The following is a 72089-nucleotide window of genomic DNA, read 5'->3' as shown; positions in this document are numbered from 1 at the left end:
GATCTTCAGGGACCTGCATGGGCAGGGTGTAGTGGTGTATATCGATGATATTCTGATATACTCTGCTACACGCGCCGAGCAGGTGTCCCTGGTGCGCAGGGTGCTTGGTCGCCTGTTGGAGCATGATCTATATGTCAAGTCTGAGAAATGCTTGTTTTTCCAACAATCCATCTCCTTCCTAGGGCATCAGATTTCCACTTCAGGAGTGGAGATGGAGAGCGACCGCATCACAGCCGTGCGTAATTGGCCGACTCCAACCACGGGAAAGGAGTTGCAGCGTTTTTTGGAGTTTTCCAATTACTACAGGAGGTTTATCCGGGGTTTTGGTCAGGTGGCAGCTCCCATTACCTCACTGCTAAAGGGGGGCCGGTGCGCTTGCAGTGGTCGGCTGAGGCGAACAGGGCTTTTGAGCATCTGAAGACTCTGTTTACCTCAGTGCCTGTGCTGGCTCATCCGGATCCCTCTTTGCCATTCATAGTGGAGGTGGACGCATCCGAAGCTGGGATAGGAGCAGTGCTCTCTCAGCGTTCGGGTACGCCACTGAAGCTTCGTCCCTGTGCTTTCTTTTCTAAGAAGCTCAGCCCGGCGGAGCGAAACTATGATGTGGGGAACCGAGAGCTGTTAGCTGTCGTAGAAGCCTTGAAGGTGTGGAGGCATTGGCTTGAGGGGGCTAAACACCCTTTTCTCATCTGGACTGACCACCGCAATCTGGAGTACATCCGGCAGGTGAAGAGATTGAATCCTCGCCAGGCAAGGTGGGCCATGTTTTTCACTCGTTTTGTGTTTACTCTTTCTTACAGACCAGGCTCCCAGAACGTTAAGGCAGACGCATTGTCTCGGCTGTATGACACAGAGGAGCGGTCCATGGATCCCACTCCCATACTCCCAGCTTCGTGTCTGGTGGCGCCAGTAGTGTGGGAGCTGGATGCGGACATTGAGCGGGCGTCACGTGCAGAGCCCTCTCCCCCTGAGTGTCCAGCTGGTCGTCTGTACGTTCCGTCTGCTGTCCGCGACCGATTGATATATTGGGCTCACACGTCACCCTCCTCTGGTCATCCTGGAATAGGTCGGATGATGCGCTGTCTTGAGGGGAGATACTGGTGGCCCACTTTAGCTAAGGACGTGAGGATTTATGTTTCTTCCTGCTCGGTGTGCGCCCAGTGCAAGGCTCCTAGACACCTGCCCAGAGGTAAGCTACAACCTCTACCCGTTCCTCAACGGCCGTGGTCGCACCTGTCGGTGGATTTTTTGACTGATCTTCCACCTTCACAGGGTTACACCACGATCCTGGTCGTTGTGGATCGGTTTTCTAAGTCCTGTCATCTCCTCCCTTTGCCCGGTCTCCCTACGGCCTTACAAACTGCAGAGGCCCTGTTTACACACGTTTTCCGGCACTATGGGGTGCCTGAGGATATAGTGTCTGATCGGGGTCCCCAGTTCACATCATGGGTCTGGAAGGCGTTCATGGAGCGTCTGGGGATCTCGGTTAGTCTTACCTCAGGTTTTCACCCCGAGAGTAATGGGCAGGTGGAGAGAGTTAACCAGGATGTGGGTAGGTTTCTGCAGTCTTATTGCCAGGATCGGCCGGGGGAGTGGGCGAAGTTCGTGCCCTGGGCAGAGATGGCTCAGAACTCGCTACGTCACTCCTCCACTAACCTCACTCCCTTTCAATGTGTATTAGGGTATCAGCCGGTTCTGGCTCCTTGGCATCAGAGCCAGACTGAGGCCCCTGTGGTGGACAATTGGTTTCGGCACACTGAGGAGACCTGGGAGGCAGCCCACGTCCACCTTCAGCGTGCCATAAGGCGCCAGAAAATTGGCGCAGACCGTCGCCGCAGTGAGGCCCCAGTGTTCGCACCAGGGGACAGGGTCTGGCTCTCGACCCGAAACCTGCCCCTCCACCTGCTCTGCCGGAAGCTGGGTCCGCGGTTTGTGGGGCCGTTTAAAGTCCTGAGGAGAGTGAACGAGGTATGTTATAGGTTACAACTACCCACTCATTACCGTATTAACCCCTCGTTCCATGTGTCTCTTCTCAGGCCGATGGTGGCTGGCCCGCTCCAGGAGGCTGAAGTGCGTAATGTTCCTCCGCCTCCTCTAGACATCGAGGGGGTTCCGGCGTACTCTGTTCGATCCATTTTGGATTCGAGACGTCGGGCGAGGGACCTTCAGTACCTCGTGGACTGGGAGGGGTACGGGCCGGAGGAGAGATGCTGGGTTCCGGTGGAGGACGTGTTAGATCCTTCCATGTTATCAGAATTCTACCGTCTCCATCTGGATCGCCCTGCACCTCGCCTTCCGGGTCGTCCCCGAGGCCGGTGTCGACGCGCAGCTGGAGCCGCGCGTCAGGGGGGGGGTACTGTCACGACTTCTGCCGAAGTTGTTGCCTCTCCTTGTTCGGGCGGTGCTCGGCGTCACCGGTCTTCTAGCCATCATTGATCCTTTTTTCATTTTCCATTGGTTTTGTCTTGTCTTCCCACACACCTGTTGTCAATCCCATTCATTACCTGTTGTGTATTTAACCCTCTGTTTCCCCTCATGTCTTTGTCAGAGATTGTTATTGTCAGTGTAGTGTGATTGTTTGTATAGGTGCGCGTAGGGTCCTCGTACCCATGTTTTGTGTTTATGTACATAGAGTGTTATGGAGCATACTCCGTGGACTTTATTAAAAGACTCCATTTTACACTCCATTTGACTCTCCTGCGCCTGACTTCCCTGCCACCTATTACACCTATGCATGACACATTTATAAATGCACTTAGAAATGTGCATAATATTGAACCCTTATGTATCATCAAGCAAACTTATTTTCAATGGTTTCACAGTTAAACATTAGATATTTTCTCACTTTTGTGTGCGATGCGTCATTGCTCTGTTCCAGGAACAGAAATTGTTGGTTTTCAGACCAATGGTCAACTCCCATGATGTGTCTCGCCCCACGTTTGAAACCCTGATGATGCATTGGTACACTTATTTATTCCAGGAATGAAGGCCTCATCTGAAGCTCTTGAGCCATATCATTGGTGTGGTTCGCTGGTTTCTGAGAAATTCCCCTGACTTTGTGAGATCTGCCCATCTCTGAAACACGCTTGAAATAAAGACGACCTGGAACGTGACGAGAATTTTGTGTTGACACTGACATCATGGGACAGTGCGTCCTGAAGAATCAGGATGGACGTATCTATGAGAAGTGTGCAAAAGAGTTTGTGGAAGAAATGTTCACAATAAAATAACATTTTACAGAGGGTAAATACTCTATGCAATTTGTTTAACTTTTGGACACAGAAGTTAGCTAAGTAGCTAGCTAGTGTTTGCTAGCATCTCTGTCCAACCTAGCTAGCTAGGAAACATTAGCTAGCTAGCATTAGGTAAAACCTAAAATGTATTTTTTTAAATAGAAATTCTGCTACACGATTTAAAGTTAGGATTTACACAATTTCATGTGTATTGGTATCTCAGGTATTTTATTAGGATCCCCATTAGCTGTTGCAAAAGCAGCAGCTACTCTTCCTGGGGTCCACACAAAACAGGAAACATGACATACAGTAATACCGAACATTAATAGACCAGAACAGGTCAAGGACAGACATGTTTTTTTTTGTGTGTATTGTTTTTAAAGGCACACGTAGCCTACATAATAATACATACACAAACTATCTAGGTCAAATAGGGGAGAGGCGTTGTGCCGTGAGGTGTTGCTTTATCTGTTTTTTGATACCATGTTTGCTGTTTATTTGGGCAATACTAGATGGAATAGAGTTCCATGCAATAATGGCTCTACATAATACTGTACGTGTCCTTGAATTTGTTCTGGATTTGGGGACTGTGAAAAGACCCCTGGTGGCATGTCTGGTGGGGTAAGTGTGTGTGTCAGAACTGTGTGTAAGTTGACTATGCAAACAATTTGGGATTTTCAACACATTGATTCTTATAAAAAGAAGTGATGCAGTCAGTCTCTCCTGAACTCTTAGCCAAGAGAGACTGGCATGCATAGTATTTATATCAGCCCTAGGATCACTAGACAGTACCAATACACTTTCAAAACAACAAACTTTTCAAAACAACAAAACCTCGCTATCCTTCGTTTTAGAGGAAGTGACGTGTGTTTAAACAGTGTACAACATTTGAAGACCTGCATCACTATACAGAGAGCTTTACCGTTTCTAAATGTACTTGTGTGATTTTGGAGCCTTTGTTCATGTTAATTGAGGGGCTCCCATACTACACAACAAGGACGCAAAGTGATTTGCTATTTGGTGTAAGTTTCTCCAAAACATGTGAAATCACAAAAAAGGTGTCTGGACCCCAACATCAAAAATAGAGACTTGGTTGTAAAAAAAAACATTTAAAAAAAAAATTCCTCTGTGGGTACTTCACATGCTGACTCCATTCATTAGCGTCCCTCTTGAAGCTTGACCGTGTTTTGACACAATGCGCTTCACCACTTCTAATATTTACATTAGCCTGGACCACCAACACAAGAGTCTGTGTATGTTTAAATTAAGCTTTGAATTCTCAATTGGGTTCTATAGAAGAGAAGGGAGAGGAATTTTTGTGCATATGGAACATTTCTGGGATCTTTTATTTCACCTCATGAAACATGGGAGCAACATTTTGCATGTTGCGTTTATATTTTTTGTACAAAAAACCCTTCTCCCAGACAGACAGGTACATAGAAGTAGTGCACTATATCCGGGAATAGGGCGCCATTTGGGACGTAATGATACTTTAATGGTTCTGATTTACAGACAGGCTCAGGTCTGAGATCCTCTGAAGCAGAGACGTAAATTCACCTGTGATATCTGCTGGGACTCCTGCCATCTTCACCACCAAGCCAGACCTTTTGGCACCTGGTAATTTACCACCTTACAGGGAGCAGGGAAGGATGTGTGTGTGTGTTTGCCATCAAAATGTCTTCACTGTTCTCCCTCCCTCCTAAAACACAGGAGTCAGAGCCCAGGCTTATAGGGGGACTATCAGAGAGCTTTCTGGGTACTTATATTTCAATGCACCCTAGCAACAGTGGTAACATACTCTATCCCTGAATGAAATCAAAGTACATAGGGTCTTACACCCAAAACCCTTCGTCTTCTAATCAAAAGCAAATGTTTTGGAGAAATGGGTTTAGAGAGACTGGTTTACGAGAACCCATAATTTTGGATAACGGGAAATATCCAGCTAAGAAGAAAGAGAAGAAGAGCGAGGAGAGGCATTTTGGTGCTTTGGTCGAGCATAGCCTCAGAAGAATAAAGGCCTAGCTGTTTTATTACGAACGAGTTCGAGTTCTAATCTAGAATGAGTTCTATCAATTCAAGCACTCAATCAAGTTAACACCCATTAAGTTAATGCAGCCTTTCTCCCAGGGAGTCAACTAATCGATTACACAAATAAACTCTTTATTAACAGCTAATAATAATTACATAATTTATGTAATCTAGATTCTAGAAAATGCCAGAGATTAAATGCTGAGGTTCATAGTATGAATTCCTCATTAAAGAGCAAATTCATAAAGCATAATAAAACTGAATGTAAACTGAAAGCACACTTTGCTGGTGAAATACCTTTTACCAAGACAAATATGATTATTCATGTTCTAAATTGTTCAGTGGGATCTTTCTCCAACATATCATAAGCATTATAGCAAAAAAGTCCGATTTCATGACTTAATACATCCGATAATAAGCACCGTTCTCTGTTGTCATAGCGGTGCAGGTTTCTCCTAACAATATTTTAGGATTTTACATTTTGTGGTTGTCTTCAAAAGTTCTTTACGAGGGTCATAAAAATAAAAATTTGCATGACACGAGCTGAATGTAAAAGGCTTTGAAAATAAAAAGCTTGTTATGCGCTCAGTGCTCCATTGACATTTCACAAAGATACACTTGTATTTTTGAGAAATCTTAGAAAAATAACTGATATTTCAAATTAATATGAACATTGTATACTAAAATATGAAAATACTGTACATGTCATGTCTCAAAATCGATATCCATTTTACATCTATTGTTTTATGTCCTGCGGATTTGAGATGACAATCTCAACAGAAATGTTAGCCGGTAGCCTTAATTCTTGAACAGAATCCAGCCAAGCTGATGCGATTTTCCAGATTTTTGACCACTTTCTTTCTCTGGCCTCCATGGATTTAGTCACCCTAATTCTGGTCATCCTACAAGGGTAAATACTCCAGTAACTTTTGAACAGATTGTGATAGAGACATGCGGTTCGGACCATTGTTTTTTTTGTTGAGAAATATGAGATTTTTTTTTTATTTGACACCCTACTGCATAGCTGGCATCATGTATTCAAAGCTTCCTGCTATTTGTTTGAATCTGATTCTATTCACCAAGATCAAATTCACCCTCACATACACATCCATATACTCAGTGGCATCATGGACATAGGGGGCCAAAAGACACATGCCCTCTCAGATCTGCCTCGTTTTAAACATTTTCAAAAATGTTACAGTAACTACTAACCCTAATTTTTAAGCCCACGTTATACCATTATTCTTCATAAAAAGATCTGTCAGCAGTATTTTGCAGAGGGGGCATAGTAACTGGACCAGGCAAAGTGTACCCCCCTATAGATGCCTAGGCAGGACGCTAAATATTCTGGTGCGTGCCACATCGGCAGTGGAGGAGGAGAGAGTTTAGAGTGACACACAGCGTTTGATTTGATTTTAGCTGCCAGTGATGGGATTGAGGTTGTTTGAAAATTTATTTGATAAAGTTATGTAGCCTATTGGTTCCTTCTTGATGAATAAATTAAACCAAAATGTTTTGTTTCTCTATAATACTAGCCACTAGGGATGTGCATCACCCTTAAAAGAACGATTCGATAAGCATCTAGATACATGGGCTCTGATACGATACAGGAAGGATACTTTTAGTTTGAAATGATTCAGTTTGATTAGTGAAACAAATCGATGCAATGCGATTCTGTTCAATTCGATACACTAACAATTGTTTCATGAACACAATAATTTTCCATTCTAAATGATCTGATACTGAGGAATCAAATCCATTTTTATTTGTCACAAGCTTCGTAAACAACAGGTGTGAACTAACAGTGAAATGCTTAACTACATGCCCTTCTCAACAATGCAGAGAGAAAATAATTTACTAAAGTATTCACACCACTGATTTAATACTTTGTAGAATCACCTTTGGCAGCGATTACAGCTTTGAGTCTTTCTGGGTAAGTCTCCAAGAGCTTTCCACACCTGGATGGTATAATATTTTCTGATTACTCTTTTCAAAATGTATCAAGCTCTGTCAAATTGGTTGTTGATCATTGCTAGACAACCCTCTTCAAGTCTTGCCATAGATTTTCAAGCAGATTTAAGTCAAAACTGTAACTTGGCCAACATTCACTGTCTTCCTGGTAAGCAACTCCAGTGCAGATTTGGCCTTGTGTTTAGATTACTGTCCTGCTGAAAGGTGAATATATGTCCCAGTGTCTGGTGGAAAGAAGATGTCGTGGAAATTCTTACATAGGGACACACAAAGTCAATCTTAAATGAATAATTGTTTATTGTCAGCGCGCTGGAGAGGTTACAAACCAACTCAATGCACCATAGTACACGTCATTCAGGAGCTCTCCCTGGGCAGGCCCAGCTGTTGTCTTACATACGGCATACACAGACACGTTATATTAGCATGATTTAGCATAATTAATGAATCATTGCCTTTTTGTGTAATTCATGTGACCGACCAATACATTTCATAACATGTGACAGACCAACACCTCACGAGTCTTCTCATCTCTAAGCTGAGACATCTTTAGTTTGTTCTCAAAACAAGGTCTGGGCATACTGCCAAATAGCAGCTACTGATAAGTGAGGATTTGTGTAGTCAGCCACTTGCATGAACACAGAAATTGGTTACAAAGACAACCAGGTTTTCCTCTAGGATTTTGCATGTGCTTAGCTCCATTCAGTTTATTTTTTATCCTGAAAAACTACCCAATCCTTAATGATTACAAGTATACCTATAACATGACACAGCCTCCGCTATCCTTGAAAATATGAAGAGTGGTAACTCAGTACTTTGCCCCAAAGATAAGTCTTTGTATTCAGGACAAAAAGTTAATTGCAAACAGGATGCATATTTTGGAATGTTTTGGAATATTTTTTTTCCTTCTTTTCCCTGTTTCAATTAGGTCAGTATTGTGGAGTAACTACAATGTTGTTGATCCATCCTCAGTTTTCTCCTATCACAGCCTTTAAACTCTGTGACTGTTTTAAAAAGTCCCCATTGGCCTCATAGTGAAATCCTTCCTCTCCGGCAACTGAGTTAGGAAGGATGACTATTTTTGTAGTGACTGGGTGTATTTATACACCATCCAAAGTGTAATGAGTAACTTTACCATGCTCCAATGGATATTCAATGTTTGCTTAAATAAATAAAAATGTTATCTACCAATAGGTGCCCTTCTTTTTGAGGCATTGGAAACCCTCCCTGGTCTTTGTGGTTGAATCTGTGTTTGAAATTCACTGCTCAACTGAGGGACTTTACATATTATATATATGTGTGTGGTACAGAGATGAGGTAGTCATTCAAAAATCATGTTAAACACTATTATTGCACACAGAGTGAGTCCATGAAAATTATTATGTGACTTGTTAAGCACATTTATACTCCTGAACTTATTTAGGCTTGCCATAACAAAGGGATTGAATACTTATTGACTCAAGACATTTCAGCTTTTCATTTTTAATTAATTTGTAAAATAAAAAATAAAAAACATAATTTCTCTTTGACACTATGGGGTATTATGTGTAGGCCAGTGACACAAGATCTCTATTTTATTAATTTTAAATTCAGGCTGTAACACAAAATGTGGAAAAAGTTAGTGGTTGTGAATACTTTCTTCAGGCACTGAATGCATCATATATAGCTGAAATTTTATCCACACAATTATATGAATGAATCGTAATGAATTTGCCTTTTTGATGCTGTCATTCCAAAGACACAGTATGTACAGCGTCTACAGAAGAGTGAGAAAGTGTACCCAGAACCAACCAAGCCACTTAAACAGGTCAATCCTATTGATTTATTAAGATTGATTAAGGGTAGAGTAAATTAACTCTCCATTCTCTCCAATGAGTCGATTAATAGTACTGATTGAATGGTAGGAGATGATAGTTCACTATTCAGCTCATAATAAAGACCAATCAATTACCAGCCAAATGCTAGTAGAGTAGAGTTATTCAGCAGACTTCTGTCTCAGGGACCTCTATCTGGGTAACAATGAATGGTCGAGAAAAGCAGGCTACTGATATCTAAAATTGCTGTGTCAGACTTAAACGATTGCATTTCGACAAAGGTGTTATTGGAGGGTTTTTGGCTTCAAATTTGGATTAAAAGATCTGGAATTTATTGTGAAAACAGTTGTTTCACGTTGTCAAATATGTCTAATTATAAGTGGCTGATACACTGTCTAATCTGTCTGTTATACTGGCTGTCTGTAAATCTTTCTGTTATACTGACATATTGACACGGCGTGGATCCAGGTTTTTACTCCCCCATAGAACAGAATTAAAACGCTTATTGGCTGAAAAAGATTTAGACTGGAATTAGACTGATAATCTTCAATCAATCGTCAAATCCGCAACTAAATTCTGTTTTCTGCTGCTAGAGAAAATGTTGAGTCAACTTTTAATTTAGAAAATTAGTTTGATACAAAAACAGGCTAACTTTGAATTGTAACTGCTGGTCCTTAGTGTGGAAAAAACTCATACATTTGCTTTCCCTAACTAATTGGGAAAATTCTGAAAACATGTCTGGTGTTTCACATTGTCCTGGTCGGCCAATGAAAATGGTGTAATTTATAATAAGTGGCTGATCTGGATCTGTGGGGGTGGATCATCATCATCTCTAAGTTGTTAAGGGCCTTTTGCAATCTGTCTGCATGCACAGCTGCCAGAGCCGCCAGATCTTGGCTTGGGTCATAGGTTTGAAGCCCATGGGCCAATAAACCCTAATAATCCCAAGATTTATATTAGAGATTCCATGGAATTAGACACCTAATCTGCCTATGCCATTTCATAAGTAGCCTGATCTTGGTATAGACATCCTCTGTTTGGGCTCCTCTTAGGGTGTTTACTCCGTAAGCTCACTAATAAGATAAGTGTGATTGCGACTACCATTTTTCAGCTAAGGAGGATCCTTAATCTAAAAAACTTGATGCATAGTTTGTTTCCTGAGACAGCAGGAGAGCAATATGAATGGGCATTAATCCATCCTCAGCCACCTTACTCCTGTATGGTAGGCTTATCCAGGGGCATTCACACAGACAAGGTCCACAATTATCCAATAAACTACTTAACTATTTTGTCTGTTATTTTATTAGATATTCTATTTATTCTACAATATGCTCTATTTAATTTCAATAAAACAGGAAAGCTCTGAATTTTCTCTGACATGAAAAAAGTGTCTGTGGTTAGTTCTACAATACTGTTGTTTTTACCAAGCAAACACATTAAAAAAATGGAGCATTGAATCCAACCAACCATATTCTTTATCCTATCTTATCTTTTGTCTTTGGTCACAAGACCATTGATAGAAGATTACCAGTCTAAATCCCCAATCTTATTTTCTACAGCCGATAAGCTTTTTTATTCTGTTTTCTGGCTGTAAAAACCTGGACGCAGGCCACGCCATGTCAAGTAGCTATAACAGACAGATTACATGGATTAGCCACCTTTAATAAAACAGATTATTCCACACCTGGGGCCTCATTTATCAAAAGGTGCGTACGCACAAAAAAAAGTCAACCTTGTGTGCTCCAGTTTTCCTCCAAAGGTTGGGATTTATCAAATTTGATCTTGATGGGAATGGGCGTATTGGGCGTATTTCCACAAACACCTCAAACCATGAGTACACACAACTTCTAGTGGTTGAAGAATTGTATTGCAAGTAAATACTGTTATTTTGGGGAAATGTAGGTCTTTGTTGACACGCATGGAAGAAATTCAATGGTAATAAAAAATAAAACTTACATTTAAAAATGTATGCATTTGCTGTTGGCAAGCAGATCCCATAACTGGGCTTGTATGCCTAAGCTAATATGTTTATTTCATTTTATAAATCATAATGCAGGATAAGTCTCTCCTTTTCTAACATTGTTTTATTCCTGCTACTATACAACAAATATGACCATTTATTCATTCAAGCCTGATTGAAAGTAAATAGACCAGTATCCTATTAAAAATATTTACAGTACTGCTGTGTGATAGAAGCGTGACATCAGCATATTAAATCTCAGAGCCTGTACCAAAGCAGGAGACAGAAAAACAATCATATCGAAAAATGTAACATTGAACAATAGTTTGTTTTTGCATAGACATGTGGGCTGTAGCATTTAATTGCAGAATGCATGACCAGTGTTTGGCACACGCATGTTTAGTTTGAAAAAGTCACCGTTCAATATCAAAACATTCTCCCTACACCTCTACACAGAAATGAGATCAAATTTACCATTGTGCTTTCTTTTAGAAACTGTCGTCGTGGCCAAGTTCCAACATTTCCAAATCATACAGAGTCTGTATTTATCAAGTCAATAACGGCGCAAAACCATCATATTCTAGCACTGAGATGCAGTGCCTTAACACACACACATGGATGCAGCGGTCTAACTATTTAACTGTACTTAGAATGCTTAAAAGGCCGCTAAAATGTTCAATATTGGCCTAGCGTCGTCCGGGTTAGGGAGGGTTTGGCCGGTAAGGATATCCTTGTCTCATCGCGCACAGCGACTCCTGTGGCGGGCCGGGCGCAGTGCACAGTGTTTCCTCCGACACATTGGTGCGGCTGGCTTCCGGGTTGGATGCGCGCTGTGTTAAGAAGCAGTACGGCTTGGTTGGGTTGTGTTTCGGAGGACGCATTGCTTTCGACCTTAGTCTCTCCCGAGCCGATACGGGAGTTGTAGCGATGAGACAAGATAGTAACTACTAACTATTGGATACCACAAAATTGGGGAGAAAAGTGGGTAAAAAATAAAATATATTTTTTTAAACTCAGCAAAAAAAGAAATGTCCCTTTTTCCAGGACACTGTCTTACAAAGATAATTTGTTTTAAAAAATCCAAATAACTTCACAGATCCTCATTGGATAGGGTTTAAACACTGTTTCCCATGCTTGTTCAATAAACCATAATCAATTAATGAACATGCACCTGTGGAACGGTCGTTAAGACCCTAACAGATTACAGATGGTAGGCAATTAAGGTCACAGTTTTGAAAACTTAGGACACAAAGATGACTTTCTACTGACTCTGAAAAACACCAAAAGTAAGATGCCCAGGGTCCCTGCTCATCTGCGTGAATGTGCCTTAGGCATGCTGCAATAAATTGCTATGTCTGTACTGTGAGATGCCTAAGACAGCGCTACAGGGAGATAGGACGGACAGCTGATCGTCCTCGCAGTGGCAGACCACGTGTAACAACACCTGCCCAGGATCGGTACATCCGAACATCACACCTGTGGGACAGGTACAGGATGGCAACAACAACTGCCCAAGTTACACCAGGAACGCGCAATCCTTCCATCAGTGCTCACACTGTCCGCAATAGGCTGAGAGAGGCTGGACTGAGGACTTGTAGGCCTGTTGTAAGGCAGGTCCTCACCAGACATCACCGGCAAAAAGGTCGCCTATGGGCACAAACCCACAGTCGCTGGACCAGACAGGACTGGCAAAAAGTGCTCTTCACTGACAAGTCGCGGTTTTGTCTCACCAGGGGTGATGATCGGATTCGTGTTTGTCGTCGAAGGAATGTGCGTTACACCGAGGCCTGTACTTTGGAGTGGGTTCGATTTGGAGGTGGAGGGTCTGTCATGGTCTGGGGCAGTGTGTCACAGCATCATCGGACTGAGCTTGTTGTCATTGCAGACAATCTCAACGCTGTGCGTTACAGGGAAGACATCCTCCTCCCTCATGTGGTACCCTCCCTGCAGGCTCATCCTGACATGACCCCCCAGCATGACAATGCCTCCAGCCATACTGCTCGTTCTGTGCGTGATTTCCTGCAAGACAGGAATGTCAGTGTTCTGCCATGGCCAGCAAAGAGCCCGGATCTCAATCCCATTGAGCACTTCTGGGACCTGTTGGATCGGAGGGTGAGGGCTAGGGACATTCCCCCCAGAAATGTCCGGGAACTTGCAGGTGCCTTCGTGGAAGAGTGGGGTAACATCTCACTGCAAGAACTGGCAAATCTGGTGCAGTCCATGAGGAGGAGATGCACTGCAGTACTTAATGCAGCTGGTGGCCACACCAGATACTGACTGTTACTTTTGATTTTGACCCCCCCTTTGTTCAGGGACACATTATTCCATTTCTGTGGAACTTGTTCAGTTTGTGTCTCAGTGGTTGAATCTTATGTTCATACAAATATTTACACATGTTAAATTTGCTGAAAATAAACACAGTTGACAGTGAGAGGACGTTTCTTTTTTTGTTGAGTTTATATGCCATTCTATTTATCAGTGGGAATACTTGGGAACAGATTTCCTTAATTAAAATCACTTTGAGATTTCCTGGTGATTTTATGTCCAAGAGTGAAAATGATATATAAATAAAGCCTATTGGGTTTGCCCTGACAGAAAATAGAGTGCCGTTTAGGACCTGGGTCTTTTATTAGGACTGAGAAATGATCCTGCCTGGTCGTTGCAACTGAATCACCACCAGTGGCAAGCTGCCAGTCTCTCATTTCTGCTGTAACAAAGCACATTAAGAAAACACTCTTGGCGTGTTCGAGCCCTGTTAATTATTGCGATGTAATGAGTCATTATTTAATGTGTGTGTCACACAGCAGCTACACCAGTTATGATTTGGCGTGGGGCAGCTACTGGGAGGTGTCATTGGTGTGAAGATGAAAACGCAACAGATGCCAATCAGCATCACACCAATGACAGGAATAAAACACACATACACGCACTCAGTCGCCATATGGAGTAACTTCTACTTAACTTGGTAAAACGGATTAACATGTCAAAATGACAAGAGGTTGCCGATGCCAAGCAAACATGAACATGCTGGGTGGAGTGTTCCAGTCATATGAATAGAAGATTTTATTACTCTGCCATTTTCAGCCATGTCCCTCGTCCTTGACTTTCCCTAAATACAGTGCATTCGGGAAAGTATTCAGACCCCTTGACTTTCCTAATTTTGTTACATTACAGCCTTATTCTAAAATGGATGAAAATATATATATATATATTTCTCAATCTACACACAATACCCAATAATGACAAAGCAAAGACAGGTTTTTAGAAAGGTCTGCAAATGTATTACAAATTTAAAAAATGAAATATCACATTTACATAAGTATTCAGACCCTTGTTGTAGCACCTTCGGCAGCGATTACAGCCTTGAGTCTTCTTGTGTATGACACTACAAGTTTGGCACACCTGTATGAGGTGTTTCTCCCATTCTTCTCTGCAGAGCCTCTCAAGCTCTGTCAGGTTGGATGGGGAGCGTTGCTGCACAGCTATTTTCAGGTCTCAAGAGATGTTTGATCGGGTTCAAGACCGGGCTCTGGTTGGGCCACTCAAGGACATTCATATAGACTTGTCCCAAAGCCACTCCTGCATCGCCTTAGTTGTGTGCTTAGGGTCATTGTCCTGTTGGAAGGTGAACCTTCTCCCTAGTCTAAGGTCTTGAGTGCTCTGGAGCAGGTTTTCATCAAGGATCTCTGTACTTTGCTCCGTTCATCTTTCTCTCGATCCTGACTAGTCTCCCAGTCCCTGCCGCTGAAAAACATCCCCACAGCATGATGCTGCCACCACCATGCTTCACTGTAGGGGTGGTGCCAGGTTTCCTCCAGACGTGACTCTTGGCTTTCAGGCCAAAGACTTCAATCTTGGTTTCATCAGGCAAGTGAATCTTGTTTCTCATGGTCTGAGAGTCCTTTAGGTGCCTTTTGACAAACTCCAAAATATTTTTATTTGGACACTTTCGGTCTTTGATATTGCCACTATGCAAGTACTATTTACACCTTCTGTATCCTGTTCATGTGACAAATAAACTTAGATTTTATTTGCTATAGCATGTGTTTACCACAGCGCCTCACATTTGAATCCTTAAAGGGATGTGTGGGACTAAGGCTTAAGAGGGTGTGAATGATGCTGCAAGGGTGTAGACAAGAGCTCTCCAGTAGGTGTACCAAAACATTCAAGGGCCATTTTCTCAAAAGTGGGGGTTACACGTTTATTAACATATAAAGCAGAAATACTTTCCCATTGTTCCTCAACTGCAGTGTACGATATACAATTTTATAGCTCTGAGTCTCTACTTTTATCCAATGTAAAAAAAAACAATTTCAAATTTTGCTACACAAGACCAAATCGAAGCAGTTGGTCACATATGCATCTTAAGAAACAAGGTTCATTAAATCAATAATTTGCTAGTAACAGATGACATTCATATTCTGATAGTCTCTGAAAAGCACTTAGATAATAGTGGTAGCAATACTTGGTTATAAGATCTACAGAAAAGACAAATGCCAAAGGTGGAGGTGTGGCTGTTTATATTCAGAACCACATTCATGTAAAGCTTAGAGAGGATCTCATGTTAAATACCGTTGAAATAATATGGCTACAGGTTCATCTGCCTCACCTAAAGCCCATTCTGGTGGGAAGATGCTATAGACCAGCAAGTGCTAACAGTCAGTACCTGGATAATGTGTGAAACGCTTGATAATGTATGTGATATCAAGATAGGTATATTATCTGGGTCATTTAAATATTGACTGGCTTTCATCAGGCTCATCACTGGTTCAGGTTATCAGTCAACCTACTGGGGTAGTTACAAACAGCACAGGAATTAACTCATCAACATGTATTGATCACATCTTTACTAACGCTGCAGAAATGTGTTTAAAAGCAGTATCCAGAACCATCGGATGTAGTGATCACAATATAGTAGCCATATCAAGGAAATCCAAAGTTCCAAAGGCTGGGCCTAATATAGTGTATAAGAGGTCATACAATAAGTTTTGTAGTGATTCCTATGTTGTGGATGTAAAGAATATTTGTTGGTCCGTGGCGTTTAATGAGGAGCAACCAGATGCTGCACTTGACACATCTATGAGATTGCTTAACCTAGTTACTAATAAGCATGGACCCATGAATAAAATGACTAGAGGGATGAGGCAAAAAATGCTAAATAGGTCTGGCTGTACAAGCGATTGGCAAACATACTGCAAATTGAGAAATCAATCATGTGACTAAAATTAATAATAAAGAAACACCATAAAACAAAGAATGATAGTAAAAAGCTTTGTAGCACCTTCAATGAAATTTTGGGCAAAACGGCTCATTTCGCTCCATCATTCAATCAGATGGCTCATTCATTACAAAACCCACTGATATTGCCAACTTCTTTAATGATTTTTTTCTTAGGTTTGACATGCCAGCAACAAATTCTGACACTGTACATCCAAGTAGATCTGACCAAATTCTGAAAGACAAGCATTTTAATTTAGAATTCCATGAAGTGTGGAAGAACTGAAAACAATTGTCTATCAATGACAAGTCACCGGGGTATGACAACTTGTAACAAAAATTACTTCATTAATTAAGATAATAGCGGACGATATTGCCACATCTTTAACTTAAGCCTCCTAGAAAGTGTGTTCACTCAGGCCTGGAGGGAAGTAAAAGTTATTCCCCTACCTAAGGATAGTAAAGACCCCTTTACTGACTCAAATAGCCAACCAATCAACTTGTGGGGCTTCCGAGTGGCGCAGCGATCTAAGGCACTGTAGCTCAGTGCAAGAGGTGTCACTACAGTCCCTGGTTCGAATCCAGGCTGCATCACATCCGGCCATGATTGGGAGTCCCATAGGGCAGTGCAAAATTGGCCCAGTGTAGTCCGGGGTATGCAGTCATTGTAAATAAGAATTTGACTTGTCTAGTTAAATAACAGTTCAATTTAAAAAACAAAATCTAGTTACCAACCCTTTGTAAACATCTGGAAAAATGTGTGTTTGACCAGATACAATGCTATTTTACAGTAAACAAATTGTCAGACAATCAGCACGCTTATAGGGAAGGACATTCAACAAGCACAGCACTTACACAAATGACTGGTGACTGGCTGAGCGAAATTGATGATAAAAAGATTGCAAGGGCTGTTTTGTTAGACTTCAGTGCGGCTTTGACATTATCAATCATAGTCTGTTGCTGTAAAATTGTATGCGTTATGGCTTTATCCACAATATAGCAGGGGGTGTAAAGAGTTACATGTCTAAGGGTGGGTGTTCTTTAATGGAAGCCTCTCCAATGAAATCCAGGTAGAATCAGGATTTCCCCGGGGCCCCTCATTTATCAATGTTGCATAGAAAAGCTTCTAAAGGAACTCAAAGAAAATGTAGAATGTTCGCAAGTACAAAAAAAGTTGGTATTTATCAATTGCTGGTACGCTTGACTAACACACACCTGTGAGTATTTTGCTTTGATAAATCAGACATTCTAAAACACTGTGCTAGTGCACGTACAGTCTCATTTACATAAAGAACCTCCCTAAATGACCATTTCTGCTCACAAACCTTCCCTTTGAAGCTGCAAGAAATGTCACATTTCTGTCAGCCAACATGGAGAAATCAAAGAAGAAAAAAATACTTTTCGGACACAGAAATATAACTTTTGATCACCGAAGTGGAAGCAAAACAAGCCATACGTTTGAGCACTCAGCAATCCTGGGAGCAAGTTAGAGCTGTGGGAAAATCTGCCTCACTTGAGTGAAGAACAGTTAATGAAATTAAAAATAAATGGTTTGATTTAAAATCATATTCAACAACAAAAACATGATGATCCACAAAAGGGATATAAGTGCAACCGTAGGAGGGCAGAGTGACTCTTCACTGTCTGCTATGGACCTGTGCATTGGCAGCATAATTGGAGAGACCTCAGTGTCTGGCATCATTTGTGATGGTGATACTGAGGACCCTCGCCGAGACCCTGAAGGAATATCAGACACACCAACTGATGGTAAGTCAAGCTTTAATTTCACAACCATATTCAGACATGGACCACACCTAAATCATTTTTCTTGACAATAAATATAACAAATATATAGAACGAAATAAATATAATGAGCGGCAGGTAGCCTAGTGGTTAGAGCGTTGGACTTGTAACTGAAAGGTTGCTAGATCGAATCCCTGAGCTGACAAGGTAAAAATCTGCCATTCTGCCCCTGAATAAGGCAGTTAACCCACTGTTCCTAGACCATCATTCAAAATAAGAATTTGTTCTTAAACTAACTTGCCTAGTTAAATAAAAGGTAAAAAACATTAATAAATAACAACAAAAACTCATTCCCAGGCCTACCAGAAAAAATCAAATCAAATCAAATTTTATTTGTCACATACACATGGTTAGCAGATGTTAATGCGAGTGTAGCGAAATGCTTGTGCTTCTAGTTCCGACAATGCAGTAATAACGAGCAAGTAATCTAACTAACAATTCCAAAAAAAAACTACTGTCTTATACACAGTGTAAGGGGATAAAGAATATGTACATAAGGATATATGAATGAGTGATGGTACAGAGCAGCATAGGCAAGATACAGTAGATGATATCGAGTACAGTATATACATATGAGATAAGTATGTAAACCAAGTGGCATAGTTAAAGTGGCTAGTGATACATGTATTACATAAGGATGCAGTCGATGATATAGAGTACAGTATCAACGTATGCATATGAGATGAACAATGTAGGGTAAGTAACATTATATAAGGTAGCATTGTTTAAAGTGGCTAGTGATATATTTACATAATTTCCCATCAATTCCCATGATTAAAGTGGCTGGAGTAGAGTCAGTGTCATTGACAGTGTGTTGGCAGTAGCCACTCAATGTTAGTGGTGGCTGTTTAACAGTCTGATGGCCTTGAGATAGAAGCTGTTTTTCAGTCTCTCGGTCCCAGCTTTGATGCACCTGTACTGACCTCGCCTTCTGGATGACAGCGGGGTGAACAGGCAGTGGCTCGGGTGGTTGATGTCCTTGATGATCTTTATGGCCTTCCTGTAGCATCGGGTGGTGTAGGTGTCCTGGAGGGCAGGTAGTTTGCCCCCGGTGATGCGTTGTGCAGACCTCACTACCCTCTGGAGAGCCTTACGGTTGAGGGCGGTGCAGTTGCCATACCAGGCGGTGATACAGCCCGCCAGGATGCTCTCGATTGTGCATCTGTAGAAGTTTGTGAGTGCTTTTGGTGACAAGCCGAATTTCTTCAGCCTCCTGAGGTTGAAGAGGCGCTGCTGCGCCTTCCTCACGATGCTGTCTGTGTGAGTGGACCAATTCAGTTTGTCTGTGATGTGTATGCCGAGGAACTTAAAACTTGCTACCCTCTCCACTACTGTTCCATCGATGTGGATGAGGGGGTGTTCCCTCTGCTGTTTCCTGAAGTCCACAATCATCTCCTTAGTTTTGTTGACGTTGAGTGTGAGGTTATTTTCCTGACACCACACTCCGAGGGCCCTCACCTCCTCCCTGTAGGCCGTCTCGTCGTTGTTGGTAATCAAGCCTACCACTGTTGTGTCGTCCGCAAACTTGATGATTGAGTTGGAGCGTGCATGGCCACGCAGTCGTGGGTGAACAGGGAGTACAGGAGGGGGCTCAGAACGCACCCTTGTGGGGCCCCAGTGTTGAGGATCAGCGGGGAGGAGATGTTGTTGCCTACCCTCACCACCTGGGGCGGCCCGTCAGGAAGTCCAGTACCCAGTTGCACAGGGTGGGGTCGAGACCCAGGGTCTCGAGCTTGATGACGAGCTTGGAGGGTACTATGGTGTTGAATGCCGAGCTGTAGTCGATGAACAGCATTCTCACATAGGTATTCCTCTTGTCCAGATGGGTTAGGGCAGTGTGCAGTGTGGTTGAGATTGCATCGTCTGTGGACCTATTTGGGCGGTAAGCAAATTGGAGTGGGTCAAGGGTGTCAGGTAGGGTGGAGGTGATATGGTCCTTGACTAGTCTCTCAAAGCACTTCATGATGACGGATGTGAGTGCTACGGGGCGGTAGTCGTTTAGCTCAGTTACCTTAGCTTTCTTGGGAACAGGAACAATGGTGGCCCTCTTGAAGCATGTGGGAACAGCAGACTGGTATAGGGATTGGTTGAATATGTCCGTAAACACACCGGCCAGCTGGTCTGCGCATGCTCTGAGGGCGCGGCTGGGGATGCCGTCTGGGCCTGCAGCCTTGCGAGGGTTAACACGTTTAAATGACTTACTCACTTCGGCTGCAGTGAAGGAGAGACCGCATGATTCCGTTGCAGGCCGTGTCAGTGGCACTGTATTGTCCTCAAAGCGGGCAAAAAAGTTATTTAGTCTGCCTGGGAGCAAGACATCCTGGTCCGTGACTGGGCTGGGTTTCTTCCTGTAGTCCGTGATTGACTGTAGACCCTGCCACATACAGAAGGGGAGCTTGTGGTAGGTGCTTCAGCTGCACCACATGTTTTGACTAACGCAGTCCTAAAACAACAAGAAGAGATCAACACATCAATTCTTGGACTCAATCAGCAGCTGGAGGATGTATGTAACGGCCTGAGAAATCAATCATTGAAAGAACTTGTTGACTGTGTCAAACATGAGACATATTCTGGTGCAATGTAAATGTGTTTTTTTGTCGACTTGATTACAATATTTGGAAGAACAGATACCTAAAACCGTTGTATGATATTGACCCTTGTCCTCAGTGCCAGGGCTACGGGTAGTGGGAAACACTCCCTGTCAGGCATGGGCTCATCAGGTCTGGGTGGATCATTCAGTGGAATGCCATTTTTGATTGCAATGTTTTGAGGCACACTGCCAGCCTTGACAATGTAGCAAACCTAAACCGAGCTGTCTGTTTGAACTACTGGCACACAGCTCGGACACCCATGCACACCCCACAAGACATTCCATAAGAGGTCTCTTCACAGTCCCCAAGTCTAGAACAGACTATGGGAGATGCACAGTAGAACAGAGATATGACTACATGGAACTCTATTTCACATCAAGTAACACATGCAAGCAGTAAAAATGTGATTTTAAAAAACAGATTAAAAATACACCTTATGGAACAGTTGGGACTGTGAAGCAACAAACATAGGCATAGACACATGCATACAAACACTATACACACGTACACATGGATTTTGTGCAATAGATATGTGGTAGTAGAGTAGGGGCCTGAGGGCACACACTTAATATGTTGTGAAATCTGTTGTCTATGTACTGTAATGTATAACTGATCAAGGATGATTAATGGAAACAGGATACACAAGCTCAATTTTGAGTCTCATAGCAAAGGGTCTGAATACTTATGTAAATAAGGTATCTGTTTTTTATTTTTAATAAATTAGCAAAAATGTCTAAAAACCTGTTTTCGCTTTGTCATTATGCAGTATTGTGTGTAGATTAATGAGTAAAAACAAAGATGTAATACATTTTAGAATAAGGCTGTAACATAACAAAATGTGGAAAAAGTCAAGGGATCTGAATTACGTTTAGAATCCACTGTAAATCTATTCAACACACTGTCGTTCTTAGAATTACGATTTTACAAAGAGAGTTTGTGTTAACTTAACAAAAATGTGGGAAAAGTCAAGGGGTCTGAATTATTTCCAAAGGCACTGTATATGTGATCATATCCAAATGTAAGCTAGGTTTGAAATGATGTTTTAGTCAAATATTTTATCTGTGTGGTTTCTTGTGGTCAATTTGCAGTCCACAAATAATTTGGAATTATGTTTCGGCCCCTGACCATCCGCTCCAGAATTTCTTGGGCCCGCGGTTGAATCGGATTCCTGACCTAAAGACAATTTCAATGGGGGAACCGGAGTCCTGACATTTTGACCTTGCAAGGGCATGCACCATTTTTGACCAGGGTGCTAAAAGTAGAAAGTACAGTGCAACGGAGGGAGATGAAGATAGGCTAAGTGAGCACATTTAATGTTGACAATGTTTTCTCAAGTTAAAACCAGTTTGCTTATTTGTTACATTGTGGTTAAAATTATGAATGTAAATCATACTCCTAATGAATTAATCAGATGCATTTTGTGAGCTTGTCATTTTTCCAACGCACCTATAACGTTCGAAATTCATCAAAACTGTTAAGCATATTGAGGCTATAATAAAGTTCAGATGAGTGATTGGATTATAAGGACATAAGGTAAAGAAAACATTTCACCCTCTTGAACTGACCCACATTTTCCTGCATTCTAGAACACTTAGTGGACTAGTATTTATTATCTGTTTAATTAGAATGTAGGTCAAATCTATGAAAGAGCAGATAATTTTTTTTTAAAAAGCAGATCAAATAAAAAAATGCTGGCCTTTTAAAGCTAACTGGAAAGGCCTGTATAACACGGAACCCAAACCAGCTGCGTGTGTGCACCATCGTGCATAAATTTTGTCCCCCCACACCAAACGCGATCACGACACGCAGGTTAAAATATCAAAACAAACTCTGAACCAATTACATTCATTTGGTGACAGGTCAAAGAGCATTAAACCTTTATGGCAATTTAGCTAGCTAGCTTGCACTTGCTAGCTAATTTGTCCTATTTAGTTAGCTTGCTGTTGCTAGCTAATTTGTCCTGGGATATAAACAGAGTTATTTTACCTGAAATGCACAAGGTCCTCTACTCCGACAATTAATCCACACATCAAACGGTCAACCCGAATCGTTTCTAGTCATCTCTCCTCCTTCTAGGCTTTTTCTTCTCTTGACTTCATATTGCAATTGGCAACTTTCATAAATTAGTTGCATTACCGCCACCGACCTTCATCTTTCAGTCACCCACATGGGTATAACCAATGAGGAGATGGCACGTTGGTACCTGCTTCTATAAACCAATGAGGAAATGGGAGAGGCTGGACTGAGGCTGGTCAGAAATAGAACTGACTTCTATTTTAGCCCTTGGCAACGCAGACGCTCATTGGCGCGCACGAGCAGTGTGGGTGCAATAATTGAATAATATAGATTACAAAATGTATTTTGCAACGCGACATGCATTCGACACGAGCGGTTTAGTCAGCCTGTAAGAAATGTGCTTTACGTGTAGACACACTGAACAACAAACAGAGCTGAAACACGTGTATCGATCGACAGCGATGTATCGATCGACTAAATATCGATGTAACATACACAAATAAATGTTTTGCTGGTCATAGCGTTTTGCCGGTATTCACACTAGCGATTAGTATTTTGTGTATCTATGCTCTCTCTTACAAACCTTTCGGTACGGTGTTTAACTACATTTTCTTTAAATAAATTAGTAATCATGTTAGAGAAGAATTGTGGGCATAGCGGGAAATGTTTATACATTATTCACATATGAGAAAATCAAACTTTAATTTCTAATTTTCTACAACTAGCCTACCATCCCAGTTATAATCAGAGTTATTGTTTGGTCAGTTCAGGACAGAACTTTCAGAGACACTGCAGCGAATTAGTTCTGACCTGAGTTGACCAGTCAATCAAGGCCAAGCCTTTCGATCAGAAAGAGGAAAGCTGGAGAGTACAGCCTGGTCTTCTTACCTCTAGCCCAGGGGTGTCAAACTCATTTTCCCCACAGGCTGCATTCACTCTTCACCAAGGTCAGGAGGGCCAGACTTATTATAGATTATTTCCTTTGTGTCAAAATGTGCAAATCATAGTCCTCTATCCATCGCTTTTGGAATTTGATGCTCCCTGACTATCTAGATGGACAGAGTGAAGAGACTATAAATGTAGGTCTATCATTTCTACACAGTTTTGATTTTGTTTTAGTAATTTCAATGTGATTTTTATTTATATATTTTTTAATGGATTATTGTTATTTACTTTTCCTAACCGCCCGTGGGACGGATTGAATTGGCTAGCGGGCCTTGAGTTTGACACATGTGCTCTAGCCTATATAATTAGCATAACAGGTAATAAACCAGAAATAATATAAGCTATAACCTCTCAGTTTACACCGAAACAAGTCATTCAAATCCTGTTCTAAAAACAGTATTGTTACTGTGCTAGCCGTCACCTCCAAGCTTTTGCAGAGGAGCATCTCTGTAATCTCTCAATTGAACCATTAAAAAAGCAGTTTAGGAGTGATTAAGCCATCGCAATCGATTAAGACCTGGCAGCAGCCGCATCTACCGACGGGTCAATAAAGGCTTGTTAACTCAGTCACAAGGAGAAGCGTGACAAGAAGTTTTCAGTCCGTCATCAATATCAGACAGATTATGGGAGATGTAATTAAATAATTATCCTGCCACTGTTGTGTTGTTGGTATTGATTTATTCGACCAAATGTCTCGCCACTCTACCCCATGCATAGCGTAGCATAGCATATGGACGCTTGGCAGGAGACAGAGTTTGAGTCCCAAATTGCACCCTATATACACCTAATGGGCCCTGGTCTAAAGCAGTGCACTATATAGGGAAAAGGGTGCCATTTGGGATGTGTACACAGAGGCACAAGTGACAAACACCAACGGAAACGGACTGCCCTAAGAACATATGCAAAAAACCCCACAAAAAAAACAGTACAGTAGCCCTTTAGCCTAGTAGCACATGTACTGGAGTGTGAGGACATCAAACCTATGGCCTGTTCTTAAACCTCTTAAATGTAACTGCATGTAATCCCCAAAATTTATTATTTATCATGACAGGGTCATAAACAATAAATAGTAATGCTGCATAATCTAAGAAAGGTTCAAACATCACCTTTCTGGTAAAATATGTTACTTTTGAGGACACAAGCTCAAGTACATGAAAATATTACTTATTTTATATGATGCATTTCCTAACAAAACTACATGAATAAGGCTTGAAATCAGTTATATGTTTTCTAAATATAGTATAATCCATTTATAAAATGACTGACTAAGATTTCACCTTCCTTATAACTGTAGAAAAGATTTGTATATTTAGAGTTTGAGAAAATGCATATTTTCTAAAGTTCTCTCTTGATCAAAACGTCCATCTCATTGCTGTGAACTTCTCAGATGTCTAGCTTGGCATCCCTGAACTTGTTAGAAACTCACCATTCATCTCATTAAATCTTGTCCATCTATGACAAAGTGTTTATATACAATCTATACTGAACAAAAATATAAACACAACATGTAAAGTGTTGGTCCCATGTTTCATGAGGTGAAATAACAGATCCCAGAATTTTTCCACATGCACAAAAAGCATATTTCTCAAAAATGTTGTTCGCAAATTGCTTACATCCCTGTTAGTGAACATTTCTTCTTTGTCAATATGATCCACCCATCTGACAGATGTGGCATATCAAGAAGCTTATTAAACAGAATGACACAGGTGCACCTTGTGCTGGGGACAAACTGAAGAGTATTTCTGTCTGTAATAAAGGGGCTGGATCGGATCCCCGAGCTAACAAGGTAAAATTCTGTCGTTCTGCCCCTGAACAAGGCAGTTAAGCCACTGTTCTCCGGTAGGCCATCATTGTAAATAAGAATTTGTTCTTAACTGACTTGCCTAGTTAAATATATTAAATAAAGGCCTTTTGTGGTAAAAAAAAAACTCCTGATTGACTGGGCCTGTCTCCCAAGTGGGTGGGCCTATGCCCTCACAGGCCCACCCATGGCTGCACCCCTGCCCAGTCATGTGAAATCCATAGATTAGGACCTAATAAATGTACTTCAATTGACTGATTTCCTTATATGAACTGTTACTCAGTAAAATCAATGAAATTGTGGAATGTTGCGTACATATTTTTGTTCAGTATCCTAATCATTTTAAATGACTGGCTATAAATCAACAGCGATAAAACCACACTCTCCTGATGCGTTAACAAGTGATGTAAGCTTCAGCCAGGAGTTGATGGATATCCCAGTAGAGACATACGCCTGTGTCCATGAGAATCAGTGCAACCACTCAATGCAAGACATTTCAATCTATGGTGTCCACATATTGATTTATAAACAAACCGGTACCATAACGGTAATTTTATCATAAAGTTAAATATTTACAGCATATTTCTGAACACAAAAGAGAGGGACAGATATTGGTTACAATGCCACCTCCATCTGGCACATTGGTTACTGAACCCACACTTCAAACCCACAGTAACATATGAAGATAGTACATTGTTATTTTCTAAGTGCAGAACAAAAGATATGTCATTACATATGTTATACCTCTCATTCCTAGAACTGATTAGACAGGTTATGGTCAGGTTTACGTTACTGTCCTGATTATGATGCAAACATTTGGGGCACATTGACTTCAATTGGTTTTTGGTTAGAAAATGCTGATATTAATGGTTTGTGCAAACTTTGGGAACAGAATAATGGCACAAACACACTTGGCATCTGCACTGTTCAAGAAAATGTGTTTTTGTAGAATGTTCTGTGGAAATTGTTAAAAGTACTCCTTGTGTATATAATTGTATGATTTGATTAACTTTGCCGTCATTGGTTTTTGTTTGACATACATTTTAAAGTGAAAAATTGGAGTCTCAGCATCATTCTGTTACCATGAAATTGCCCCAATCAAACCCAAATAGTGGATTTTAGTATCTCCTTGTGCATAAACTGCTTTCAAGGAATCAACAATTGTTTGTATGTGTATATATGGGGAGCACCAGCTAGAGGCCAACCAGACCTAGTACAAGGTGCTGTGTCCCTCCCTGTAAGGTTGAGGCTTACCTGGTCCAGGGTGGGGTCCCATGGGTGCTGGATCTCAGCTTCCACCACAGCAGCAGACGAGGCAGAGGGGTTCTGGAAGGCACAACCTCAACACTGTAGTAGCCTCGTCACAGAGCACGCCACTGGGTCCCAGATAGCACTGTAGGCTGTATGTGTGTGTGTTTAAGAGAAAGAGAAAGTCAAGTAAAAAAATGCTCCATTTCACCCACAGAAAAGCCTGCAAGGAGAAAGCATCAAAGGCCTCTGAGCAGCTAGCCACTCATTAACCCACTCCTCAGCACAGGAAGGCATACATCATAATCCCGGGGGAAAGTGAATTTGTACAAACGCTCTTTGGCTGGTGACACTGATTGCTGTTTTATAATGACAGAGTTTAAATGGATCATTAAATTGAAGGGACTGTAAATACATATACCAATGGAACTATAGAATGCTGTTGAGGAAGTGTGTACTGTATGTATGGATGAAAGGTGCTTGGATCAGAGAAATAGAATGATTCATTCTTATTCTTCAGCTTGGATAGCAACACTGTCAAAGGAAAAAGTGACTAGGGGATTCTAGCAGGCACCATGGCTTCTTTTGTTCTGACTAATCTACCGAGTCAGTGATTTGGATGGATCCAGGTTAGAGCCTTTCAGAGTTGGGACATCGTTCAGACAGGTTGGTTTCGCTCACCCCCACTTCAAATAAAGAGGAGCTCCCCAGCATAGACTTATGGCATCAATGAAGCAGGGGTTTTGTGACTATGGAAACATCTTGCTGACTGCAGTGTTTAGCTCCTATGACAGCTTCCCTCTCTTTTTCGGCATCCCCAAAGAGGTACTAAAACAAGCCTGAACAAGGAAAGTCTGTAATAGCAGGTTCTTCATATGTGGCTGTATTATTCCAAACCCCTACAGTGAAATCACAAATGAACTAATTCCTGTAGGTTAGGCAACAATGTAAAGATGAAAGATAAAGTCAGATGTATGATTTATTTCAGGTCTACCTGTAGTGTTGTTGTCCCTGTAAGGCTGAAGACTGCTTCGGGGGGCCTGTATGGCCACAATTCCCCGGACCATCAGTAGGGTAGGGGGTACATGGGGGCCTGGGTGGGAGATGGACACTGGGCTGGGCCTGTGGTCCCCCACCCTCTGGTGCATTTAAGCCTGGCTATCTTCTCCAGATCACACAGAGTGCTCTGCAGCTCACCTAAGGTACACGGTCCAGTCCTCTGGAACAGGGTCTCTGGTAATTAGTCATCCGGAAGTCAAGACTTGAGTTGGCATGATGTGCATCGTATCACCTGTTACACACAAACAATGTGCATCACTACCTCAGATACCTAGGCTCCAACCATGGTCTATGCAGTGGCCTCTAACTCGCCTTTATCCTCCGAGAGGCCCTGTTGGCCCCTCTATCCTGCTTACAGCTCCTCTGCACCTTGATGCCTTGAGGGAGCAAGCAATGGATGGATGGTTTTGTTTTCCAAATGAGCACTGATAAATTCACTGACAGAAAAAGGACACACTGACAAAATTACTCAATGACACGTACGGGCTATTACTTTTTCTCCCCAATTGGTAATTACAGTCTCGTCCCATCGCTGCAACTCCCGTACGGACTCGAGAGAGGCGAAGGTCGAGAGCCACGCGTCCTCCAAAACACGACCCTGCCAAGCCGCACTGCTTGAGTAATTTTGCTCGCTTAACCCGGAAGCCAGCCGTACCAATGTATTGGAGGAAACACTGTACAACTGGCAACCATGTCAGCAGGCATGCGCCTGGCCAACCGCAGGAGTCGCTAGAGCGCGATGGGACAAGGACATCCCAGCAGGCCAAACCCTTCCCTAACCCAGAAGACGCTGAACCAATTGTGCGCCGTCTTCCGGTCGCAGCCGGGAGCAACACAGCCCGGGATCGAAGCCGGGTCTGTAGTGACGCCTGCAGTGCCTTAGACCGTTGTGCCACTCGGGATGTCTGTAACCTTTCTGACTATCAGGCCCTTCCTTTGTTAGACCAGTGGGGCTACGCTCAGTCCCAGGCTTGGTAGAGGCCTGGTCCTTCCATCCTGTGATGGCTTGCTCTCCCTCAGTCTCCTCAGCCTTGGACCTGAACCAGCCACACTAGCAGATCTGACTCTGGCTGTCCTGCCATGGACCTATAGGCCCTGGTCTTTGGTCTGGGACACTGGAGGTGGGTGCTAAGGGCACCCCTGCCTTGGTCCTGCCTCTGCCCCTCTGACTGCACCTGACTTGGGTCTGGGCCTGGTTCTTAGCTTGGGTCTAGGAAACAAACTCTCCCTTACCATGCATGGCTGGGTCTTGCCACAGCACCTTAACCTGCCAATTAAAGCAAATTATGTCAATATGCCAGTCGCCCTATACTGTTTAGTGTTCTGTTAAGTGGAAAGATCTCAAACAAGCTGAAACAATGGAAAGAAACTTACTTTCCAATTATCATCAACCTGGAACCAAAACAAATGCAATTCCAATTAGACTACTGCATGAATAAACACACTCATTGATTTAATTTGTTCAAACTCGTAAGAATATCTAAAGCCCGACTTGAGCTAATCAATGACGAGATATTAAAGGGACTTAGGGAAGCCACAGTAAATACTCCAATAACCTTACAGTGCTACAGAACAACAGACTAACCGCCTATTAGGATGCTTTTAGGACATCTGCTTACCCTCTCCCATGGCACGCTTGTTGATACTGATGTTAACGAGATGCCCAGTCACGTTCAGCCATGTAATTACATTAACTAATGATGCTAAGGCACTGTCGTACAGTGAGGCTGATGAGCAGAGAGGAGAGCTTTAATTGAATGGTTCGGTCGACCACTTTGGGCTCCTCTGTCAACCAATCACAGGTTAGGGATCGTTAGGGAGGTTTGTGGTCTAACGAGACAACATCCTGTCAAGCTAATGGGGCTTAATTTGCCAGACTTCACTGTTCCTGCCTCCCTCCATCAAAAGTTTAGCTTCTTTAACCAATGGGATGATTGCTCATTTTCGGTAAACCCCAATAATCCAAACAAGGCCCTTAAAACCATGATCACAACTAATCCTCCTAACACTGTAAATGACCTTTTACTCTTCACAACATCATTAAAACATTTTCCCCATTAAGAGGAACGGTTAGCATGTATGTGACAATATATGCCATTTGCTTTAACTGTTCGTAAACAAATATTACAGCCGTATATGTGAGGCAATAAATACATATTTACCAAGGTTTAATGGAAGCCATAATATCACATCAAACACAATACTATCTCGCTTTGGCAGAGGGCTGCAAGCCAGAAATTAAGAAATTAAGAAAATGACCGCCACCATAGCAAAGACAGACAGGTAGAACAACTAATAAAATATAAACATAAAAACAGGTAATCGCAGTGCTAGAGGCATCACTACAGACCCGGGTTTGATCCCGGGCTGTATCACAACCGGCCGTGATAGGGAGTCCCATAGGGTGGCACACAATTGGCCCAGCATCGTCCGGGTTAGGGGAGGGTCTGGCCGTGGAGGCTTGTGGCGGTCCGAGCACCTGCAGGCTGAGCTCAGTCGTCAGTTGAATTTGGTTTCCTCCGACACATTGGTGTGGCTGGCTTCAGGGTTAAGCGGGTGGGTATTGAGAAGCGTGGTTTGGCGGGTCATGTTTCGGAGGACGCATGACTCGACCTTTGCCTCCTGAGCCCTTGGGGAGTTGCAGCGATGAGACAAGATCGAAATTGGGGAGAAAAAGGGGGTCAAATACAAAAAAAGAACAATAATAATAAAAATTATAAACTAAATAAATAAAAAATATATTATTTAAACTAGGCAGTCAATTACAGTTTCATAACAGAAAAATAAAATACAGCATTTATAATTTAAAATTACGTTTTTGAACGTCCTTGAGTGGCCCTGCCAGAGCCCGGACTTGAACCCAATCAAACATCTCTGGAGACCTGAAAATAGCTGTGCAGCGACGCTCCCCATCCAACCTGACAGAGCTTGAGAGGATCTACAGAGAGGAATGGGAGAAACTCCCCAAATACAGGTGTGCCAAGCTTGTTCCGTCATACCCCAAAAGACTCGATGCTCTAATCACTGCCAAAGGTGCTTCAACAAAGTACTGAGTAAATGGTCTGAATACTTATGTAAATGTGATATTTCCATTTTGTAATACTTTTGCAAACATTTCTAAAAAACAGTTTTTGCTTTGTCATTATTGGGTATTGTGTGTAGATAGATGAGGGGGGAAACAAAGCACTGTACACCTTGCCAATACAAGGTGATACAATCTACCCATCTGCACTCTTCCACATCAACTTGACAACACAAACCAAAACCAGCAAACATGATTTTATTAATCAATTTTCCATATCACAATTATTTATATTTACTGATATATAGTCACCCTGGAGCTGTTCTCAAAATGGATGATGGGGTTTCTGAGGTTTCTTGTGTTGCTGGAAAGGCCTTTGTGTGTTTCCCCAAGTCATTAAACACACGATACACATCCCACACCACACCTCCCCTCTCTAGTTTACATCAGACAATTACTTTATCATAGGATTGTACAGTAATTTTGGGGTAAAAACGGAAGAGTTCTATCTGTGTGAAGTCAGACATGCTGCCTCACCCCCCACTCCTCTCCTCACTCCAAATAACACATCTCATTAAAACACATAACGGGACAATGCTTCCATCGCGTTTACAGGAAAATAAAGATTTAACATCGCAATTTGTGCAACGTTCGTTAGCTCCAGACTGTTTAAACAGATAATGTCGGTTAGACGAGACGACCCAGCCATGCTGTCACGCTAAATAATGAGGCATGATGATCTGAGAACTGGCTTTACTGAGCGTCTTGGTGTCTGTCTAATTGTCTATAGTCTATGGTTATAACCTGGAACCTGGGCCGTGTTTATAAAGAGTTTCAGTTCGAATGCTGATCTAGGATCATGTCTCCCCTGTCCATATCATTTTAATAATGATTTAAAAAGAAGCACTGATTCTAGATCAGCACTCCTACTGAGCCTCTGAATACAGGCCCTTGTGCCTAGTCATCTACAGTTATAAACTGGTGTCTAGTCATCTATGGATATAACCTGAGGGACAACAGAGAATTAGCTGGTTAGTTTAGGATGCTTTCTGTCTGGACCTGGACAGCCTGCGTGTCCTGCTGCCTGTTCTGGCCCTGGGTCCCCCCTGGGTCTGACCCTGCCCCTGGGTCTGGTTCACCTCCTGTCCTTCTCCCTGACCTTGGTCCTCCTTTCTCTGGGTCTCTTGCTGTTGGGCCTTGTCACCACTCTCGCTGCCTGTCCTGTTCCCATCTCACACTGACAGTCTCTACTAGCTGAGGGAGCAAGAGCGCCGCCCCTCTGGGTATCAGTGGTAATGACCGTTCCTGTGCCCCTGCTCTGGGCCAAACAGGTCCTCAGACACAGCCTGGGCTGTTCCGGTAGATAGAGCAAGGCTGGCCGCAAGCACAGTTCCCTCCCCTGTCATCGTCCAATGCACTGTCCTGGGGAGAGGCTTGGTCCACATCCTCTTCATCATCAAACATCTCAGGTGTGAAGATGCTCTGGTCTTCCTCTAGCAGGGTGGGATCGTCTGGGCTCTGGTCCTGGCTGGGAGGGGTAGCTGCCGGTCAATCCGTCCCCTTATGGGCCTTCCTTCCTGGGCAGGGGATCCAGACTTACATTCTCCTGGTTCTCCTTCTCCCCCTCCACAGAGTCAGGCCGAGGCGGGACGACCAGAGGACCACAACGCTGGCCTGGGTCCCGGGCCTGGAAGATGGGGGGGGTCTTGAAGTGGGTGGAGCTCACAGGGGTGGAGGTGGTGCAGGGGACGTGGGTGGTGGAGACAGTGGGGGAGGGGCCTTGGGATCACTCTTCAGATGAGCGGAGGGGTGTTGCTGTGTCTGCTTCTGGTCACGTGCCCACAGAGAATACACACGTTATGGGAAACCATAGAAAGGAAAGACAACACAGTTGTATGAAGACTTATAATACATTTAGACATTCAGATGAGCTGATTGGAGCAGTCATCAGGTGTTGACAGTAAAGGTGAGAAAATAACGGGGAAAGTACATTGACGATGCCGACATTGGCCTCAAGGATCCTATATGCTGGGCCCGTAACAGCTAGGTTAGTGTACAGTACACTGCACATGTTTAGTGGTTTAGGGGTGTGGGCAAAGGATGTCTTTCTGACTCTTATCCAGAACAGTGCAGTGGAGAAGAAATCACCACCACCGTCTCACGCTCAATATAACACAAACAATGGTCAATGTGATTTATTTAAAGCAACAGTCTAACATCTGCTCATCAAGCTGCTTGCCTCAGACCAACCCAGCATCACTCAGCCATGTATAAGGTCTCGTAGTAATGAGACAGATTGGTGCACATACAAACTCCCCCCACCTGATCCAGCTCCTGACACCCCCACCCACCCCTCAAAACGCAATTGACCAAACAGCTCAGCCTTACAGCGACCCAAGTAACGAGACAGACAATAGACTAGAGCTCTAGAACGGAGTGTATCCACTTAATTTATAAACCCAGTGACCTCATAGTACTATCATTCCGTTAGGTTCAGACCCCATGTTTTTCTATGGATCCATCCTCAGTGAGGTCCAAGGTAACGTATGAAGCCTGATATCTCGCTGCATTTACGCTCACTTAGCTTGACACCTATAAGAGGTTCTGCTGTAACAAACAGCGGAGGGTAGGATCAGAAGCAAAACAGACCTAAAACATATATACACAACGTTTTGTACATCAACATGTCTTAACATTCCTAAAGAGGAAGAAATGTAAAATGATTTGACTGAAACCGAAGCAAAGAATCCTGAACATTGGTCAAATGAAACCCTTGCAGGAGGAAACGGCATCGGCTCCTCTACACCCCTAACATCCTTGTTCCATTACATTTATTTATCAGAGAAGTAGATCCAAAAAGCCTCACACATTGTTCCCCTGTTCCCATCCACTTTACTGGGACAGGACTGTTCATATACCATCCCATCATGAATAACAAGATAGAGGAACACACCAGATGTTGGTCTGCAGTGAGGTCATGTAGTCGAGGTAGTGGGAGATCTTTGTGGAAGACTGACTGATGCAATGGACTCATTAGGAACCACTTATACAAGGAGTTAACGTAAAGAGCTCTGGATGAAGCTTTCATATGTTTTTATGCACCAATCAAACCTCTGACAATCTACCAACTTCCCTGACATAACTTATTTATCTAATGTAATACATCTCTATACATCTCATCTGTGTTTCCATGGCTGATGGTGGACAGAGGCCACAGAGCAGGTGGGACAGAGACCATAGGGGGAACCCAGGACCTGACCCCCTGTAGCTGGGTGTGGGGCTCTGGGACCTGAGAGGTGGTAGTATGGTAGTGTGGTGCATCGTGGCCCAGAGAAGGCTGTCTGAGCTGGGGCTAGGACTGCGCCGACAGTGGGACAGATCTTCCACAGTCACTAGAGATTGACTGGCTGAACAGGATGGTGGTGCTGTTGAACATCTGTCTCCCTGCTCCATGGGTCTCTCCTGCCCCCTGTTGGCACCTGGAGAAGGTCATCAGCGACTGCATAGCACAGATGAAGGCGTTGTGGTGCCTGAAAAGGTTATGCACCCACTTGTACAGACCTGGTGTAAACAGACACCAATCTTGTTAGTGGAAAACAAAATATAAAAACAAAATTATTCCTACTTTTCCAATAACACTTAATTTATCAATCCTCTAGGTTAAAACCACAACACACCTCTATCTTGTGGACAAGCATCACCACCAAGTGCCCAAGATAAGAAACTACACATTGTGTCAGGCAACGGAGACAGAGGGTTTGTTTGAGTAATTCAAGCTCGAGTGGCTGCAACCTGCGATCATTCATTTCAGTACCTGAAATGTATTTGTTGGGGTTGTTCCCAAACCGGTCGTCTACCAGAATGAGGGCTCCCCAGTCATTCTTGTGTCTAATACACCTGTGGTAGTAAAAACATGTTCAAGTTCAGGTAGTAACCTCCTGGTTTTTAAAATGATCAAACATTTTTATGCTTACTGATCATGAGCCTGATTTGTGAGCTAGGAAGAAGCCTCCTGTGATAGGATGAGTCGAGGACAGAGAAACAAACAAGAACACAAAGAGACCCGTACATCAGCTGATATCTCAAAGTGCTGTACAGAAACCCAGCCTAAAACCCCAAACAGCAAGCAATGCAGGTGTAGAAGCACGGTGGCTAGGAAAAACTCCCTAGAAAGGCCAAAACCTAGGAAGAAACCTAGAGAGGAACCAGGCTCTGTGGGGTGGCCAGTCCTCTTCTGGCTGTGCCGGGTGGAGATTATAACAGAACATGGCCAAGATGTTCAAATGTTCATAAATGACCAGCATGGTCGAATAATAATAAGGCAGAACAGTTGAAACTGGAGCAGCAGCACGGTAAGGTGGACTAGGGACAGCAAGGAGTCATCATGTCAGGTAGTCCTGGGGCATGGTCCTAGGGCTCAGGTCCTCCGAGAGAGAGAAAGAAAGAGAGAATTAGAGCATATGTGGGGTGGCCAGTCCTCTTCTGGCTGTGCCGGGTGGAGATTATAACAGAACATGGCCAAGATGTTCAAATGTTCATAAATGACCAGCATGGTCTCATACCAGCGGGAGCCTGACAGCAGACCCCTGGCTTTACAGTGCTGGTCATTATACTTCATCTTCAGCTCCACCTGAAAACAGCAGGAATGTTAGATGGAGACACCTCACAGGAAAGGTTATCAGGACACTGCCATACTGCCACCACAGACCAAATGAAAGCTGAAACAGAGCAGACAACAGGAGACAGACTGGTATGCTTACAAAGACATTGAAAGATTAATGATAGAAAACATTTGTCCCGTTTTAAAATCTGGTTAGCTGAAGTCATTAGTCTGTTTCATATGGCAAGGATTTAGCATGATATCTCTGGCAGATCCATCACATTCGATAAGATATGGCAACCCTTTCTGTTTTATCTATCATGTGATGGGCAACATGACAGAGTCTGCAATCCACCCTGATCCATAGTAGCATACTTATTTATGACTTTTGTGTCCAATTTCAATTTTAAAAAATGGTGCCGATTATTTTCTACTCAGTCAAGGCACTGTTTTTGTTTTTCCTGTCTTCTTCCAGAGGGTGGGGCTGTTATTGTTGTATTGTTTGCTGTTATCTGTCTGCTTGTAAAAATGAACATGTATAAATAATGTACTTTTATCATGTTACAGCCTTATTCTAAAATTACATGTTTTCATCATCAATATACACACACCACACACAACACCCCATAACGACAAACCTGAAACAGGTTCAGACCCTTTGCTATGAGACTCGAAATTGAGGTCAGGTGCATCCTGTTTCCACTGATCATCCTTGAGATGTTTCTTCAACTTGATTGCAGTCCACCTGTGGTAAATTCAATTGAACAATGTATAAAAATATTTCCCGCTATGCGCACAATTCTTCTCTAACATGATTACTAATTGATTTAAAGAAAATGTAGTTCAACACCGTACCGAAAGTTTCGTAAGAGAGCGCATAGATACAAAATACTAATCGCTAGTGTGAATACCGGCAAAACGCTACGACCAGCAAAACATTTATTTGTGTATGTTACGTCGATATTTAGTCGATCGATACACCCCAGACTTTTGGCCATCTGTTTCAGCTCGGTTTGTTTTCCAGTTATGTAGTTCACTGTCTCAACATAAGGCACATTTCTTACAGACCTTTCCCTGCCTTAAAAGGTCAGCATTTAAAAATAGATTTCACCTACATTCTAATTAAACAGACGATAAATACTAGTCCACTAAGTGTTCTAGAATGCAGGAAAATGTGGGTCAGTTCAAGAGGGTGAAATGTTTTCTTTACCTTATGTCCTTATAATCCAATCACTCATCTGAACTTTATTATAGCCTCAATATGCTTAAGTTTTGATGAATTTCGAACGTTATAGGTCCGTTGGAAAAATGACAAGCTCACGAAATGCATCTGATTAATTCATTAGGAGTATGATTTACATTCATAATTTTAACCACAATGTAACAAATAAGCAAACTGGTTTTAACTTTATCAAACATTGTCAACATTAAATGTGCTCACTTAGCCTATCTTCATCTCCCTCCGTTGCACTGTACTTTTAGCACCCTGGTCAAAAATGGTGCGTGCCCTTGCAAGGTCAAAATGTCAGGACTCCGGTTCCCCCATTGAAATGGTCTTTAGGTCAGGAATCCGATTCAACCGCGGGCCCCAAAAAAATTCTGGAGCGGATGGTCAGGGGCCGAAACATAATTCCAAATTATTTGTGGACTGCAAATTGACCGCAAGAAACCACACAGATATAATATTTGACTAAAACATAATTTCAAACCTAGCTTACATTTGGATATGATCACATATACAGTGCCTTTGTAAATAATTCAGACCCCTTGACTTTTCCCACATTTTGTTAAGTTACAGCCAAATGACATGTCCTCCTAAAATGTCTTAACACAAACTCTCTTTGTAAAATCGAAATTCTAAGAACGATAGTGTGTTGAATAGATTTACAGTGGATTCGGAAAGTATTCAGACCCCTTGACGTTTTACACCATTTGTTACATTACAGCCTTATTCTAAAATTAATTTATAACATTTTTTACTCATCAATCTACACACAATACCGCATAATGACAAATCGAAAAACAGGTTTTTAGACATTTTGGATAATTTATTCAAAACAGATACCTTATTTACATAAGTATTCAGACCCTTTGCTATGAGACTCAATTGAGCTCAGGTGCATCCGGTTTCCATTGATCATCCTTGATGTTTCTACAACTTGGAGTCCACCTGTCTATATATAGAGCAAAAACCAAGTCATGGGGTCGAAGGAATTGTCTGTAAAGCTCCGAGACCGGATTGTGTAGAGGCACAGATCTGGGGAAGAGTACCAAAACATTTCTGTAGCATTGAAGGTCCCCAAGAACACAGTGGCCTCCATCATTCTTAAATGGAAGAAGTTTGGAACCACCAAGACTGTTCCTAGAGCTGGCCGCCCGGCCAAACTGAGCAATCGGGGGAGAAGGGCCTAGGTCAGGGAGGTGACCAAAAACCCGATGGTCACTGACTGAACTCCAGAGTTCCTCTGTGGAGATGGGAGAAACTTCCAGAAGGACAACCATTTATGCAGCACTCCACCAATCAGGTCTTCATGGTAGAGTGGCCAGACGGAAGGCACTCCTTAGTAAAAGACACACGACAGCCCGCTTGGAGTTTGCTAAAAGGCACCCAAAGCACTCTCAGAACATAAGAAACAAGATTTTATGGTCTCATGAAACCAAGATTGAACTCTTTGGCCTTAATGCCAAGCGTCACGTCTGGAGGAAACCTGGCACCATCCCTATGGTGAAGCATGGTGGTCATCATGGGGTGTTGTGTGTAGATTGCTGAGGATTTTTTGTAATTTAATCCATTTTAAAATAAGGCTGTAACGTAACAAAATGTGGGAAAAGTGCCTTCGGAAAGTATTCAGACCCCTTGAGTTTATCCACATTTTGTTACGTTACAGCCTTAAAATAAAATGGATTAAATAAAAAAAATCCTCAGCAATCTACACAAAATCATAACATTTGACTGAATCTTGTGTAGCCCAGAGCATTATCTTTGACATGAAGTGAGAAGGACAAATCGCTACTTGTCAGACACCCCAAAACCACCAAATGTGCTCCAGTGGCTGATAGGCTAGCCATAGCTGTGGGCCATCACCTGTGCTCGGACCTGCCACCCAGCACCTTTCAGGCATCAGGCAGGGCACATCCATTGAGAACTAATGTGATTCATGTGGGCTGTGGAGTGGGAAGGTGAGGGGCAGACCGGAATCTCAGGGGGAGACGCCAACCCCCTGTAAAAAAAGAGCCTGAAGAGGTTTATTGCCTGCCCAGAATTCCCCCTCAGACAGATCTGTTGTGAAAGGGGGAATACAGTGGAGATGAAGAAGAGCAGAGACAGGAGTTTGGAGGGGATCTAGGCAACACAAGTGATGAAGTTGATCTGGAAAACAGATCTGCTGTGAAAGATGGAAGGATAGAGCAAAAGGCAAAGAGATGGTGAGACAGGAGGTGGGGGGCAGAAAAGGTGGTCCAGTCAACACAAGACGAGCAACAAGCCATGCCACAAAAAGGCCACGAAAGCATCCATCTCCATCAATTTGCATCCATCCATCAATTAATCTCTCCTGGATTTTCAGCGCTAACCTTTTGGGATTGACAAGTGAAAAGTTCATGTGGCGTCTGACGGGTGGGACATATGGGACATGCCAGCGAACAACAGGAACTGACAGGCAGGTGCCGTGTGTTCACAGCCCAGAGCACCATGTCCCCTAACGACACGGGCATGTACACACTGTTCCCCTCTCTGCTTTCTGTCCTGGCAGAGAGGTGTGTCATTACTGGACGTCATCATGGTCTGGATGAGTCCGTCTATATTTGGTCTGAGCCAAATAAAGAACAGGAATTAGATTCATTTAAAAAAATAAATAAATAAACGCCTCACTAGACCATGTCAAAATGGACCTGCAGAAGCCACTCCATTTTCTTCCTGGCCAGATGTATACCACTCATGTCATGGGGGCTCACGAGGCGCAGGTTTAGTGGCTGGATGGTGAGATGAGATGTCTCCTCCTGTCTGTTAAACACCAGAGGGCTTGATGCATCTGCTTCTGAGACCACGAACGGAAATGGCCAGTATCCCCGAGCAGCCAATGTCATCGAAATCCAATGGGAGTCCATTTCAGCGTCCCACCCCAAGTGAAAACCATATCTGACATGACAGGATGTATATGTGAAAAAGCCAATTCTAGCTTCTAGCGAATCTCCTCCGAAATGTGAAAGAAACTGCCAGATAGAAGAGATTAGTTAAAATGTCAGAAGATCGCTAGTCGCTCGTTCGCTTTGGCCCAGTCCTCCCGCCGCTACCTGTTCATGCTTAAAAACATACATTTGACCAGCAAGCATGGTTTGCAGCTGAGCGGACCGGTTTGCGTGTGCCCCCCTGGCAGTCCTAACCATCTTGTGCCTGTCAGTGAGATTGTGGAGCGCTCCATCTGCCTAATGTGGCAGAGCTGACAGCTGGGTGCCTCGTCCTCAGTGTGTCCCTGCAAGACGTGAACACAACCAGCACACACACACATTCTTACACCCCCCCCTAAACTGTCTGGTCCTCCTCCTCCATAAAGTATCAAAGCAGAGACACGAGGTCTCTATAAAACTATGTTTGTGTCTTAAAATGTCTGCTGTACTCCTCATTAAGAAAACAGAGATGCCGTATCAGTGGCCTTTCATTGACTGTTGAACCAGAGGATTGTTTCTCCCTCACACACGACTGTGTATTGTAAGACATGCCTGTTGTGGAAAAAACAACTCTACATGTGTACAATGTAACATTGTGTGCGTCCCAAATGGCACCCTATTCCTTAGGCGTCCCAAATGGCACCCTATTCCTTATATAGTGCAGGGCTCTGGTCAAAAGTAGTGCACTAAATAGGGAATAGGGTAACATTTGGGATGCACTTTAAAATGTAATAGTAGCTTAGCAGTGCTTTCGGTGTGGAGGACTGTTTACAGTTCACCTTTGATCTCAGGCACGATAACAGGCTAGTAAACGCAGGGCTGCTCTGTGCTTTGGTTAAAACCTTAAAGTTTTGCTGAGAGTTGGGTCTAGGAAAAGCAGTCTATGCATGAAGGTAGGCGTCCACAATACATGAGGGCTCTACATAAGCTATAGGGGGTGCATGCTTGAAATGTGGGACAGGGTCAGTGAGTCCAAGTTAACTGAGAAGGGAATGTCTATATGTGCTTCCATAAAGGCATAAATGTTAAACAGCTGGGAGAGTAAGAATATATGTACTTTTGTGGCTGTGGGCATGTGAGCGAGACCATTTGAGTGTAGTATAAGTGTAGTTGTGAGAGAAAGTGTGCACTACATGTGTGATATGAACATGCGTGCATGCGAGTGTGTATCTGACCCCTCTAAGATCCCCGTCATAGCCGAGGCAGCGTTGTGTTGCTGTGTACCTGTGGCTTCCTGCCTAGTAGCTGTCAGAGGGGCCGTGGGGACAAACAGTCACAATGACCTGGACCTGACAGTCATTAGTGTCATGTCCTGTTCCCTCTTCTGGTAATGGGGGTCAGCTAGCAGACCTTACCACCCCCCCAGGGCTCCTCTGGGGCCAGGACCGGCAGCTGACACACCAGGAGAAGAAAAAAGAAAAAGGAGAGAGCAAGAGAGCTGACATGCGGACTGCCATTTACACCATAGATGAGAAGAAAGAGAAATTTTCTGAAAATATCTGCTGTGCTGTTGGGTGAACCTGTTTCTCAGCATGAGTATCCCCCAGAAGCCCATAGCTCGCACTCTCTCTCTCTCCCCCCTCTTTCCTTCGGCCACATCTAGCCTACTCATCTCCCATCCCTCCAAGGCTACTCAAAATGTAGCCTGCGATCGGGCTACACGATAAGGCTAAATACTGATGCTGGGCCTCGCGACCCTGACCTTCATTTGAACTTACTCTACCTATCGTCTTCTGATTTTGTCCTTATTCGGGTGTAAATATGAGACAAAAAATCCACAGAAAAGTGTTAACGCACCTGCCTCTGTATGTGGCGATCACGATTTGCTCATCATCACCTAAGGCACGCTCACAATAAAGACCCGCACGCGATGCATGCATACTAACCAGTCTTACAGGGGTTTACATGGTTTTGTGTACAAGGTGATAGAAATCTCCACGGCAGTACCAGTGTTTAATAATACATTCCTATGGATATTTTTTGGACCCGAAGGACCAACCGCACAGACAACCGGTAGAGCAAGTTCAAACGTTACATTATTCAACATTCTGGCTTGTGAGGAAACTTTCCAAGTGTTTGCAGTGCTTTAATTCAGACTGTATACACAGAAAGCTGGCATCACAGTCAGATTTATTAGGCAACACTGGGCCATGACAAAAAGGTAAGGAAGAATGGAGGAGGGATGGATGGAGGGAGGGTGAGAGGAAGACAAAGGTAGAAACTATCTGCTCAGGACAGACAGAACAATCACTTTGGGATGATTTTTTATTTATCCGTTATTTTACCAGGTAAATTGACTGAGAACACATTCTCATTTGCAGCAACGACCTGGGGAATAGTTACAGGGGAGAGGAGGGGGATGAATGAGCCAATTGTAAACTGGGGATTATTAGGTGACCATGATGGTTTGAGGGCCAGATTGGGAATTTAGCCAGGACACCGGGGTTAACACCCCTACTCTTACGATAAGTGCCATGGGATCTTTAATGACCTCAGAGAGTCAGGACACCCGTTTAACGTCCCATCCGAAAGACGGTACCCTACACAGGGCAGTGTCCCCAATCACTGCCCTGGGGCATTGGGATCTTTTTTTAGACCAGAGGAAAGAGTGCCTCCTACTGGCCCTCCAACACCACTTCCAGCAGCATCTGGTCTCCCATCCAGGGACTGACCAGGACCAACCCTGCTTAGCGCCAGAAGCAAGCCAGCAGTGGTAGACAGGGTGGTATGCTGCTGGCAAATTATATTACAGAGCACCAGAAAAAGAAGAGGATGGAGGATGCACTTTGTATGTGTGTGTGTGTCCCAGTGTGTGTATGTGTCCCAGTGTGTGTGTGTGTGTCCCAGTGTGTGTGTGTGTCCCAGTGTGTGTGTGTGTGTGTCCCAGTGTATGTGTGTGTGTGTGTGTCCCAGTGTGTGTGTCCCAATGTGTGTGTCCCAGTGTGTGTGTGTGTGTGTGTGTGTGTCCGTGTGTCCCAGTGTGTGTATGTGTGTTCAGAACTTTTTCAGTGTGGAGGTCTGTAGGAAAACACATTGGTAGCCAGCAGATTCTGTGAAGCGCTTACACCTGTATGTGACTGACTGGACACAATGGTAAACAGGGGTCTTTCTCTCTGGGTCCTCTGCTGTGAAACAGACGTGATGGGCTCACCACCAAGAACTTGTCTCTGGTTCTTACCTGCAGGTCCTTGATGTTGGGGAAGGGGATGCCGATGTTGACCACTGTTCTGGCGTTGTCGTCTGTGAAGTCCAGTCCTTCACTCACCTTCCCTCTACACACAGCCATCAGCAGAGCTCCATTTGGGGGGGACAGAAACAACCCCAACATCAACCCAGTCATCTGTCCTAAACAGATATGACTAGAATTCTTCCACATTTAAAAGGGTACCCAACACCAAACCAATTGGTGCTCAATCCCTTGCACAAGAGAGATACAGACAGACTGACAAAGATAGACACAGAGAGAGAAGAAGAGAGAGTGAGACAGCCCAGTCTCACCTCTGTCCCATGCAAACTCTCCACTGATTCTGATGGCATCATAGTTTTCTCCTCCTCTAGGCTCTGTGATCACCGTCTTCCTCTCCCCCAGCTTCTCCCCCAGCCCTGTGTTGGTCAAGCAGTCACACAGCTTGTCAAGCATCTCAGAAAACAGAACACCAGCAAACAGAGCAGGGCTTCATGGATGCATCAATAAAAAATGATAAACCGTGTGATTTGTTCATATCTTTTTCAATTAATCTTTTTCTTAACATTTCTTCATTTGTTTACTCTTTGGCTGGTAGACATTGCATAATTTTCAAAACTCAGCTTCAGCAGATTCCTGAAAGAATACACGATATAGCTTTCCAATAAATAAATAACTATCAATTGGTCCTAACATGAATCAGGCTTGGCACCACTATGGGATGGATGCTATTCTTGACATGGGTCTTAATGCCCTAATGAAGCAACAGAGCAGGAGTTGAGACTACAGTAAACAGGAGAAAAACTATGGCCATATTACACCAAGAAATGTGGTCCACATTAGAGCCCCCTGAGAAAACCTTTCACATAGCAGCATAAATACTGAGGTTTGTCTGCCAGCCAAAAGCAGCAACCTCTCCTCTCACAAGACATACAGAGAAACAGGTTTCCTGGAAGTTAGAGGGGGCACAATCCTTTCAGGGCTAAACAGTCCAGTACACTGTCCTAACAGCTTGGCATCCAGACACTGCAGGTGTGTGTGTGTCTTAAAGTCTGAAACAAAGTTCACATCATGATGGCACTGGAAGCTCCTCTGCCCCCCAGCCTGTCGTTCTCCCTCCTGTGGCTCAGTTTCCCCCTCCCCTTCCTCCACAAAGTTGATGCGTTTAAACCCCCCCACTCTTCCTCCATCCATAATAAAATCACTGTTGCTGCTGTTGCTGTTAGTGCAAAAAGTCACAGTCTCTCCAGGGAGGAACATTGATCTAAAAGCCCTCTCCTCGTCAGCTCCTAGCAGAGATCTAGTCATGTCTCCACCGTAGCGGATTATTTGCATGGCTTCACAATCAAAGAGCATCTTCATTGGTTTGGAAATGTGTTTGAAGGGTCAAGTAGAAGTTCTTCTTGTCTTGTAGTCAGCAGAAAAACTTCTCACGTCAGAGCTGGGACAAAGAAGTAGTAGTACTAAAACATTGTTTGCAGTTAGTCGGTTACTCTAACACAGGGAAAGATAGGGAAATGAAACATTACGAGCGTCTGGATGGATGGATAGTTCCTCTGGTTCCTGGCACACCAAGATGACTGACTAGCTACAGCCTGCCTGTGATTGTGAAATGAAGCAGAGGCGTATTTAATCAGGTCGCCTCGCTCAGTGCCACAAAACAACCGGGAGGGCCTGGAAACAGGAACATTTGCATCAATAAAACACAACATTTTCACAAAGGCCGAAGCGTTACATTGACAAGGGCCGTCCGCTTCATTCGTCAACCACCACCACAATTCCTCCACAAAACTGGTTGTCCCAACAATTGCTTTCCGATCCAATCCTGACTGACAATGGGTGAATTATTCATGTTATATACTTTAGGGTGGGAAACAAAACAGCCATTATCTGCCACACTGCACTTGAGGAAGACCAGAGGAGAGGCCGATTCAAGGAGGAAGGAAAGAGGAAGCTCAGTCTCTCACTGATCTAATTGATGGACTGAGTCACTGTAGTCAGCATCTTGGATTGTTGAGATTGTCCTTTATGCAGCCGACGTAAAACTTCTGCCAGGGAACAGCGAGTAACCTGATAACAAGGGAAGAGTAACCCGATAATAAAACGCCAGCCAGGGCTCTTAAAACACAGAGTGTAAGTCACAAATAGCACCCTATTCCCTATATAGTGCACTACTTTTGACCAGAGCTCTTTAGGCCCCCCCCCTATGGGACATGGTCAAAAGTAGTGGACTATAAAGGGAGTAGGGTGCCATTTGAGACACAGGAAGAGACACATGCACTTGAGCAGCACAAACAGTCTTTGTGCAGAGCTTGTCGTTTATATTCCCCGAGTTGTAATTTGTAAAGCCCTTATAAAAGCGGGGGGCGAAATACAATCCAGTCAGTGCCACTCCAGCAGGAGCCACTTGGCTTGCAGCAGGGCCCAGGGTAATGGTCCCTAATGCTTTTATCTCTCAGACACTAAGAGTAAACATCACTCTGACTGCATTCCAAATAGCACACTACTCCATACATAGTGCAGTGCTTTTGATCATTAAAGTAGTGTACTTTAAAAGGGAATAGGGTGCCATTTAGGATGAACCTTCTGTCTCGTTGCTCCAACTGATGCTGCCATTTAATTACGAGCACATTTTCCTTAATCTTGACTGAGTAGAGCTGGGTTCAAAGGCGACGAGGCGAGGCAGGGCAGACAATAGGCAGGGAGCATAAATATTCAAATCAGTAGATGGTGATAGTGCTGACGTCATCCAAGTCTATGCAAGCTCCCGATTGCTCCCGATTGTTCATGAACTATTTGAAATGTGCCATATTGCTGAATCTTATACCTCAGTGGGTTGAATGGCAACAAACAATTGTTAAGGATCATGGTGAAAGTGGCCACAACTAGCAAAGGATTATAGTCGATGAGGTTGTTTTCATCCTGCCTGAGTCAACCGGGAGCCTCCTCGTAGCCTGCCTGTGTCAGCACGTGGTCCTGTGTGACAACAAATCTAGTAGTCACTATTTCATTTAAGCTTTTGGGGCATTCTGACAAAATTCACATAGAAATGTGAGTTATAGATCCGTCACTCTCATTGAAAGCAAGTCTAAGAAGCGACAGATTTGTTCTATCTGCGTTATTTCTAAGCTTCCCGTTTTTAAGTTTTGTATCTTTTACTCTAAGTTTTGTACACCAGGTTCAAACATACTATATTTTGAGTTGTTGAAAACCTAATTCACATCGGTTTAGACGGTAGAATGATTCTCTACACTATACTTGCTAGTTTTGTCACAAACTGAAATTAGGCAAACTATTCCAATTTCAGCAGTCAGGAAATGGGAGGAGCGATTTCTGCCTAGTGCAATTTTAATTAAATGTAATTCAACTTGAAAGAATTCACAGTGGGGTTCGAACTTGATCATAATAAACTAATTTTAAAGCCTAAAATGACCGCAATAAAAAAAACACACATTTTGCCCGGTCTGGTGATCATACATAGGGTTTCTAAGGCAGACCAGGGCTTTTGGTGCCGCTAGGTTGCTACGCAGTAGCCGACCAGCAGTGCTTCTGACTTCACGCTCCAGACTGGACACTTGGGGCCTGGCAGGGAGACGAGACAAGGAGGAGGGCTGGCTAGGTCTAGGAGACGGTGCTACACTACTCTATGGAGAGGCAGGCAGACACATGACAGTCACCTAGCTATTCATCAAGACTAGACTCCTCTGCCAGACAGCTCACCTTGACCTCTAACTGATCTGACCACACTAATGACAGCTAATATAATTTTGCAAGAACTATGCACAAGCAATTGGTGCACACCAAAGTGAGGACCTGTGTAGAGTTTATGTGGCCGGGTCCACACGTAGTACACAGAGTATAACTGGAAGGATGCCGATGTGTACCATGGTGTGAGTGTGTGTGTGTAACTTGGCCTTCATGACTAATTTAAGGGCATTATCTGACGGGTAGGTGGCGTATCCACAGGGTCTGCTGAAGCGCTACAGTAAATGTCAATCTGCACACTCGGCTGGCGCCCAGGTGCAAACACAACAGGAACGACCCACAGAGGGGAAAACCACCACACACAGACATTTTAAAGTAAAATGGCTCCTGAATTTACTTCTTTTAAACAAATATGAAGGAAATAGATGAAGAGGAAACAAACTGAAGGTGGCAAACGTGTGACTCAAACCCCCTAGTGGCAATGTGTAGTCCACAACCACTGGATCGGCAGCAGGCCAGTGTTGGCATGGCCCCTCATTCTACAAGAAACACAATAAGGGTCCAGGCAACATGACATGAGGAGGACTACAGCATTTAGCCAGTCTCAGAGTAACTAACAGGCACAACTAACAGTGAATAATTCCTGGTGATTTCTGGGTAAGGTGTGCACGCGTGCGTGTGTGTGTGTGTGTGTGCAACACTCAGGTTCTGGCAACAAACAACTTAGTAGAGTGGGCCAGATCTTTGCTTTGTCTAGTCTGGAGGGACGAATGCCACTCTTAGGCACTGAACTCTACACCTCTCTCTTGTGCACATCTTCCCTCCCTCCTTCCATGGACCCACAATCTCCATATTTCAGCTCTTTCCTCTCCACTCCCTCTGTCTGCCCCCCCCATCCCTGGTGTCGGTGGGCTGTGTAGCGACACGTCACTGTTCTGGTAGCGCCCGTTAAATTATGGAAGGGGTCTTGGGCGACTGTAGCATTAATGAAACATGCAGGCCTGCCTGCTCCTACGCTGCTTTGTGGGTGAGAGCGGGAAATGTGTTGCAGCCTTAAATGATTCCGTTTAAATATGACTGCAATCATCACGCCAAGGGCGGTGCCAACCAAGTGACCACCTGCCTTCCCAACCCCTCCCCTGGTGTCCACATCTCGAGAGTGAAGCTTGGGCTGTCAAAGTTAAGCATGGAAGAAGATCTTCTTGGTATCTACTTGTAGTCTTTCTCTCCAGAAGGGTTAGCTGTTAGTGAGCACAGACACGGGTCATCATGATGATGTGGTCAGTGACACTTTGCTTCTTGAAAGTCCAATATCTTGAAAACTTGACTGCTGACATTTAAAACATTTTGGGATTGTATCAATAACAAAAAAAAACCACCAAAATATAGTTTGAGTGGAATTCCCCTTTAAAGCTTTGCCTCCTCAAAGCTGTAGCTTAGCAAACATTTAGCCTACAACAGCAGCAGCAGTGCACCTCAGGTTTCCACTGTAAAAGGCCATATAAAACATCTCAGCTGGAACAGTAAAGAGGGATACATCCCCGTCTGAGCAAGGTGACCCATAAACCCAGAGATAGAGGAGAGACACACCCTGTAGAGATGACAGCACACCTTACACTGAGTAATAATGTTGGAGCATGGCTGGAAGACAGCAGGGCAAATGTGTGTGTCCAGCCTCCTCCTCAGCCCCCAGCCTCCTCCTCAGCCTCCTCCAGGCGCCAGCGTGGATGCCTTTTCACACATACAGCTAGGTGACATCACCCCTAATGGCCCTTACCTCAGTCTGCTTTAAAAGCATCTTGCGTTTCCTTTTGATCTTTTCACCTCTGGAAAACACTTTTTAATAAGCCCACCTCTCCTCTCCAACGCCCAGCGCTGACTTTTGTCCCTTTCCTCTTGCGGTGCGGCCAGACTGCGAGGCGCGGGCAGAGGGGTACCGTGGTTTTAATGGGCATTAACTGGGGGGCTGTTGAGGCTCAAGTGCTACAAAACCACAGCTCCAGGAGGGCTCTGGGAGATGTCTGAGTGTGTAATGTCTGCAAGTAGTGTGTGTGTGCATGGCCACACACACACGCCTGTGTGCGTGCATGCGTGAGAGAGTAGCTTTAACTGTGTGTTCTTGAGTTGTACTGTATGTTCAGTGTGCGTATGAACCCTCACTGTGTCTGCCAGAAGTGTGTGTGTGTGTGTGTCCGTCAGAGGGCGACTGACAGAGCTTAAAGGAAAGCAGGACGCCTCTGTGGCCTTGCTGTGTGATCTTAGTACTGTGTGACTGTGGCCTTCATACCGCTGCCTCTCAGATAGGCATCATCCAGACATACTGGACAGGGGCACCTGGAGACGACCCATCCTCTGTCTCACTCACACACACGGCTCACCGGCTCCAGAGGGCCTCAACAGACTCTACAATTAATACCCCTCATCTCTTCATCATCTTTAAGAGACGTCTGTCTGCACATTAAATATTAATGCAGAGGGCATAGAGCTCCTACACTAGTCATCAATAATACCCACCTAGAGTTGCTCTGTGGCTGTCTCTGCCTGCCTGGCGTCATGGCTGGGGGGAAAGAGACAAAACTGGATCCTAATAGGAGACTTTAAACATTCATATTCTGATAGCACGGATGTAGTCTCAACTGGATAGTCAACTAGAGGGAAAACCTTGAGCTTTGACAACATCAAAGGGTCAAATACAAAACATAGGCCTATTGTAAATAAGCATAAAGAATGTGTGCATTGTAAGACACTAAACAGGCACACAAAAAAAGGTATGCAGCACTATGCAAAAACACAAACAAACCTTCACATGTAACACTCACGTATCTGTGCACGTGCGAGCACTAACACACAGCCACAGTGACATGAGAGAGCCAGCTGGTCCCTAAGTGGACTGGTGGTGGTGATGTGACAGAGACACAGAGCCTGAATGGAAATCTATTATTCATGGAGGGAAGCATAACAAACAAAGGAGGACAAAGTATTTATCAACGGGCCCTTAGAAGTGTCTGGTTAACTGAAAGAGAATACTGGGTTTTATGTAAGGTATTTGTCAGCCTACAGCTATTTAAGAGACACCTATTAGGTCTACATAGACATATACTACCGTTCAAAGGTTTGGGGTCATTTAGAAATGCCCTTGTTTTTGAAAGAAAAGCACATTTTTCATCAAATTGATCAGAAATACAGTGTAGACATTGTTAATATTGTAAATGACCATTGTAGCTGGAAACAGCAGATTTTTTAAATGGAATATCTACATAGGCGTACAGAGGCCCATTATCAGCAACCATCACTCCTGTGTTCCAATGGCACGTTGTGTTGACTAAACCAAGTTTATCATTTTAAGAGGCTAATTGACCATTATAAAACCCTTTTGCAATTATGTTAGCAAAGCTGAAAACTGTTGTGCTGATTTAAAGAAGCAATAAAACACAGGAGTGATGGTTGCTGATAATGGGCCTCTGTACGCCTATGTAGATATTCCATTTAAAAAATCTGCTGTTTCCAGCTACAATGGTTATTTACAACATTAACAATGTCAACGCTGTATTTCTGATCAATTTGATATTTTAATGGACAAAAACAAGGACATTTCTAAGTGATCCCAAACTTTTGAAAGGTAGTGTATATTACAGCTGCTATGGACACTTAGGACCTCTTCCTTTGGCATTCTGTTGAAATCAAACAAAACATCTTTACTCTTTACAACTCTACCAGTTGCGCCAAACTTGCTTACACACAGCAAGGATATCATGGGTACATTAAAACACTCAACCTCAATACGTGGTCTCTAGCCCCCCCTGGTGGTAAATGGTAAGAACTGAAGATGATTTAAAGGAGAAATGGTCATGTTCACTATGGCACTCTGAAGCAAACGTTTTGCAACGGCAAAAGAAAATCTATTGAACGTTTTCAAAACGCGCTATGCTTGACTACATAGTCCAATTCCTTTCTGAGCATCGTTAACCATCAGATTGTTTCTGGATACTATGATCAATCATGAAATCATTCAATCATGAAACATAACATCAGTGGTGAGGCTGAAATTAAGGTAGGAGGTTTCTTCTGATCTGTGACTTGCTGATGACATGGCTGCCAGCCTCCAGCTGGATAGAGAACTTGACCCCCAGCTCTGAGGAGAAGGATCCCATAGGAGACAATGTGCCTGAGGTCAGCACGATGCTGTGAACACTGTCCGAGATGTCTGAGAACGTCTGCCACCACACACACACCACCACACCCCTTAGAACAGGCAGCGCTCCACGTAATGTAATAATACACTATGAGTAACAGGTACTTTTATCCCCCAGTATAAAAGTTGTATACACAGCATTTACACTCCAGTACATCCTCCCTGCTACTCACCACGGCTGAGTTTAGGCACCAGAAGCTGAGTGTGTGTACAAGGGTCTTGGCACTGTGGCGTCAGCGGTTGGGCCTGGCGAAGAAGCCCTGAGCATCTGGCACGTCTGGAGCAGTGGTCCAGGTATAGGACTGCTGCAGCACCACGCGGTAGTCCTCTGCAAACCTGACCACGGGAACATGACCAGCACAGAAGTCTTCGTCAGTGATCGAAAGTGTTAGTATAATGTATTTTGTAGTATGTCATTATGTTGATCTTGTTTTTCACCCTGACTACAATGAACATTTCCCAATTAGGACAATAAAAATACTGACTGATTGTTAAAGACTGGTTCAGACTGGTTCTGACCTGCTCTTCTCCCTGTAGAGGAAGTCTAGCACAATGAAGAGACTCTTGAGGACAGAGGAGCTGACTGAGCTGATGGTGGGGACCTCCAATGTGTCCTCTCTCCCATTCACCAGCCTAACCCCTCTTTCTCCAACACCGCTGCTAGGTGCTTCTATACAGGGGGAGAGATGAGGGAGGGAAGGCGAAATGTGGAGAGAAAAGAGAGATGCTGTAGGCCTCCCATCTAAACACACAAGTCTTGCAACAAAAAAAGGGGGTGAAAGTGAGAGATCAAAAGACAGGGACTGAGACAGAGACACAGGTGAGAGGAGACCTAGGTGGTCAACAACATTATCTGACCTGCAGCATGGCAAAGGTGTCAGTGGTGATGACCTTGGTATGGAAGAATCCCAGAACCTCCTTGCCATTCCACCCCTTACAGGACATATCATACTCCCTCTCAGCCAGAACACTGCAGCTCTCCTGCATCCAACTACACCACAGGAGGAACAGACAAACAGACAGAGAGCACGAGAGTGGCCATCTTAGAACTACTGTTTGATATTGAGGAAAGCAAGGCTAGTGAAGACATGCTTTACAAGTATTGATTACATTTAATTGTTAACCAAGATGGGTTGATTAGTAGACCAGTTGTGCTTGTGCTGGCCTAGAAAGAATGTACCAGGAATAGATAGGTAGAGAAACACTACTGTAGTTTCAGTCGGGGAGGTGATGATGAGGGAGCTCTTACTTGAGCAGGTTGCAGCAGAAGGCCCAGAGGGGTTAGGGTCTACCTAGATGGGTTAAGGTCTAACTCACTCCAGGAATTTAGGGTCTATTTACTTGAGCAGGGAACAGCAGACGGCCAGCAGCGGTTCGTGGTTGGAGCATCTGATGTTATCCAGCTTCTCCCTGGCAGACAGCAGCTGGGGTTTGTTCGGGGTGTAGCTGGCACAGTCCTCTATGTTATGGGCCTCATCCAGGACCCCAATCTGACCCTTCAGGTTGATGCGAATCTGCAGAATATTCCTTGACCACTACCTGCGTGTGGTACGTAAGAGAGAGGAGGAAGAGTTGTTTTCATCCTTGACAATACACACATGAAAACGAATTAAGTTCAGCTTACTGGTGACCTTGAGGACCTCTCAGAACCAACGCTGATCAATACCTTCATCATGGTTTATACACATAGGAGATGTACAGACACACACTCAATATAGGCCAGTACCAACAACTCTTCTGGCATTACCAATAGCTCGGGGTAATTCCCAAGTGGCAGTCTCCAGTCTCATGTACTAAGGCTCATTACCCGGTCATCAGAGGCGCCTCATCTACCACCATGTCACAACCAGCCGGTTCCCCGGTGACACACACACGTGACGACTATACTCCGTTACCGCCAAAGGCATGGAAAGAAAGGCAGCTATCAAAGGGGTGGATGGGTGCTCACTTTCTGCAACACATGGATAAACTTTTGCACTTAAAACGGTTTTGTTTCAAACGGTTCAGTGTGTGTGCGCGAGCACATGCGTGGCGAAGGTTAAAGGATTAGCGTCCACTCAAGTAATTCTTATATTGGCTCAATGGCAGCTTAGCGGTGTGATTTGACTTCATGACTCCACAAAAAGAGAAAACACAACAGGCGAGTCTTAACCCAAAGAAGCTCAGTCAGAGCCAGGTGTATGTAACAAGAGACTGGCTATAGACAGGGCCTAGAGGACTGGAGAGTGGAGGGATAAACAGGGCTGATGGAAGAATGAGTGTGATGGAGCTGTGGCCATTCTATCCTCTGGGGTTATCGCGGGGACATCTATTCTCTGTAACAGATCAGGATGTAACTGTCACCGTGGCGACTGTAGGCTGAGGTGGACAGGACAGATAGACACCTCTGGTGACAGCAAAATATGGGCTTATTATACGATCAGGCTGACCCATGTGCGTTTGTATGTGTGTGCTCATTACACTAGCCCCCTCACTTCGAGGAGAACAGGAGTTAGGACTGTAACAGTAACACTGGCTATAAAGTCTCCCATCCGACACAAAACCTGTCTGAAGCCTCGTGACACGTCATCGTGCTAGAGAGACTGACCAATTGGGGATATTATGGGGTGTGATTGTCACCTGGGGCGACAGTGATGGGGGCTGTCTGCCTGTCCTTTAACTGTGGGGTTGGGTTACGAAGCCTTTCTTTCTAGAGCTCAGAGGCAGCTCAAATTCACTCCCTTTAAGTGTCTGTCACTGGGATTAGAAACACCACTCAAACTCATGATCGGAGGTGTGTGTGTTTCCATGTCTGAAGAGGTCATAGTTTTCACAGCTGGATTGGGGTGAATCTCAGTTCAAAATAATTAAATTCAGGCCCAGTAATAGTCAATGACCTCCAATGAGAGGTAAGAGGGCAACACTAATGTAGCCTAGCTAGGAGCTGAGCTGATCTAAGCCCTGGGGTGGAGCAGGCCTTGACCTCGGCTCTACACAACAAGACCCTTATATTGGTGAAACTAGAAGTTAGGGAACCGGGCCAGCAACTGGACAGTCATCAGTTAAAATCCCAGGTTTGTGTGTATAGGATTCTACAGCTACCGGTAGCTTACCAAAAATAAGATAAAACTATGGCAACCTATCGTAATTTTGAATCACTTAAATTATTCATATACAGAATTAATTTTTTAATATCTGTGTCTATATTGTCCGTGAGTTTCTAGTAGATATGTTTCAAGACAAAATAGTCTAATTAATGAAAAAAAAACATTTAATCAACAATGGCATTATTTTTCTATTAACTCTGCAACTCTTCAAACTATTAACTTTTTTCACAACTGCCATCAGTTTGACGCCGAAACATTGACAACAAATACATACTGACATAGTAAAATATACACGTGTTTAAAAAAATACTTCATGCTGAAACCCAGTTGAAGTGAGGCACCACCTCACTTGGACACAAGTGTGGTCCCTACTAGAGACGATGGTGATGGGGGTGGAAGAGCAGAGAGCATACGATTCATCTCGTGGGCCATCTGAGTGATCTGTTTGTGGGAGCGAGTGCCGAAGATTATCTTGGGAACCTGTTTCTTCTTGCTCTCTTTGGCCTTCTCCTTAGAAGACTTTCCCTCGGCTACTTTCCGGCCGCCTTTGGACGAGGCACAGGGACAGAGAGAGCAGGACACCACGGACGACTGGTGGACACATGGGGGGGAAAGATGGAGGGAGAAGGAAGATAAAATAACAAGATATCAAGAGTGTTATCTCTTCAGAAAATTGTGAAAAACATTTATTTTTATTTTACATTGCTCACTGTAAAAATATTGAGACCAAACAAAAATCACCAATACCAGACAACTGGTGAACTTTATATGCTCCATTAGTGAACATATAATAAAGTATAGCAAGAATGTGTATATGCACACAATACTGCCTGTCAGTCATGGTTAGATTACATTACCTGACTGCTGAAAGCTGATAGGTTACCATTGTTGGGGATGTGAAAGTGTAGCTGCTTTTTAATTGGCTGTTAGTAACCACAGGGGATGTGTGGCGTCACCTTCTCTTGACACACAGGTAAAGCGTAGCCAGCAGCGCTGCTGAAACCAATACCAGTCAGGTGCTGAGCTCTTTAAATTGGACACTTTCCATCCCTTTCACTAACGCAAATAATTGGCATTCGTGTTAGTGAAAGGGGTATCAAACCATGAAGACTAAACAAGCCAACCTCAAATAGTACTGTTCACCGCAAAGTTCTAAGCTAACTACATAGTGTCCTTCAGCTGTTTCCATCAGAGGAAGTCAAATGTTCTCTTATGACACTGTTGAAGTAACCCTGAATCTAAACCTTGAGCTTATTGACTGCACAAGTCTTTAATTCTCAGAAATTCTTCTCTTCATCTCTTCCATCTTTTACAACCTGGCACCACCCAGTTGATATGCCTCACCATATAAAGGAACGCTCAGGGTGTGGGTTACAACTCAAGCAAGCTGAGCCTGTGGTGCTTCAGGGAGTGTTTGCCATTAAATATTACAATGTGTGTTAGGGGGCCCGAAAGGAGCTCAGCCACTTTTCCCTTGATTGAACAGGTATTCACTCTGGGTGGTAGACCGATTTCCTCGCTCTCAGCGGCACTGGGTGGAATTGTCCAGTGTTGAATGAGCCGGTATGTGTCTGTTGCAGAGGGCAGCCAACACCATCAGGCCCCCTGTTAGTTATCTACATTCCATTCCAGGGGGGTGTCTGCTCGCTCCTATGAGCCGAGCAGAGCCCCAAACCGTGTCGGTCTGCATCTCAGACGGGGACGGGCACGTAAAGGGATACTCTTGTCAGAGGTTTCCTGCTCCTGCCTCTTGACAAAGGCCTCTATTCAGCAGTGCCCCCCTCTTCCATCCTCCCACCTGTCTATGAATAAGTAATGCCTATATCTATGCCTATAGTGTTCATAAGAAAACCCCTCTTTAAAGAGATCACCCGGTGTGTTCCAAACAGTACTAGTCTCATCCTTATTGTCTGGGCATAGTGACAGTCAGAACCATGCCCTGGATGTGGTGGTAGTGTGGTTCTCAGTCACTCAGTTTACTCTTGGCCAGGTAGACCTAGCTGATTCCAGCCCTGTGTGCCTTGAGTTTCAGCATTGCACAGCTGACACTTGAGGAGTCTTACACTCCGGGTGGGCTAGGATATGGTGGTGGGGATTGGCGGGGACAGGCTGGCTCGCTGGATGCCAATTCGCTCCTCAGTCCTCAGCCTTCAAGGTTCCGAATACACATGAAAATGTGCGCACACACACAGGGGGTGGGCTGGCTGAGTCGCAAATAGATGACTGCAGTGACATCCTGATCAAATACCTTAGGAGCATGACACAAACTAGGCATCACCCCTCTCTTCTGATATGTCCCCCAAATGGCACCCTATTCCCTATATAATACCTTACTTTTGAACAGGGCCCATAGGGATGTAGTCAAAAGTAGTGGACTATGTTGGAAATAGGGCACCATTTGGGATGCACATTGCTCTGCCCCGAATGGCCACCCAGCCCTCCCTCCTCATAAAGCAGCGGTTTATCCTTCTGGGTCCCAGGGCTCAGTAACCAGCGGGTGACCCCCATTCAATATTTATGCCTGGCTTTCACAGATCAGCGGCGAGGCAAACCCTCTTAATTAAAAAGTGGAGCTCTGTCCGTTCAAAGAGCTCCATTCAGGACGTCAGTCAGCAGCTCACAGCAGAGTGCAGCCGGTCAGGTATCAGACGGGGAAACCCAAGACGAACAGCGGGAGGGGACTTTCTCCTCCTAACTATTCCTTTTTCCCACTCCTCTTCCTGCCGTATGCAGCCTAAACACAACCTATATCACATGACACATTCACTTGGCACACAAGAAATGTGAGAACAATGCCAAAGGTATGTGATGGAACAGAGCCACAGATTAAGTGGGCTATGCTGCCACCAAGTGGACACAAAGTAGTATTTGGGTGGCTGTACAACACAAATATTTATCTTCATGGATTCTAATGGTTGGCGTTAAGGTGGTAGACAGTTGAGCTGTTCCTAGATCAGCATTAAAAAGCAACATATCCTTAGTTTAGATGTACTCACAGTACTGTGCCTCAGTGGGCAGGTCCATCGGTCAGGGCTGGCCGATATTGCCAAAATATCATATCAGAATATTTTTCAAATGTTTGACTGTACAACAGTATTTGACTGTATTTTGTTTCTGAATAATACAAGTTCTAAATATGTTTTATGAGTAGTGCATGACCCTAGGATGGCAGAAAATTAATTATAAGTGATTTGAATGGGCTTTCTACATTCTGATGGTTTTATGCTCATCCAAATTAAATCAAATCAAAGTTTAGCAGATGTTGTAGCGGGTGCAGCAAAATGCTTATATTACTAGCTCCTAACAATGCAGCAAAATGTCAAAGAGTACACAATACATTTTAAAAACTAAACAAAATTCAAGAAGTGTCAGAACGAGGATACAACTGCATTTGAAAGTAGTCCAATTTCTAGAACGTTTCATTAAATTTAGCACTGTATAAAATATCTTTGTAGACTAAAATTCCCTACCGTATGAGTATCCATACCGGTATACTGGACACAAAATATTTCCCCGCCCTACCATCAGTTGAGCTGATCCTAGATCAGCACTAAAAAGAAACATATCCTAAGTTTAGACTAGAAATTCTCACACAGTAGTGAGCCTCAGGGGGGGAAGGTTCATCAATTTAGCTGATCCTAGATCAGCACTTCCCAGCAAGTGGCAACATATCCTTAGCATAAGTTTAGATAGATGTACTCACACAGCAGTGTGTCTCAGGGGGTAGGTTTATAGTCTGTGCCTGGGTATTCAGCTCCACTGTCCATGTCTGTGCTCCAGGCACTGGTCTCTCTCCTTCTGGCTCATCATCTATAAACACCACTCACTGCTCCAAGCACCTCCTCTTACAACCCCAAGGGGAACAGAGAGTAAGGGTTTTGTTATTGAGTGAATTTTGTACATTGTCCTATAAAAAAAATGAATAGAACATTTTTATAAAAGAATAAGGGTGTCAAAGGCCTGCGTAGATTATAAGATCATAATATCTTGTTTATGCAGTTCCTTAGATGTCAAATACTTATTTACAGTCGAGGCAGTAAAGAGCTGATAATCTGCACAGACAAACATATTTTGTATACCCTGGAACAAGGCTACGCAACTTGAAACAGGGACAAATCAGAATGGTTAAGACTTATTGGTCCGTCTGTGAAAGCATTGTTAATATGGCTACCCATAAAAATACAGGAAATTCTATTGAATTCTATAAGGCTACCTCACTTCTGTTCCATGGTTGGGGTGTGGATGCACTTCCTATCAGGCTGGAAGTCATCATCCTTCTGGTCGGAGGTGAGTGAGGTCTGGAACTTGTCACAGACGTGAGGCTAGAGACTTGGGCTTGTACTCCTCTGGTGGAGGGGGCACTGAATAGACACAGACAAGTATCAGCACTTGTATTGAATTGAAAAATGTCAAACCTGAGCTGAGCTAGAGGATTGGGAGTGTGACTTAAACTGCAGTTAAGTGCATCTACAGTACAGATAGTTTTTTTTCCTCAATCCATTTCTCAGAGGATCCTGACGGGGTGGACATCTTTGTTCTAGCCCAAGGGAACTGCATCTTCACCTCTGCTATGGTGTACTCCACAGGGTGAGACTGCCTTGACCAAATGGTATACACACTGGAAAGAAATGTTGCTGCAAATGACAATGTAATTCACATCGATTGGTCACATCCCCCTCACATGTGGCTCTGAGTAGGGGTGGGTATAATTTGTGGAACGTTCCAACAGGAATCTGTTCCAAAAACTTCGTAAATAACAAGGATGTCAACAAACAACGCATACAAAATGGTATAGCGGCAGATACCAGGTAGGGAGTGGGCTATTTAAATAGGTTTTTCACTCACCACGTTTATTCCGGAAAATGTCTGTCCTCACTCTGGTGGCCTATGGTCAAACATTAAGAATAAGCTACGTGGTGAGTTGATGCCTATTCGTCAACTAGTTGAATTGATCATGCTACTTTGTATGCGTTGTTAGTTGGCAACCTTCTACTTTACGCAGTTTTTGGAACAGATTCCTGTTGGAACGTTCCACAAATGGTACCCACCCTCTGAGTAGAGCTAACTACATCAAAACTAACACCAAGCGCTAAAATGTGACGTTTGCAACTGGAAAGAGACTATTTGCTTCTTTAGCTAGCTTAGTAACTTAGCTAACTAGCCCATTTCACTTGTATCTGTTTGAGTTGCCAAGTCAGTACCAGATAACGTTATCCTTGCTACTAGCGAACTATGTAGCTAGCTTGTATATTCTCCAACGAACACACCTTTTAGCAAGCATAAACGAACGAGCTATCTAAAATATCAATACACTTCATGTTTGAATGGGGTTACGTTTCTAGCTAAAAAGGAGGAGACGTACACGGCTCGTTAGCTGACTGTAAACATACCTGACTTACGAGCTAGAAGTTCCCGCCGTGGAAGAGAAGTCCCACAAACCAATCAAAAGGGATAACATTTTTGCGTCAGGCAAAATGACAGTAGCCAATCACCACAGAGCATTTGCTGGGGGTCTCCAATGTGCTAGCAAAATATGCACAACCAATGGATAGTTGTGTACATTACAAAAGGGTTATTATTACCATATAAATTATCATGCTAAACGCTGTTTTTTCCCCCACCAAACCTGCCATAATTATAAATAAATAAATGTACATATAATTGTGTGAATGAATGCACACGTATAGATACATTATTATTCCCACTTTCATTCATTTTATTAATATTATTTATTTATTTTTTCCTCCAATCCGATAATAAGGGGGTGTCAACAAATGTATGTAGGTTGTATCTAACACACCCAATGCATCACCGGGGGCATACTGCCTACCCTCCAGGACAGCTACAGCACCCAATGTCACAGAAAGGCCAAGCAGATCACCAAGGACCTCATACAACTACTGCTGTGTACAAACCTTTCACATTCATACACTGTCCAGGCTGCATCACATCAGGCGGTGATTGTGAGTCCCATAGGGCGGCGCACAACTGGCCCCGCATCGTCCGGGTTTGGCCAGCGTAGGCCGTCATTGTAAATAATAATTTGTTCTTAACTGACTTGCCTAGTTAAATAAATGTAAAAAATCAACAACAGAAAAATATCCTGTCCATACTGTCGATACACACCATTATGTTCATGCTGTATATTTATAGTCCAGACACTGACATTGCTCGTTCTGATATTTCTAAATGGTTATTTTTATTTATTTATGTGTAATGTTTTGTATTGCAAGGGAACAGTATACGGCCTGTATTGCATATATCACCCACTTTCACGTTTCTGAGATAGATAGCTGACTCACCACAAAACCATATTTGTTCATAACCGTGGCCCATATTTTTCCTTTAGTGCCTAAAATAGAGATTAGTACCAGAAGTCCTTATTTCTAGAGACAGGATACAAAATCACACACAAGACATGTTGGAAGCTCCTATGTGTGTTGCAAATGGCACCTTATTCCCCATAAAGTACACTACAATGACACCCTAAAGTAATGCACTATATTAGTAAAAGGGTGCCATTTGGGAAGCCTCCCTTGTCTTTTGAAGCATTATGTTTTGCTGCTGAGGTCAATTGAACATATCTGTGGTTTGACATTATATTTAAAGCAGCAGTCTAAAAAACAACAGTCTAAGACCAGTTTGCTCGGCTCAGTTATTCTTTCAAGCAAATTGCTACTACTGCAGACACCAGGCTTGCCAACGAAATGGACATTCAACCTACCATTTCTCTATTTGCATTCTGAAGTGTGCTGATTTGAAAAACAGAAAATACAGATGTGGATAAAGTCAGCTGTTTTGTAGTTACATTCCATTTATAAAATCCAATCTAAAATCTAAAATAAAATCTAGAGTCGGCTTTCTATTCCGCAACAAAGTCTCCTTCACTCACGCCGCCAAACTTACCCTAGTAAAACTGACTATCCTACCGATCCTCGACTTCGGCGATGTCATCTACAAAATAGCTTCCAATACTCTACTCAGCAAACTGGATGCAGTTTATCACAGTTCCATCCGTTTTGTTACTAAAGCACCTTATACCACCCACCACTGCGACCTGTATGCTCTAGTCAGCTGGCCCTCGCTACATATTCGTCGCCAGACCCACTGGCTCCAGGTCATCTACAAGTCCATGCTAGGTAAAGCTCCGCCTTATCTCAGTTCACTGGTCACGATGGCAACACCCACCCGTAGCACGCGATCCAGCAGGTGTATCTCACTGATCATCCCTAAAGCCAACACCTCATTTGGCCGCCTTTCGTTCCAGTTCTCTGCTGCCTGTGACTGGAAAGAATTGCAAAAATTGCTGAAGTTGGAGACTTTTATCTCCCTCACCAACTTCAAACATCTGCTATCTGATCGCTGCAGCTGTACATAGTCTATTCATACATATATTGGTAAATAGCCCACCCAATTTTACCTACCTCATCACCATACTGTTTATATTTATTTACTTTTCTGCTCTTTTGCACATCAGTATCTCTACCTGCATATGACCATGTGATCATTTATCACTCCAGTGTTAATCTGCCAAATTGTAATTATTCGCCAACCTCCTCATGCCTTTTGCACACAATGTAAATAGACTTTTTTCAATTTTTCTACTGTGTTATTGACTTGTTAATTGTTTACTCCATGTGTAACTCTGTGTTGTCTGTTCACACTGCTATGCTTTATCTTGGCCAGGTCGCAGTTGCAAATGAGAACTTGTTCTCAACTAGCCTACCTGATTCAATAAAGGTGAAATAAAAAAAATATAAAAAAATAATCCTGATCAGTTAAAATTCAAGCTAATGGCCAGCAGATGTCAGTGTTGTCTATAATAAACACCACTGACAGGACATCGTGACCTCACTCAGCTTGGTGGTTGCAATATACAATATTGTGAGTACACACGCATAGTGTTAGTATATGGTTTGTCCAGCAAGGGTTGTTCCTCTTTCTGGGATGTCTGTGAGAGGGGGAAGTTTGAGTGAAAGAGGAGAAGGAAGAAACAGACTGAAGTTAGAGGTGGAGAAGAGAGGAGAGGGAGAAACAGAGAAGGAAAAGAAAAAGGAATAGGTGAACAGGGAATGTGGAGGAGGATAGAAGACAGAGAAACATAGTGAACTTGGAAGAAGAGGAGAGAGGGGAAACATAGGAAACTCGAGGTTAGGCGACAGAACCAGAGGCTAGACACCAGATATCACCTTATCCTCCCGGTAACCCCCAGCAACGTCCCGGCAACCCTGACGCACTGAAATAATTAGTATTGTCGCCCAGCACCACGGCTCTCCATTTCCCCTGCTTCCCCCAGCCTACCAGACCCATCCACTCTGATTTATGTTAGGTTTCTTATCTAATAACTCCAACTGCAGGAACCGTGGACCAAATGCTGTTTAACAGCAGCTGTAAAACACAAGTTGTAAAAACACACAGCACACTACAGCCACAAACACACCCCAACTCCGTATTCCATCACACAGGCCTCAACCAACCACAACTCCTTATTCCATCACACTAACCAACACAAACTCCTTTCATCTTGAGAAAGAAAAAGGAAAATAAAGGATGAATAAAGTAAGTAAATGTAATGTCATTGTCTGGCTCTGTGCTCAGTGTTTAAGTAGGTGTGATGGGCTTTCTGTGAGTGTGACATAGAAGTGCAGGTCCAGAGCCAGGTAGTCAGAGAGGAGAGAGCATGGTTTGTATAGAACTGATAATGTGGACAGACAGACTGCAGCAGTATGGTCCACATTGATTTGATTTGATACAGTAGAAGACAGACGGCAGCTCTGGTGCAGAGAATAGTGAACCCTTACAGCCTCTTAGCACTGTATGTTTTAGTGTGGTGCCATACCCCCACCCGTCTTTATTTAATTTCTAAACGATCCCCAATCAGCTTTCTGTCACACCTGCGTTCTGCCTCCTGTTCCAGAACACAAGTCAGCAGAGAAAATGGCCTGCGGCACAAACAGCACTCTATTCCTTATTTAGTGCACTACTTTTAACCTCTTCATCACAGCTCTGGTCCAGGAGGGCTGCTGGGGCCGGGGTCTCTCTCCCTCTCTCCCTCTCTCCCTCTCTCCCTCTCTCTCTCTCTCTCTGTACCTTTTCTAATCTCATCACGAAGGGAAACAGGGATCCCACTGGGCACACACAGGTTCAATCAACATTGTTTCCACGTCATTTCAAAATTACGTGGAACCAACGTGGAGTAGATGTTGAATTGACGTCTGTGCACAATGGGTTGTGTATTAGAAGCATGGGCATTGGTGGTATTTCCTGGCTTGGACAACCACACTGTCTTACTGAGGAGTTGGGATGCATTCTAAATCACTCCCTTATCCCTGTATAGTGCACTACTTCTGACCAGAGCTATATGGGAATAGGATGCCATTTGGGACACATCCTTGGGTTGCAGTTTTTGAACAGGCCCTGCACAAACGTTGTACTAATGGGTTGTGTCTTGGTGCAGCTACAGTGAATTCTCATAAATGCTGTCATCAGCTATAAGTGCAGTAGGCTAGGCTGTGCTGTAAAGAGAAAAGACAGTGATTGCTCTGTAGTTGGCCAGTCTCACCTCTTCTCACTAAAACCTGGCTGCCAGCGGTAGACATACACTACCGTTCAAAAGTTTGGGGTTACTTAGAAATGTCCTTGTTTTTGAAAGAAAATCATTTTTTTTGTCCATTAAAATAACATCACATTGATCAGAAATACAGTGTAGACATTGTTAATGTTGTAAATGACTATTGTAGTTGGAAACGGCTGATTTTTAAAGGAATATCTACATAGGCATACATAGGCCCATTATCAGCAACCATCACTCCTGTATTCCAATGGCATATTGTGTTAGCTAATCCAAGTTTATCATTTTAAAAGGCTAATTGATCATTAGAAAACCCTTTTGCAATTATGTTATCACAGCTGAAAACTGTTGTCCTGAATAAAGAAGCAATAAAACTGGCCTTCTTCAGACTAGTTGAGTATCTGGAACATCAGCATTTGTGGTTTCAATTACAGGCTCAAAATGGCTAGAAACAAAGCACTTTCTTCTGAAACTCGTCAGTCTATTCTTGTTCTGAGAAATGAAGGCTATTTCATGCGAGAAATTGCCAAGAAACTGATGATCTCGTACAACGCTGTGCACTACTACCACCTTCACAGAACAGCGCACACTGTCTCTAACCAGAATAGAACGAGGAGTGGGAGGCCCCGGTGCACAACTGAGCAAGAGGACAAGTACATTAGAGTGTCTAGTTTGAGAAACAGACGCCTCACAAGTCCTCAACTGGCAGCTTCATTAAATAGTACCCGCAAAACATCAGTTTCAACGTCAACAGTGAAGAGGTGACTCCAATTTACAGCTGTGATAACATAATTGCAAAAGTGTTTTCTAAGGATCAATTACCCTTTTAAAATTATAAACTTGGATTAGCTAACACAATGTGCCATTGGAACACATAAGTCATGGCTGCTGATAATGGGCCTCTGTACGCCTATGTAGATATTCCATAAAAAATCCAGCTACAATAGTCATTTACAACTTTAACAATGTCTACACTGTATTTCTGATCAATTTGATGTCATTTTAATGGACAAAAGAAATTTGCTTTTCTTTCATAAACAAGGACATTTCTAAGTGACCCCAAACTTTTGAACGGTAGCATAGCTAGCTTCACAATGAAAACATTATGCTCTCCCCACAGAGGCTCAGGGTGATACATCAATGTCAGGAGGTCTTGTTATAACTACAGTCCGGGGTTGATAAATCCAATTTTGGACAATATATATTCATGATGTATAGCCATTGATTCTCAAGGAATACAAGCTTGCTTGATTTATTTTATTGTTTGTAAACAAACACTCTACAGCTTCAAAACATAGTTGAAACTATAATTTTGTTTATGAACTGTCAGTGCCATCCCTCGCAAGTTGCGAATGCTGTTAATCGAATCGCAGAATGTAGATTTAAATCACCTCTGTTGAGTGGATCCCATTCGAAAAGCTCTATTCATTAATGATAAGTGGTTCCTTTGTGTTTAAAATGATTTCCTTCTCAGGGGACAATAAATCTATTAGATGTTATTGTAAAGCTTCCTGGATTCAGGATACACCACATAGGGAATAGGGTGCCATTTGGGACAAAGCCAACATCTACATGTAAGACTGAAAACAAATGCCATAATTTTCTAACTACTGCTGTTATCAGAACCCCACGACAGTAAGAGTTGTTCACAACTCTTCACCCACCCCTGCTTTAGTAGCAGGGTTAAACAGAACATGGCTTTTTGATCTAAATAATAAAGGCATGTATTTCCTTGGGAGGAAGGGATGGACTGAGGGAGGGGTCACAGTAAGGGTACTTTGCTTCCGATGTACCATTCAGTGAACCTGGCTTCGAGATGTTGTTTTAATGGTGCACAGAGAAAGAGAGAAAGAGTGAGAGAGAGAGAAACAGACAGAGAGAGCGAGAGAGAGAGACAGACAACAGAGAGAAAGAATAACAGGGTGTAATATCCACCAAAGTGTTTTTCTAGTCACCACAGGGAGGCTGGGGGAGCGGAAGGCTCTCTCTCTCTCTCTCTCTCTCTCTCTCTCTCTCTCTCTCTCTCTCTCTCTCTCTCTCTCTCTCTCTCTCTCTCTCTCTCTCTCTCTCTCTCTCTCTCTCTCTCTCTCTCTCTCTCTCTCTCTCTCTCTCTCTCTCTCTCATATTCACTGCATTAAAATGTCAGGCCCTTAATGACTCGCTATGCATCCTCCCATATGCCTCCTCTTCTCTTTTCTCCTCTCTTCTCCTCTCTTCTCCTCCTGCTCAGTTAAGCTCTCTATTGTTTGTTTTTAGGCTCCACGCCTCTCCTCTCCTCCTTTCCTCCTCCTCTCCTTTCCTCCCCCTCTACTCTCCTTTGCTCTGGACCCAGCAGCAATGGAACAGAACCTAAAGAGAAATTGTGCGTGATGATGTTTGTGCTTGGCCATAAATTTAAATAGCCACGTTGACCTCTAAATACAAGAGTCTCTCTTTAGATCAAAATGTTAGTGTATCCTGCCCTAACAAGGAACAGCGGTACTTAATTGTATCCTTCAGTGGAAGGGTTTGATGAAAGTGCAAAATAGACACGGTTAAATATTGGTTGACAGAAGCCAGCTGAGTCAGCTAGAACATGCAGGTTTTGAAGGAGGAACATTCAAACCTATTTCCTGCACCAGACCTTCATCACCATCACATTAGTCTCAACAGACTTCCCACTCAGAGTAATGCAATTAAATGGTGATCTGATCCACAGGGGTGTAGATAATGGAGAAATTATGGTTTGAGATCTTTAATACAGTATCCTCCCACTGGGAACATACTGGTTGATTCAATGTTGTTTTTGGAATCAAAGTAGAAAATACTTTGGATTTGAAAAAAGTCAACCAGTACTGTTTTTATCTTATTTCAACCAGCGTTGTCAATCTAAATGAGGATAAAACTTCAACTTAAATCAATTGAATTAACCTGAATAACAATCTAATTCAAAATAATCATCAGAACTATGCATTGAAATTGCATTGAAAATTCCACATAGTAACATAAAAAATATTTGGCAGGTAGACAACCTAAATAGCATTGACTAGTTGAAAGTAATTCCTTTAACTTTTCTTATACAATTGTCTATGAAAGTACATTCGGAGTGAGTTTGAGTTTATGTAGGCAAGACTGACATCTAATTTGTCCAACAAAGGACACCGTCATTTCAACATGTAGCTAGGATACTATCATTTATTCATGGTTGATTGGATCTTTGGAAGTTTAGAAGTAGTTATCATTAGCCCTACAAATTGGATGCCAAATTCATGATATTTATAACACCTTTTGTATATTTTATGTTTTTTGTTGTTTTGTATATGATTTCCAATTTAATCTACAAGTTAGTAATATGTTGGATTCAAGTCTCCATCTAAAGTAAAAATCTAAGTTGAAAAATAGGACTAAATCAAATCTAACTTTATTCGAAGTGCATTTAAAGTTTGATTTGATTTAGTGCTATTCTTTAACATACATTTTTGGTTGAGATGGAGATGTGAACATACCAACATATCAATCAATCATTTGTAGACATACTGGATATTGAATTGTGAACACAACCAAATATCAACATTTGAAGGAGATGTATCTTCTGCTTGGATAGTATATATACTGTATATTATGAATTACATATATAAAACACAATATCCAAAGGTAAAAGTTTATTGTTCACATCAAGAATTTGGCATCCTATTTATAGGGCTATTGGCAACTTTTTCTAAACTTCAAAAGATCCAATCAACCATGGACAAATTATAGTGTGTCTACAGGTAACTGCCAAAATAAAGGAAACACCAACATAAAGTTTCAGAACAGCTTCAATGCACCTTTGTCATAGATTCTACAAGTGTCTGGAACTCTATTGAGTGGATGCGACAACATTCTTCAACAAGAAATTCCATCATTTGGTGTTTTGTTGACGGTGGTGGAAAATGCTGCATAAGACGCCGCTCCAGAATCTCCCGTAAGTGTTCAATTTGGGTTGAGATCTGGTGACTGAGACACCCATGGCATATCGGTTACATCGTTTTCATGCTCATTAAACCATGCAGTGACCACTCATGCCCTATGGATGGGGGGATTGTAATCATATGGGGGTTGTAACACAGGGGAATAGCCATGGTAGCCAAAATAATGGCTTGCCCAGCATTTTTATACATAACCCTAATCACACTTGGTATGTTAATGCTTAATTAACTCAGGAATCACACCTGTATGGTTCCTGAGCCTACAGTCTATAGGGAGGAGGTCAGAGACCTGGCTGTGTGGTGCCAGGATAACAACCTCTCCCTCAACATGATCAAGACAAAAGAGATGATTGTGGACTACAGGAAAAGGAGGACCGAGCACGCCCCCATTCTCATTGATGGGGCTGTAGTGGAGCAGGTAGAAAGCTTCAATTTCCTTGGTGTCCACGTCACCAACAAACTATCGTGGTCCAAACACACCAAGACAGTCGTGAAGAGGGCACGACAAAGCCTATTCCCCCTCAGGAGACTGAAAAGATTTGACATGGGTCCTCAGATCTTCAAAACGTTCTACAGCTGCACCATCGAAAGCATCCTGACTGATTGCATCACTACCTGGTATGGCAACTGCACGGCCTCCGACCGCAAGGCACGACAGAGGGTAGTGCGTACGGCCCAGTACATCACTGGGGCCACACTTTTTGCCATCCAGGACCTACCAGGCGGTGTCAGAGGAAGACCCTAAAAATTGTCAAAGACTCCAGCCGCCCTAGTCATAGATTGTTCTCTCTGCTACCGGAGCACCAAGTCTAGGTCCAAAGGGCTTCTTAACAGCTTCTACTCCCAAGCCATAAGACTCCCAAACAGCTAATCAAATGGCTACCTCCACCCCACCCCACCCCCTCTTTTACGCTGCTGCTACTCTCTGTTTATTATCTATGCATAGTCACTTTACCTCTACCTACATGTGCATAATATCCTCAATTACCTCGACTAACCTGTGCCCCCGCACATTGACTCTGTACCAGTACCCCCTGTATATAGTCTTGCTACTGTTATTTTACTGCTGCTCTTTAATTACTTGTTATTTTTATTTGTATTTTATGTTTTACTTATCTATTTTTACTTAACACTCATCTTTCTATAAACTGCATTGTTGGTTAAGTAAGCATTTCACTGTAAGGTCGACACCTGTTGTTTTCGGCGTATGTGACAAAAAATATTTGATTTGATTTATTTGGCTGAACCTGCTTTCAATAAACTTTGTATCCCTCATTTACTCAAGTGTTTCCTTTATTTTGGCAGTTACCTGTAGCTATGGAAATGATTGTGTCCATTGTGCAAATCAGATGTCAATGTAGCATACATAACCCAACCTCACTGCGAATTTACTTTCACATTCAGCTTGTGTAAGAAAAGTTAGTTACTTTCAACTATTCAATGCTATTTAGTTAGTCTATTCAAATGAGTATGGAAGCTGCTTATTATCTAAATGTGTTGCCATAATAGCTCAGTGGAATCAAGCACAGCTTGTTTCCAAAGCTAAGCAAGGTACGTAGACATCTGTGGTGTTCTGCATTAGCATCGAATAGCCCCTGTGATATGCAACTTTTCAGGGAAGTTAGGAACCAATATACACATGCAGTTAGGAAAGCTAAGGCTAGCTTTTTCAAGCAGAAATTTGCATCCTGTAGAACAAACTCAAAAAAGTTCTGGGACACTGTAAAGTCCATGGAGAATAAGAGCACCTCCTCCCAGCTGCCCACTGCACTGAGGCTAGGAAACACTGTCACCACCAATAAATCCACTATAGTTGAGAATTTCAATAAGAATTTTTCTACTCCTGGCCATGCTTTCCACCTGGTTCCCCTACCCCGGTCAATAGCCCTGCACCCCCCTCAGCAACTCCCTCAAGCCTCTCCCATTTCTCCTTCACCCAAATCCAGATAGCTGATGTTCTGAAAGAGCTGCAAAATCTGGACCCCTACAAATCAGCCGGGCTAGACAATCTGGACCCTCTCTAAAATTATCTGACGAAATTGTTGCAACCTCTATTACTAGCCTGTTCAACCTCTCTTTCGTCCGTCTGAGATTCCCAAAGATTGGAAAGCTGCCACGGTCATCCCCCTCTTCAAAGGGGGAGACACTCTAAACCCAAACTGCAACAGACCTATATCTATCCTACCCTGCCTTTCTGAGGTCTTCGAAAGCCAAGTTAACAAACAGATCACCGACCATTTCAAAACCCACCGTACCTTCTCCGCAATGCAATCTGGTTTCAGAGCTGGTCATGGGTGCACCTCAGCCACGCTCAAGGTCCTAAACAATATCATAACGTCATCGATATGAGACATTACCGTGCAGCCATATTCATCGACCTGGCCAAGGCTTTCGACTCTGTCAATCACCACATTCTTATCGGCAGACTAAACAGCCTTGGTTTCTCAAATGATTGCCTCGCCTGGTTCACCAACTATTTCTCTGATAGAGTTCAGTGTGTCAAATCGAGGGCCTGTTGTCCGGACCTCTGGCAGTCTCTATGTGGGTGCCACAGGGTTCAATTCTCGGACCGACTCTCTTCTCTGTATACATCAATGATGTCGCTCTTGCTGCTGGTGACTCTCAGACGACACCATTCTGTATACCTCTTGCCCTTCTTTGGACACTGTGTTAACTAACCTCCAGACAAGCTTCAATGCCATTACAACTCTCCTTCTATGGCCTCCAACTGTTCTTAAATGCAAGTAAAACTAAATGCATGCTCTTCAACCGATTGCTGCCCGCACCTGCCCGCCCATCCAGCATCACTACTCTGAACGGTTCTGACTTAGACACATGCATAGGTGTCTGGTTAGATTGTAAACTCTCCTTCCAGACTCACATTAAGCATCTCCAATCCAAAATGAAATCTAGAATCGGCTTCCTATTTCGCAACAAAGCATCCTTCACTCATGCTGCCAAACATACCTTCGTAAAACTGACCATCCTACCGATCCTCGACCTAGGCGATGTCATTTACAAAATAGCTTCCAACACTCTACTTAACAAATTGGATGCAGTCTATTACAGTGCCATCCGTTTTGTCACCAAAGCCCCATATACTACCCACCACTGCGACCTGTACGCTCTCGTTGGCTGGCCCTCGCTTCATATTCATCGCCAAACCCACTGGCTACAGGTCATCTACAAGTCTCTGCTAGGTAAAGCCCCACCTTATCTCAGCTCACTGGTCACCATAGCAGCTTCCACCCGTAGCACACACTTCAGCAGGTATATCTCACTGGTCACCCCCAAAGCCAATTCTTCCTTTGGCCGCCTTTCCTTCCAGTTCTCTGCTGCCAATGACTGGAACGAACTGCAAAAATCACTGAAGCTGGAGACTCATATCCCCTTCGTTTTAAGCACCAGCTGTCAGAGCAGCTCACAGATCACTGCATCTGTACATAGCCCATCTGTAAATAGCCCATCCAACTACCTCATCCCCATACTGTATTTATTTATTTATCTTGCTCTTTTGCACCCCAGTATCTCTACTTGCACATTCATCTTCTGCACATCTACCATTCCAGTGTTTAATTGCTATATTGTAATTGCTTCGCCACCATGGCCTAATTATTGCCTTATACCTTCCTTATCCTACCTCATTTGCACACACTGTATATATACTTTTTCTACTGTATTATTGACTGTATGCTTGTTTATTCCATGTGTAACTCTGTGCTGTTGTATGTGTCGAACTGCTTTGCTTTATCTTGGCCAGGTCGCAGCTAGCCTTCCTGGTTAAATAAAGGTGAAATAAAAACTAAAAAACTAAAAAAATCTGGATGGTAGACTTATTTTTACTGAAGTGCATTACCCCTCATATACCAGTAGGAGTCAATGTTCAGGCAGGAATCATTGGACTGTCGCTTTATTTCAATATTACTCTTTATTTAGGTTCATAGCACGACGTTGAAACAATGACGTTGATTCAAACATACCATTTTACTATCAACATTGTTTGTGGTATCATGCCAACTCCTTGTCACTCATTGTCATGCCTAAGATGTATGGCTTGAGAATGAGTAATGCAGTTAGTAAGCAAACAAACAGATCTGGGACCAGGCTAATGATACAATAAAGATGAATACTAAAAAACATCACTGTTGTCCGACATGTCAAATTAACAGGAGAAGTAGTCAGTTAAGTCGTTTGTGTCAGTTAGCTTTAGGATTCTATGTGACACTTAAAGAACAGCCTGTTTTGAATGAATAAAAATCCTGGTCAGTTTAGTAAGGGAAATGCCTCGGGAGTCCAACACTGTAATTACACTATGAGACCAGAATAAGACAGAGGACTTCTGGTAAAGAAGCTTTAGCAGCATATAACACAACAGCCATACTAGAAATGACATACAGAAAACGCCAAACACCAACTTGTAGAATTTCAACTTCGAGAAAAGGGTCAAATATATAACAAGTATATACAGTGCCAGTCAAAAGTTTGGACACACCTACTCATTCAAGGGTTTTTCTATATTTGACTATTTTCTACATTTTCTACATTCTACATTCTCTCAACCAGCTTCATGAGGTAGTCACCTGGATTGCATTTCAATAAACATGTGGGCCTTGTTAAAAGTTATTTTGTGGAATTTCTTTCCTTCTTAATGCGTTTGAGCCAATCAATTATGTTGTGATAAGGTAGGCCTATTTGGTAAAAAAAGACCAAGTCCATATTATGGCAAAAATGGCTCAAATAAGCAAGGAGAAACGACAGTCCATCATTACTTTAAGATATGAAGGTCAGTCAATACGGAGCATTTCAAGAACTTTTAAAGTTTCTTCAAGTGCAGTCGCAAAAACCATCAAGTACTATGATGAAACTGGCTCTCATGAGGACCGCCACAGGAAAGGACCACCCCGAGTTACCTCTGTTGCAGAGAATTCAGTT

The 72089-nt window shown here is 43.3% G+C and overlaps 1 long non-coding RNA gene and 1 pseudogene across 2 annotated transcripts; both read right to left on the bottom strand.

Annotated features, from left to right (window-relative positions):
* Positions 1-30946: 30946 nt before the first annotated feature.
* On the bottom strand, positions 30947-34862 carry LOC121839270. Of its 2 annotated transcripts, XR_006078836.1 has the most exons (3): positions 34680-34862; positions 34520-34602; positions 30947-34266 (listed from the first exon to the last, which is right to left on the bottom strand). It is a non-coding gene; the product is annotated as an uncharacterized LOC121839270 (long non-coding RNA). The 2 variants fall into 2 exon arrangements; XR_006078835.1 differs by having other exon boundaries at positions 34520-34862.
* A 311-nt stretch (positions 34863-35173) lies between these two features.
* On the bottom strand, positions 35174-57909 carry LOC121839162 (annotated as a pseudogene).
* Between the last annotated feature and the right edge of the window lie 14180 nt (positions 57910-72089).

Source organism: Oncorhynchus tshawytscha, linkage group LG14 (assembly GCF_018296145.1).
Source record: "Oncorhynchus tshawytscha isolate Ot180627B linkage group LG14, Otsh_v2.0, whole genome shotgun sequence".
NCBI lineage: Eukaryota > Metazoa > Chordata > Actinopteri > Salmoniformes > Salmonidae > Oncorhynchus > Oncorhynchus tshawytscha.
The sequence above is the reverse complement of the archived record's forward strand: the minus strand, read 5'-3'. Positions and strand labels throughout refer to the sequence as shown.